At 37.0% G+C, this 72089-nt stretch overlaps 2 protein-coding genes and 1 long non-coding RNA gene across 4 annotated transcripts in view; all 3 read left to right on the top strand.

The window, feature by feature from the left end:
* DUSP19 (dual specificity phosphatase 19) overlaps positions 1-1336 on the top strand; it is a 19532-nt gene extending 18196 nt beyond the window's left edge. Inside the window, exon 4 of the mRNA XM_082630975.1 lies at positions 1-1336. This exon is cut by the window's left edge and continues 81 nt beyond it. Within this exon, the coding sequence (XP_082487101.1) occupies positions 1-174 (174 nt within the window). The 3' untranslated portion in view covers positions 175-1336.
* Positions 1337-21456: 20120 nt separating this feature from the next.
* On the top strand, positions 21457-57876 carry NUP35 (nucleoporin 35). 2 transcript variants are annotated; one of them, XM_082631097.1, is made up of 9 exons: positions 21457-21548; positions 24636-24806; positions 26793-26920; positions 29669-29729; positions 50681-50822; positions 53652-53721; positions 54905-55033; positions 56095-56259; positions 57229-57876. In XM_082631097.1, the coding sequence occupies exons 1-9, from the start codon at positions 21509-21511 to the stop codon at positions 57304-57306; spliced, it is 984 nt and encodes a 327-aa protein (XP_082487223.1). In that variant the 5' UTR covers positions 21457-21508; the 3' UTR covers positions 57307-57876. The 2 variants fall into 2 exon arrangements, with proteins under 2 accessions (XP_082487223.1, XP_082487224.1); XM_082631098.1 differs by lacking the exon at positions 21457-21548 and adding an exon at positions 23431-23513.
* A 6065-nt stretch (positions 57877-63941) lies between these two features.
* LOC309809050 lies at positions 63942-66631 on the top strand. Its single transcript, XR_014294800.1, has 2 exons — positions 63942-66197; positions 66250-66631. It is a non-coding gene; the product is annotated as an uncharacterized lncRNA (long non-coding RNA).
* The last annotated feature ends 5458 nt before the right edge of the window (positions 66632-72089 follow it).

Here is a 72089-nt window from a genome sequence, read left to right as displayed (position 1 = left end):
GAAATCTCATTTACCAGTGCTTTTTCTTTGGTGAAAAATGCAAGACCTTCCATATGTCCAAATGCTGGTTTTGTGGAGCAGCTTCGTACATATCAAGAGGGCAAAGAAAGCAATAAGTGTGATAAAATACAGGAATTAGAAGAAACAACAGTGCCTGAGTTACATTCTAGCTGATGATGGACAACTGTAATTTCTGAGTTGGTCTCTAGAGCCACCTATCCCCTTTTTGAGAGTAAACTAGTAGAAACTTCCTTTTCTCATGTTTTTTTTCAAGTGGAAATAGATGTCAATTGATTGTCCTAAGTTAGGGTATAAGTAAATTTTTAAAATTCTATCATGTTTTCTTTAGTATTATAATGTGTGATTAAATGCTGCTTTGATTTGCTAAGGGAAAATAACAATGTATTACCAATAATTCATTTCTGTAGAAAGAAAAGGTTTAAATTTAAAATTTATATTAAAGCATGAAAGATTAAATTAGTTGATTAAAACTTTTGGTAGTTTTCTATTCCAGCAACTGTTTCCATGAAGGAAAAAACTTGAAGTGCTACTTGACTTACTATTTCAGAGGGAGGTAAATTTCTTTGTGAAGAATTTAAGATTAAAAAACAATACCTTAAACCTCCCAAAAGAGGTAACCAAAATCTGAAGGTTTACACAATATTTATGTAGTAGTTACGATATTCACAAGATTTTTATGTCCTTTTATGAAAATGTACCCACTTTTCATTTTGATTCTTTAATTTAACTGTATTCCCTGTGTTTATTTTTAAAGTTTTTTGTATAGCTATTCTCTCTTACTTTATTGTGAGCTTATGGTTCTTTTATTAGGTGATTAGTCTCTTACATTGTATGCTTGTTATTCTGGGTCCCTAGCATTCTATTTTTGGGTCTGACATCATAATTTTCTGATCTCCTTGGATCTGTGGGAAAGTGTTTTATACTAAAAAATCATTTTAAAAATGTGGTTTGATTAATGATCTGTTTTCTAGTTCAGTATTCTACTAGGGAACATATTTTTAAGGAAAGAACAGTTATGGTTTTGTAAGAAATTTTACATACATTTTTAAAAAGCCCAAAATCATTTACAATTTTATTTCTGGCCAGAGGCTTTGATTAGTTTTTTTTTTTTTTTTAACTAAGTCTCCATATTAGCAAGGCTGAACTCTGTACGTTATGAATTTGCTTAAAGATATTCTTTTAATTATTCAAAATAAAATGTACTTAAAATTAATTATAATAATTAAGATAGAATTTATTTAATAGCTTTCAAGTAGACTTTCAAGACTTAGAAAATATCACTGCCCTCTAGATTTTATTAAGAAAGTCCTGAGCTCTTCTTTTTTTTTTTTTTTTTTTTTTTTTTTTTTTTTTTTTTTCGCGGTATGCGGGCCTCTCACTGTTGTGGCCTCTCCCGTTGCGGAGCACAGGCTCCGGATGCGCAGGCCCAGCGGCCATGGCTCACGGGCCCAGCCGCTCCGCGGCACATGGGATCCTCCCAGACCGGGGCACGAACCCGCATCCCCTGCATCGGCAGGCGGACTCCCAACCACTGCGCCACCAGGGAGGCCCCTGAGCTCTTCTTAATTACACATTATAGAGAGCAAGCATTTTCCTATACATAATTTGGAAAGTGCACACTGAGCACATCTGTGCATTTGAGAAAGCAGGCTTTCTTATGCTGCCAGGAGCAAAAAGTAGAGATGATAAATGCAAATTATGTTTCAAGATTGCTTATAGTCTGACAAGATGCCATCATATGCAAAGTTATGAACTTTGCTTCTGTTAAGAAGCAGCATAAATGTAATCAACCTTCTGTGAGCTGTTTGAAACCTAACAAGGCAGACAGAATCCTCTTAAATATGAGACTGGTGTATAATACTGTCTTTATGGTCAATATTGCTGAGGGTTTGCTGGGTGAACCTTTTTCATTCACATGAAAGCATTTATTTAAATACATTTTCCTTTGTTATTGGTATTTAGTTTTCAGCCATTAAATGTTGTGAATATGAAGCCTTAAATTGAACTTATTCCTTATGGATAGTTTATTATTTTTGTCTGTAGTTTGCATAGTTTTTTCCTGTAGTGATCTGGTTACAGTACAAACATGTATCTTCTGTATCATCTACAGAAGGGCTTTGAGCATCAATTTTGTTTTCTCTTAAATCATAATAGTTTGCTGTATGTAAAATAAATCAGTAAAGGTAATTGTCTTTTAAATTAGGGGTACTATGTAAGGCAATGATGGGTCATACATGGAGCATGTTTATTGGGCTTCTCATGGATATGTCACTGTGTCATACCTAGTTATTTATAAAAAGGGACTTTATCATTATGATTCTCTGTCTCACATATTATAAACAGATCTCAAATATACATCTGTTTCAAGGGAGTGGAAAAAGTATTTCAAGGATTTTTGGCCTCTATTTTAAAATAGATTTTCCTATTTTAGAAAGTCCCCCTCAACGGTAATTTCTCCAAAGATTCTGGAATGTAACAAGTATAAATCAGAGTATTGTCTTAAAACCTTACCCAGTGAATTAACTCAATGAATTAACACCTTTATAAGCAAAACCACAATACATTAAAAAAAAAACAAACAGAAATGTAGCACAGTGAATTAACTGATTTTGCCAGGTGACTTTAACTAGTTGCTTTTTCTGCCCAAATCATCCTGAACATATTTAGTCACCCTGTAGTTATTTAAGAATTTAAAGCAGAAGATTTTAAAGTTTTATATTCTTGTGATACATACAATGGCATTTTATGATTAACACATTTATGGTTCGTTTCCTTTGATATAATTTTTAAAAAGCTTATAGTTAAGCTTTTCTACTTCAAGTGAAACTTTGACTTACCGTTTTGTATCCATATTTATAACGTGCCCCTTATTGTTTCGAGGTATTGATATACTTTAATAAAAATAATAAATTTACTATTTCTCCCATTAATATCTTTAATTCTTTGAGGTTATTTGTTTTAAAAGACTTAACAATTATTTGATGTCAAATCCTGGATTAAACAAATCTGTTGGCAAAACACAAAATTATACATTTTGGAATTTAGTTTAAGGTCTGTGGAAATTTGATCCTCCAGCCACCTCAAGAAGTGAAAAGCTAAAGTTAGATCTTCTAATTGGAATTACTGTAGATAAATTGGCAGTGAAAATTCAATAGAATATTCTAGTAGTTTAAGTCAAGAGATACTGAATTACTCTCAGATTAAACTGAGATTTACTATCTTAGTAAAGCCTTCCCTGACCACCTTATTTCAAATTGCTCCCATCCCTAACACTTATATCTACCTTTCCTGTTTTATTTACTGCATATCCCTAATTATCACCAAAATTATATATATATATATATATATATATATATATATATATATTTTTTTTTTTTTTTTTTTTTTTTTTTTGCAGTACGCAGGCCTCTCACTGTTGTGGCCTCTCCCGTTGTGGAGCACAGGCTCTGGACGCGCAGGCTCAGCGGCCATGGCTCACGGGCCTAGCCGCTCCGCGGCATGTGGGATCTTCCTGGACCGGGGCACGAACCCATGTCCCCTGCATCGGCAGGTGGGCTCTCAACCACTGCGCCACCAGGGAAGCCCCAAAATTATATATTTTATTTATTTTGTTGCTTTTCCCATCAAAACTTGGGCTCCCCATGAGGGCAGAGATTTTTACTATGTTGTTTATCTATGCTAGTGTGTATCCCATAACAGGCATTCAAAAATTGCTTGTTAGAAGGAAGGGAGGGAGGGGGGAAGGAAGGGAAAAACATTGATGCATGTTGTTGTGCCAGCTTAATGGTACCTACTGCAGATCACAGTTCATGCTCCAGCAAATGAACCACAATGTACATCTGTAGCCATGTCTGACAGCGCATGAGGGTGACAGCAGGGAATATTAGGTCTGAAACAGGATCCAAATAGGACCCTACGCAGCAGAAAACACGAGTACCCTTTTTAATTTCTGAATAATTTTCTTCCTCCCTTCCTTTCTTTCCTTCTTTCTTTCTTTCTTTTTTTTTTTTGCAACACTGCACAGCTTGCAGGATCTTAGTTCCTCGACTAGGGATTGAACCTGTGCCCCTGGCAGTGGAAGCATGGAGTCCTAACCACTACACCACTAGGGAAGTCCCTCTGAATAATTTTCTACCAGAATTATTTCAAAATTAAAAAGCTGATCAAACAACCAGCAAGAGTATTCAGTATATGGTATTTTGCTTTCACTCAGATATGAAAGAATAATGGCTTATGTGCCAATTATCCATTCATTGTCTCAGCTCCAAATCCACTCTTCATTGTGTCTATGAAAAGGAAGATGGGCCATTTAAATATCTTTCCTTCAACAGCCGGTGTGATGTTGAGCTTTGTCAGTAGAAGGTGCTGTGTGTTGGAGAGCCCTTTCAGGAGGAAGGAGCATTTCCACCGGCTTGGTGTGCTCTCGAGGCAGGCTCCTGCAGTTCAGACAGCCTCCTACAGTGCTCACAGCTTCTCCACCACCTAGTCCTGGGAGCCAGGCTTCTTCAGCACTTGGCTCCTATAGCACCCAGTGGGAGCAGCTTTCCTGGATAATGCCCTGGGGTGGTTTTATAGCAGAGTGCCTATGATGAGACACCTCCCTGTCAACAGTTTTGCCTGGCATCCTAGAGGGTGGATTTCCAGCAAGTTCTTCCATATCTCTGCCATTCAGTGAACCATAGCTTCACTCTGCAACAACATCCAGATTTCAACCCTGGGGGTCTTCTTCCTTGAACACTCATCCCCAGGGGTGGTGGCTGCTCCTTATATCTGCTATTCCTATGTTGTTTACTTCTTCCTTTCTTACCAATCCCTCATTACTCCAATCCTATTATGGTTAATAAACTTTTATATCAAGCTTTTCTGGCCCAAGTTATTGTGTGGTTTATCTCTCCTGATGGACCCAGACTGTCTAGCCTATAATTTACAGTCAAAATTTTTAATAATTGTCCCTGTGGAGTGTTTCTGATAGCAGGTCAAGCTATGTTACAGCCATGCAGATTATATAATAAAAGCTGAAATGGCAACTGATGTTGTCGGTAATTTTTTGAGAGTCTAATTCTATCAATATAAACAGTGTTCAGTGTAAAGTATAAACACAATGGCCTGATTTTGTTAATGCTTCTTGTCTACAGAGTGATGAATTTTTCAAAGTTAAAAAAAAGCACACAAAAGTGCAATTTGCTATTGTTCTTATGTTTTCACCCACTCTTCCCATTTGTATATCATACCAGCAGGAGAGGAAATTGCTTTCATTGCTTGCAAGGAGTTCCCACTCCCCTCTTTCCACAGTTCAGTTATTCTACTAAATTTGTGAATCTACTTAATAATAGTTGTAATTAGTGCTAATGCAACTTCATGAACTCTTGGGGGTAAATGAAGACAGCTAATGTCTCACCACTAGAGATTTGTTTATATTCACCTTTTATAAAAGCAAATGCAAGCTTTTATAAGTGCTCACAAACAAAAAGTTCCCTATATTTTCCCCAGGATTGGCATACAGCTTGCTGTGTATAATTTATAGCATTCTCCCTTTCCCCTTTAAAAAGTCTGGTATAATAACTGCCTATCTTCAGTTTTATGACACTCTAACAGAATGTCTTAAATATGACTGATCTTGCTTTGGGAATATCATTAGGAGTTTTTCTCAGTATTTCTTCAACGCATAAAAAGAACTTTTTTTCATACTCAGGGGCTCCCCTGAAGACTCTACTTTTTTATGCAACAACTATTTTTTTAACATCTTTATTGGAGTATAACTGCTTTACAATGTTGTGTTAGTTTCTGCTGTATAACAAAGTGAATCAGCTATACATATACATACATCCCCATATCTCCTCCCTCTTGCTTCTCCCTCCCACCCTCCCTATCCCACACCTTTAGGTGGTCACAAATAAGCAGCAACTATTTATTGATCATCTACTACATGTCAGACACTGTGCTAGGTGCTGGGGATATGATGATAAGCAAAACAGTAAAAAAATCCCTGCCCCCATGGATCTTGCATTCAAAGTAACACCACAGTGTAATAACCAGACATATCTGCATTGCTCTCTCAGTCTTCTGCTGGTTAGATTTTACCCTGTTTTAAAATGTCTGAACCACGGAGGGTTTCTTAGGAGAGATGGGCAAATGACCAAGGGCAGAGTTTTCTAAGGATCTCCCAACACGACTGCTTCTCGTCCTACTGAAGTAAATAGCAGCGATAAGAAGAAGTACAAAAACTCCTCCTCACTAGCATCTACCTACAATGATAACAATAAATACCAAAGTTTAAAGAAAACAATTTCCTAGAAATCACTAGAAAAAATGTTGTCTATGGATACCAATTGTGTATTCTTTTTGTTATATGACAGAGCCCTAAAATCATATTTTAAAAACTTCCTTCCCCAACGTGCAGCCTATTTTTTTTAGTTTTCATCAAGCTACACACACACACACACACACACACACACACACATATTCCTTTTATAAGTGATTTTCAAAAGACCTTTATTCTTTTTTTTTTCCTTTTTGGCCGCGCCACGCGGCATGTGGGATATTAGTTCCCCAGCCAGGGATTGAACCTGTGCCCCCTGCATTGGAAGCACAGAGTCTTAACCACTGGACCACCAGGGAAGTCCCAAAAGACCTTTATACTTTAAAAATATTAATCAAGCTGATATTTAAGGAAATAATTTATACTCTTTTCTGTTCTGTCAAGGTATAGAGTCCTTGGATGACCGTATCTGTATGGGTAAACTGTTAACTATCCTCACAAGAAAGTTGAAAGAATTAGCAATTGAATGTTTATAAAGTTTTTTGTTTCTTTGAAAGTTGTTGCAGTTATTATTACAATAGGATTAAGTTGCAAATATTGAAGAAGTTACAGTGATAGCACCTAGCTTAGTAGTGGGCACTTGATTTAAATAAAAAATTGATGTACATTTCCAAAGGATGAGTAGCTTAGGGATAAAATTTTCTCACTATATAGTCCATATCCTTGGAATAGGTTAAGCACTTATTTGTATTTCAAGAAGACTCTTTTTTTTTTCAGTAAGCGTTACAATTCTCATTAATTCCAGACAAAAGAAGCATTCATTGAAACTTTACTTAAGAAGTAAATTTCCTTTTCAGTAGAGTTAAGAAATTGGGAAATCACTAGAATTCAATTCTGTGATCTCTCCATTCTGCAAGGATGGACAGCTGTGGACCTTGTTCACAAATAATACAACAAGCTGGCCAAATGCCACAAGTGTATGGCTCCTTGACATTGCAAATTCATGGTCAAGTTGAGGCTCAACTCCACTCAGACCAGTCAGCGATTGGTCTTCCCATTGCAATACTTTGGTCAGAGGAACCTGGAGCAATTAAAGTCATTCTCTTTTATTATCTGTTAACTTGATATCATCTCTCCTAATCAATGGCTCTACAACTGAACTGTATGAAAATGTGTTTTCTAAAACTGTATAGTGCTATACTAATAATATTATTATTTTGTTATTCTAAATTGGTCAGGAAAAACCTTTTAGTCATTCTGTACACACTTCGGAAACTTCTCTGCTTTTGTAAAATATATGTTGACAGCACAGGATGTGTTAGTCCTCCCCTGTAACACAGAATGTACCAGCCTTTCCTGATTCTGTAGCACAGAGTGTACTAGGTTTCTCCTAGCCCATAGCACAGGGTGTATCAGTCTTCCCTCAGTCTATAGCATGGAGTATTCTAATCCTCCCCCAGTCTATAGGATAGTCCCTTGAATTATCTTTACTTTAAATAATAAAGTGTTAAATTGTATAATATAATTCATAGTTAATGCACATGCAGATATTCCAAACAACAAAAAAGTTTTTTGTTATTAGTGTTAGAATTTTATTTTCTCTTGTAATTTATAGAAGCTCATACAATGCAACCCAAAGTAGACTTAGAACTAATGCTCTTAATAAATGCTCTTAATAAATATTGGGCTTCTTAGGACTATTGGGTTATGCTTAGTACTACATACATACTATTTGAATGGATCTCAAATAGGATAAACTGAAAGAAATACACACCAGGACACATCATAATTAATCTTCTGACAACTAAAGGCAAGGAAAAATCCTTGAAAGCAGACAGAGAAAACACCTTTGTTATAATAGAAAAGCAATTTGAATGACAACAAATTTCTCTTCATAAGTCATGGAGGCCAGAAGGACATGGCATCATATTTTTCAAAAGCTGAAAGAGAAAAACTGTCAACCTCAAATCCCATAGCCACCAAAAACATCCTCTAAGAAGAGAAAATCAAGACGTTCTCAGATGAAGGAAAACTAAGAATTTTTGGCCAACTGAACTACCCTAAAAGATTGGCTTAAAATGATTTCTCTGAATAGAAACAAAATGATAAAAGAAGAAACCTCAGGAAAAAAGAATATGATAAAAATATGAGTGAATACAATAAACTTCCCTTCTCCTCTTGAGTTTCTACATTATATTTCATGGTCAAAGACAAAATTATATCAAAATCTGATATGCTTCTAAATATATGTAGAGAAACAATTTAAAACAATTATATTATAAATGGGTGAGGGTAATAGCTACTTTTGCCTGATAAAATGGTGGACTTTACAGATTGATTTTCAAATGTTGAGCCGAGGCATAAAGGTTTCTATAGTTCATTTAAAATGGTAAATTATGACAAAATTTAACACCCATTTAGCATACTCCCAGAAAAATTAAAAGAGAAAACGTTCTCAACTTGGTAAAGAGCAGCCATAAAAAAAACCCCTATGGCTAACATTATACTTAATGGTGAAGGGCTAAATGCTTTCCTGCTAAGACTGGTAACAAGGCAAGGATGTGCATTCTCACTATTTCTTCAACATATTGCTGCAATTTCTAGCCAGAGCAATAAATCAAAAAGAGGAAATTAAAGGTATACAGATCAGAGAGGAAGAAATAAAAGTGTTCCTTTTGCAGACAGCACCATTGTCTACATAGAAAGTTCCTAGGAATCTACAAAAATCTATAATTAATAAGTGACTTCAGGAAGGTTGCAGGATACCAGATACATATAGTAAAGTCAATTATTTTTCTACATACTAGCAATGAACACTTGGTCACCAAAATTAAAAATACAATATTAGTTACAATCACTCCAGGGTGGGGAGAGGGAGAGAGAGAGAGGGAATGTGATAGAGGAGAAATATTTAGTTGTAAATGTAACAAAACATGTATAGGACTTATATGCCCAAAACTATAGAATGCTGATGAAAGAAATCAAAGATCTAAATAAATGGAGAAATATACTGTCTTCGTGAATTGAAAACTCACCATAGTAAAGATGTCAATTGTCCCCAAGTTAATATACAAGTTTAATGCAATTCCTGTCAAAATTCCAGCAAGAATTTTTATAGATATAGATAAGATTATTCTAAAATGTATATGGAAAGGCAAAGAACAAGAATAGCTACAACAATTTTGAAAAAGAAGAATAAAGTATACTTTATATAAAGTACTAGCTATAGTAGTATTTATGGCATAGCTAAAAGACATTATACAGCTACAGTGATCAAGACTGTGTAATATTGGCAGAGAGATAGACACATTGATCAATGGAACAGAATAGAGAACCCAGTACTATACTCATGCAAACACTCTAATTTTTAACACAAGTTCAAAAGCAATTCGATGGAGGAAAGATAGCCTTTCAACAAATGCTGCTGGAGCAATTGGACATCTGGATTTCTGTAGGGAAAGAAAAAAAGAAAAAGAACCTTGATGTAATCTCATACCTTCAACAAAAAATTAACTCAAAATGGAGTATACACTTAAATGTAAAAGTATAAAACGCCTAGAAAAAAATAGGAGGACATGTTTGGGCTCCAGGGCTAGGCAAAAAGTTCTTGGACTTGACACCAAACTCGTGACCCATAAAAGGAAAAATTTATAAATTGGACTTAATCAAAATTAAAAATTCTGCTCTATGAAAGCCCTTGTTAAGAGGATGAAAAGATAAGCTACAGAGTGGAAGAAAATATTTGCAAACCACATATCCAAAAAAAAAAAAGACTGGTATATAGAACATATTAAAAACCTCTCAAAACTCAATAGTTAAAAATCCATTTAATTAGAAAATGAACAAAAGACATGAAGAGATATTTTACAGAAAAAGATACACATATGGCAAATAAGCACAGGATAAGATGTTCAACATCATTAACCATCAGAGAAGTGAAAGTTAAAATCACAACCAGATATCACTACATACCTATTGGAATGGGGTTTTTTTTTGCTTGTTTTGTTTTGCTTTGTTTTGTTTTTAGAAAATTGTTTCCATACCTTATTTTATTTTATATTTTATTATTTTTTGGCTGTGTTGGGTCTTCATTTCTGTGTGCGGCCTTTCTCTAGTTGCGGCGATCGGGGGCTTCTCTTGTGGAGCATGGACTCTAAGTGTGGGGCTTCCATAGTTGCAGCACGCGGGCTCAGTATTCACAGTGCACGGCCTCTAGGACGCGCGGCCTTCAGTAGTTGTGATGCGCGGGCTCTAGAGCACAGGCTCAGTAGTTGTGGCACACATACTCCGTGGCATGTGGGATCTTCCCAGACCAGGGATCAAACCCGTGTCCCACTGATAGGCAGATTCTTAAGCACTGCACCACCAGGGAAGTCCTTGGAATGGTTAAAATGAAAAATTGTGACCACACCAAATGTTGGTAGGGATGTGGAGAAACTGAATCACTTATATGTTGCTGGTGGGGTTTTAAAATGGTACAGCCACTCTGGAAAACAGTTTGGCAGTTTCTTTAAAAAGTAACTATGCAACAACCATATGACCAAGTAACTGCAATCCTGGGCATTTTCCCCAGGAAACAGATGATGTATATTAATACAAAAACCTGTGAATCGATATTAATAGCAGTTTTGTTTGTAGTATCCCAAACTGGAAACAACCCAGATGTTCTTCCATGAAGGTATGTTTAACCAAACTGTGGTACATCCACACCATGGAATATTTATTACTCAGCAATAAAAAGGAACGAACTATTGATACCTGCAAAAGCCTGGATGAATCTCCAGAAAATTATGCTGAGTGAAAAAGCCAATCCCCAAATATTAACACTGTGTTATTCCATTAATACAGCATTCTGATATGTTGTATTACATATGTATCTACAAAATTATAGAAATGGAGAACAGATTAGTGGTTGTCAGGGGTTAAGAAGGTGGTTGCAACAGAGGGGAAGTGGGAGTGGTTATAAAAAGGCAACAGGAGAGATCCTTGTGAAAATAGAAATATCCCGTATCTTGATGTATCAATATTCAGTATCCTGGTTGTGACATTGTACTATATAGTTTGGCAAGATGGTACCATTTGGGGAAAGCCAGATAAGGGGTATAGAGCATCTCTCTGCATTATATTTTACTTCTTGTGAATCTACAAACATCTCAAGATAACAAAGTTTAATTTAATAAAAACCTTAACAAAAACCTCCAAGTACCTGACTTCATGAAGCTTACAAGCAGGGGGGGGATAGATAATAGTTTTAAAATTACAGAAGTATATAATTCAAATCATAACCTTATCTAGTTATAAGGGAAAACTTTCCTGACTTTTGAGTGACGTTTGAGACCAGTGCTGAAAGATAAGTAGGAGTTAACTAAGCGTGGGGGAGTGGGTTGTTGAAGATCTTCCAGAACTGAGGGAAGAACACATGTAAAGACCCAGGGATGGGAAAGAGCATGACACGTTGGAGTAATGGGAAGAAGGCTGAGAGGCTGGAGCGGTGAACAAGAGGATGTGAGCTGGTGTCAGATGAGACCGAGTGGTTAGTCCAGATCAAGCAAAGGCTTGTGGGCAGTTTCAGGATTTTGGTCTTTTAGAGCAGTGGAAGAAATGGAAAGACTTTAAGCAGGAGAGCAATTTGCTTAGAATGTTATTTTTAAAGGATAACTCTAGCTGTGCCTTGGGGCGTGGAAGCTAATTCCAGGTATCAGATGGTAAAGCTGGGATTTGGTGAAAGCAGTAAAAGTGGAAAGAAGTGGATGCACTTGAAAGGTATTTAGGAGGTAGAATTCACAGGATTGGATTGCTGTTGTAAGGAGGTTTTAAAGACCATTTCAAGATTTCATTCATTAAAAGCTAGATAGCTGGTGGTGCCATTCTCTGAGATAAATATTCAGGTTTTACATAAAAGACCACAAGTTTGGCTTTTTATATTTGATTTTGAAGTGCCTTTGAGATACCCAAGTGGAGATGTCTCAGAAATAAGGGAGAATTTCAAAGAGTGTTTACTGTGAACTAATGCTGAAAATCTTGGATTTAGCCTTATGGAGGTCTTTGGTGACCCTGGCAAGAGCTGTCTGGTGAATTAATTGGGGAAGAAGACAAGTTAGTGTGTTAAAAGCTATGTAGTAAGCTGAATGACATATAGGAGCATTAGGATAAATTTCAGTTATTGAATGTATATTATATATAATATATATCACTGGGTGAATAAGTCAATGCATTGTAGCTACTATTATTTCCACTATTCAGATTAAAAAACTAAGTCCTAGAGATGTTAATGTCATATAACTATTAAGTATTTAAAGTCAAGATTTGTACCTGTCCTCAGCAAAATGCTACTTCTCTAAATGAAGACATTATCAAGTAAGGGAAGATTAATTTTTGCATTGATTTTTCACTCTCATTTTTTCACATAAGCTGGGACAGAATGTATGACCTTTGAATACTCTAGAATTTAGGCTTATTGATTTAAAAAAAGAATTTAATTATGGAAAATGTCAAAATACACAAAATTATAAAGAATACCATAATCAATTAGCCATCAACAATTATCAAGTCATGGCTTTTCTTGTTTAAAGGATACCCTCAGCTGTCATGCTCCTCCCCTGCTTCTCCTCTCCCTTATCCCAGTAGATTATTTCAAGGAAAATCCCAGACAAAGATTTTTCTAAAGTCAATCCTATTTTTTTTTTTCGGTGTTGCCCATTTTTCCTGCTGAAACTTCCATGGGGCTTTCAAATAACTGATTAAGCCTATCTGATAGTTCAAATATAAAAGCAGAAAATAAAATTTTATTTATAACATATTTATACTTATATAATATATAACACTTGAAAGTTATGTTTTTTAGAGCAGTTTTACATTCATAGCAAAACTGAACAATAGGTACAGAGATTTCCTATAAACCTCTGCTCCCACACATGGTTAGCCTCCTCCTTTATCAACGTCTCCCTCCTTTATCAACAATGGTGCACTTGTTACAACTGGTGAAACTACACTGAAATATCATTATCACCCCAAATCCGTAGTTTACATTAATTTGTATTCACTCTTGGTGTTCTACATTCTATGGGTTTGAACAAATTTATAATGACATGTATCCACCATTATAGTATCATACAGAATAGTCTCACTTCCCTAAAAATCCACCATGTTCTGCCTATTCATCCCTCCCTCCCAAAGTTATGCAAGTTTTGATGTTACCTTTTAACTTCCAACCAGTGATAAAAACCATTTAATTGATTAAAAGACGAGTCAGCTAAACTGATGTATCTTTTGATGTTTCATAGACCCTTTCTGCCAGCTGTTTATTGTAATGAAATGATCAGAAAAAACTCATAAGTTTCCAAATGTATTATTTATTTTAACTTATAAAGACACAGCTTTGGTCATCACTACTTATAGCAGTGAGATAATGCTAATAATAAATAATGGATTTGTATTTTTCTGGGTACAATCCCTACACCTTAAACACCACGAAGCTCTTTTGGAGATCACTTGTCTGTGGGCCCTAGGAAATCATGATTCCTCTGTGTGCTTTATGTGACATCACAGTCTACGTGACAGACAGCCCATGCTACACCAGCTGCCAAAGGCTGAAATGATCAGAAAAATAGTGAGAAGATGTCGCCTCTCCTAGCTCTCTTTACAAAGGTGACAAACTCTATTCTTTCTCTAAATTCTCACCAAAGGTGGATACTGTTTTTCTTCACTTCAATTAAAAACATTCTTTGTTTTTATTTTTAAAATAGTCTAGGAGTGGGATTTAAGAATTTAGGTTTATATACAAATACTGCATATTAATAGACATTTATAAATAGGTTGATGAGTATTCAGTATGTATGATAGATACACAGTGGTTTGACTAAAAACATATAAAATATATTGAAAATAAATAAATTTTGAGATTTCACATATTTCTCACTTTTTAAAAATTTGTTTTGTGTTTAGAAGAAAGTTGAAATATATATAGCCCAGAGCTAATTTTCAGGTTGGACTCTCTATAGCCCTAGGTACTTTACCCAAGTGTTTCAGGGGTTACTTGGAGACGACAGTTGACAGTTTGGGGGTAAGAACACTGAGTTAGTGGGGCCTGCATTTATCCTGTTTTTTTTTTTCCCCAACCAGAGTGATTCTGTTGTATGTATTAAGTATCTGCACAATACCTTGTTAAGTGAAAGCATTCTCCATCTAAGCTTGAAAATCAGTGGTCTACAAAAATAGCACTTTGATGGAATCATATGTCACTGGAAGGCAGCATTCAGGGAACCACAAATCCAGAATAGAAATAGGGAACAGGTGTTCCACTTTATGTGACATTTTATTTACTATGTTCAGAAAAGAAAGTAGGAAAACAAGTATTTCAGTTAAGATAATAATATTCATGTACAGAAGACTATGATGAACTTGCAATATTTCTATAGAGTGTAGTTTAACAAGAAACACAAAAAAGTGAAATGGTGCCATACAATGTTACTCAGTCAAGATAATCCAAGTTATAAAAATCTCATTTTACCAGAAAAAGGATAAACAGAACTACAAATAGGTCTTCATTGTATAATATATATAATAAGCTCTTCTAATAGAATTAATGTGCAAAATTATTATTTTAAACATCTGAAAACATGCAACATTGCATCAAATATGTTATATCAGATAATTACATTTTATTCAATGTTTATTATTATTTATTTAGAGCTTATCATTAATTTGTTCATTTATTTACTTTTTCAACATAGATTTATTGTAAAGTGATAGAAATACAGAATAGAAAAAGTTATGATCCTGTCCTCAAGAAAATTCATCTAACGGGGCTGAAAAGAAAACTTACAAAACAAATACCTTGGAGCAAATGAGTTGCAGAAATGTGTTGTACATTTTGAAATGAAATGATGATTGAGGGCTGGCAGGGCTGGCAGGGCTGGGGCAAGTTTCATGGTGGAAGAGAGCTGCTACTTGTGAGAAGGACGGGGATTTGCAAATTGCGGTGGAAAGCAAAGGGATCCTAGGCAGGGAGATTGCTGTGAGCAAGGAATACAGTGTGAAGATCTTTCACAAGAGGCTGAAGGCTTGCAAAGGGGAATGATGGGAGAATTGATTGGAGCAGAAGGTTAGGGTGAGAGGGTGAAGAGACTATTTTCGAAGCCATGGTTCTCAACCTCCCTTAGTGAAGGCAGGGTGACAATGTATATTCCTTTTAGGGTACCTATTGAAATTACTAAAAAAGATGCTCCTACCCTCCTGTCTCAGTTTTTTTGGGCGGTTATAACACAATACCACAGACTGGGGGACTTATAAACAACAGAAATTTATTTCTTCACAGTTCTGAGAAGTTCTGGGAAGTTCAAGATCAAGGCACCAGCAGATTTGGTGTCTGGTGACAGCCTGCTTCCCGGCTTACAGACTTGTTGCTTGTTGCTATATCCTCACATGGCCAAAGGGGTTGGGGAGCTCTCTGGGAACTCTTTTTTTAAAAAAATAAATTTATTTACTTATTTATTTTTGGGCTGCGTTGGGTCTTTGTTGCTGCACGCAGGCTTTCTCTTGTTGTGGCGAGCGGGGGCTACTCTTTGTTGTGGTGCACGGGCTTTTCATTGCTATGGCTTCTCTTGTGGAGCATGGGCTCTAGCTGCGTGGGCTTCAGTAGTTGTGGCGTGCGGGCTCAGTAGTGTGGCTCACGGGGTCTAGAGCGCAAGCTCAGTAGTTGTGATGAACGGGGTTAGTTGCTCCGCGGCATGTGGGATCTGCCTGGACCAGGGCTTGAACCCGTGTTCCCTCCATTGGCAGGCGGATTCTTAACCACTGCGCCACCAGGGAAGCCCATGGTAACTTTTTTATAAGGGCACTAATATCATTCATGAGGACTCTACCCTCGTGACCTAACCACTTCCCAAAGTCCCCACCCCCAAATAACATCATACTGGGGGTTAGGATTTCCAACCTATGAACTTTGGGGGACACAAATATTCAGTCTATAGCACTTTCCACCCCAAGAGATTCTTTATTTAAAAAAAATTTTTTTTTGCGCTTCCCTGGTGGCGCAGTGGTTGAGAGTCCGCCTGCCGATGCAGGGGAAACGGGTTCGTGCCCCGGTTCGGGAAGATCCCACATGCCACGGAGTGGCTGGGCCCGTGAGCCATGGCCGCTGAGCCTGCGCATCCGGAACCTGTGCTCCGCAATGGGAGAGGCCACAACAGTGAGAGGCCCGCGTACCGCAAAAAAAAAAAAAAAATTTTTTTTTTGGCTGCAGCCGGTCTTAGTTGTGGCACGTGGGATCTTCATTGAGGCATGGAGGATCTTTCATTGCAGCACATGGGCTCTTGGTTGCAGCACCCGGGCTTGTCTCTTGTTGTGGTGTGTGGGTTTTTCTTTCTCTATTTGTGGTGCACGGGCTCCAGGGTGCCTGGGCTCTGTAGTATGTGGCACTCAGGCTCTTTCGTTGAGGCACGTGAGCTCAGTAGTTGTGGTGCGCCAGCTCAGTTGCCCCGTGCACGGCATGTGGGATCTTAGTTCCCTGACCAGGGATCGAACCTGCATCCCCTGCGTTGGAAGGTGGATTCTTTATCACTGGACCACTGGGGAAGTCCTCCCATCCCCACCCACAAGAGTTTCTGATTTTCCTTTTCCATTGCTGCTTGGGTGAGAATGTATATAGTGTAATGGAGGACACTATTGGTTGGCAAGTGCTGCACACGTGAAGTTTGTGGTGTTGAAGAAAATGAGGCTGCTGTAGGGAAGAGGAAGTAGGTGAGGGTTTTGGACAGCTGACTAATGTGTACAAGGAAGGGAGCATTGGCTAGTGGTGTGTTAGATTTGGTGGGAGAGACTGAAGGCAGGGGGATTTTAAGAGTTGACTGCAATTGTCTAGGCTTTGAGGAGAGAGAAAGGATAGGACTTGGTATTTGAATGTTTGATGGAAGGGAAGGTGGAAGCCAGGAAAAGCAAAGTGGACCAGGCACTGTACTAAGCATAACCACCTTTCAAAGTAGGTATTGTTTCTACACCTTTCAAAGTAGGTATTGTTTCTATTTTACACAAAATAAAATCTATAGAGATGTATTACAAATTGAAGTAATACAGGATTTAAGTGGGAAAGTTGGGCTTCAAATTCAGGTCCGTCTTACTTTACTTTTCTTTTTTATTTCTTTTTTATTTTTTTTTGCGGTACGCGGGCCTCTCACCGTTGTGGCCTCTCCTGTTGCGAAGCACAGGTTCCGGACGCGCAGGCTCAGCAGTCATGGCTCACAGACCCAGCCGCTCCGCGGCATGTGGGATCTTCCCGAACCGGCGCATGAACCCGTGTCCCCTGCATCAGCAGGCAGACTCTCAACCACTGCGCCACCAGGGAAGCCCCTGTCTTACTTTAGATTCTGCTCTAACATGCTGTGCTTTTAATTTTGGATTTCTGAGACTAGTAGAAAAAGGGACAACTGGAATGGGGCTGATTTTAGGGATAAGATGAGTTTGTTTTTGAGGTTTGATGTGTTGGTAGATTGTTCATCAAGCATCTGGAAAAGTATCATTTGGCTTAGAGAGCTGGGGCATACAATATTGGGGAGTTTTTTCATAGATGTGACAACTGATGAGGACTCCAAGAGAGACTATAAAGAATTGAAGAAGAGAGAGAGGTCAAGGGCTTGACTACTACTAATGAAGTGTCCAGGTTAGAATGAAGTAGGATCAGGTATAGAAAAGCCAGAAAAAGAATAGAAAGTTATGAGGTGAAACAGGAAGTGTAGTACCACCCAAAACAAGGAAAACACTGTATAGAGTAAAAGATTGTCAAAGCTGTTGAATACTGCAGATGTCAAGGAGACAGGCTTAATCTAGCCATTAGGAGAAAAATAGTTGGGGTCAGTAGTTTCAGAAGAGGATTCACACAGGAGGCAGTGTGTAATGAATTAAACAATAAGATGGTGACGTTAGGGAAATAGATCATCTACTAAAGTCTGTAGTCTTTTATTTTGAGATCTTGAGAAAAAAAGAAAATGTGAGAGGAATTAGTGTACGGTCGCTAGAAAAAAGAGCAGTGTCTAGGGAAGGATTTTTATCGGGAAAAAGGGGCATCTTTTTACTCTTGTAAAGAAAGAGACAATTGAAAGAGTAGAAGTTTGAAAGGCAAGCGAAGAAAGGAAAATGACTTTCTTAAAGGAAAAAAAAGTTTTAATTTGAAGAATACTAAAAATAGTAAGTAACTCCTATAATCAACCACTAAAAATTATATAAGGTAAATTGAAGGCCCTTCTTAAGTCCTCTAATTTACAAACCCCTCTCCCATTTTACCTTCCCTGTTAATAGTTTGGCACAAATGTATTCTAGGTTTTTCCTTTATTTAAACAAGCATCTGCCTTTCTCTTTGCATCTGTTCCCAAAAGTATACTTTTTGTTAAATTAAAATAAAATGATGCTGTATAATGTTTTCAAATTGCTTCTTTCATATCAATCATGGAGATTTTTCTAGGTCAATACACACAGTCACATATCAAATCCATCTTATTCTTTTTAACTGGGGCATAATGTTCTTTTGTTTGGCTAGACCATAATTTATATCAAAATCCCTTCATTGATGAACATTTTTTGGTACATTATTTCTAGAAAGTGGGTTGCTGGGTGTGGTGGGCTGAATGGAGCCTCCAAAGATATCCACACTCTAATCTCAGGAATCTATGAATGTTACTTTGCAGATATGATTATTAACTTAATCACTGCAACTGGATATTGCAATGGGGAGATTATCCTGGATTATTTGTGTAGGCCCTAAATGTAATTACAAATGTCCTTATAAGAGGGAGGCAGAGGGAGATTTTACTATAGAAGAAAAAGGCCATGTAATGACAGAAGCAGAGAGAAGCAGTGTCAGAGAGATAGAAGATACTATGCCACTGGCTTTGAAGCAGGAGGAAAAGGCCAAAAGCCAAGTAATATAGTTAGCCTTCGGAAGTTAGAAAAAGCAAGGAAACAGATTCTCTGCAGAGCCTCCCGAAGAAACCAGCCTTGCTGAAACCTTGATTTTAATCCTATAATACTCATTTCAGATTTCTGGCCACCAGAGCTATAAAAGATAAATTTGTGTTGGTTTAAGCCACCAATTTTGTAGTAATTCAGTATGACTTCATCTGAACTTGATTCCATCTGCAGAGACCCTATTTCCAAATAAGGTCATATTCATATGTATTGGAGGTTAGGACTTTCACATATATTTGGGGGGACACAGTTCAACCCGTACACCTGTTAAAGAAAAAGTCAATTCATCTGTAAATGGTTTTACATTTTGATTTCTGGGAACTTGTCATTTAATGCTGGAATTATTATTGCCTCACAGAAATTTCAAAATTCTTGGCTGGATTTGGGATTTCAGGAAATCCCAGAGGGAGTAGGGAGGATGGGTGGGTATTTTGAGGATAATGAGTTTGGTATGGATCAGAGAGCGTCTCAGAGTATATACATGTAGCACATCACTTTTATAAAATTAGTGAGCAAAATAAAACAACATATTTTTTCCTTTCATTTATTCTTGTTTGTTTTTTAATTTTTATTCTATATTGGAGTATAGTTGATTAACAATGTTGTGTTAGTTTCAGGTGTACAGCAAAGTGATTCAGTTATACATATACATGTATAAGTTCTTTTTCAAATTCTTTTCCCATTTAGGTTATTACAGAGTACTGAGCAGAGTTCCCTGTGCTATACAGTAGGTCCTTGTTGGTTATCTATTTTGTTTTATTTTATTTTATTTTTGGCCGCCCCACACAGACTGTGGGATCTTAATTGCCCGACCAGGGATTGAACCTGTGCCCTCTGCGGTGAAAGCACAGAGTCCTAACCACTGGACCGCTCGGGAATTCCCTATCTATTTTATTTTATTTTTTATTTTTTTATTTTTTTGACTTAAACATCCAGCTTATTTATTTATTTATTTATTTAGATGTTGGGGGTAGGAGTTTATTAATTAATCAATTTATTTTTGCTGTTTTGGGTCTTCATTTCTGTGTGAGGGCTTTCTCTAGTTGTGGCAAGCGGGGGCCACTCTTCATCGCGGTGCGCGGGCCTCTCACTATTGCGGCCTCTCGTTGCGGAGCACAGGCTCCAGACGTGCAGGCTCAGTACTTGTGGCTCACGGGCCTACCCGCTCTGCGCATGTGGGATCCTCCCAGACCAGGGCTCGAACCCGTGTCCCCTGCATTAGCAGGCAGACTCTCAACCACTGCGCCACCAGGGAAGCCCCTCCCTATCTATTTAAAATATAGCAGTGTGTACATGTCAATCCCAAATTCCCAGTCTATCCCTCCACCCCCACCCTTTCCCCCCGGTTACCATAAATTTGTTCTCTAAGCCTGTTTCTTTTAAATAAGTTCATTTTTATCATTTTTTTGATTCCTCATATAAGCGGTATCATATGATACTTGTCTTTCTCTGATTTACTTCGCTTAGTATGGTAATCTTCAGGTCCATCCATGTTGCTGCAAATTGTGAAATAACATTTTCACACACACATATATAGAATATGTGTGTGATATTTGAATACGCTCTAAAGAAAGGTAGCAAAGTAGGGGGAGGAGGACAGCAGGGACGGCACAGGGAGGAACACACAAGATTCTGCAGTGTGGTGAGTTCACGGGTGTTTATTATTAGCCTTCATTATTTAATACCTTTTGCATGTATTAATATATAATAAAACAGCAAGTATGAGTTACATACACTTTAATGTAAAATTGTGCCTATATAACACAAACTTTTAAAAAATGGCCTAGAGATGGTAGAAAATATGTTTTGAGAATTGAGTTTCACGCAACTAAGGCCGGAAATCTACATTGGAAAGCGGCACCATCTGTTTCTTCAGGCCAACTTTTCCAGGTGGTACTTGGAAAAACTGACGGATGACAGAGCACTGGGTAAACTCACACTATTATGAAATCGTGAGTAAAATAACTTGTGCTTCTATAAAACTCAAGCACCAAAAAATCAGGAGGCTCACAAGGTGAGCAGAAGAATTCCCAGAACCGCAGCTTCCACATTGTTTCATCACCCTACCAGTAAAAACCCTCTCGGAGATGTTGCGTCTTCGAAAAGACTGTTTTCCTATTCCAAAATGGCGGCTCCGGCGCCAGAACTTAGGTATAGCGCATGTCCGGAAGTTACGCAACCCCATAAAGTAGCGCGCCCCTATCCGTGGGGAGAATTTCCGCCATTTTTGAAAATCGGGGAGGTGCAGGGCCAAGTGTCGCCGCTGCTGCGATGGCAGCGTTTGCTGTGGAACCCCAGGTGCCCACGTTAGGTGAGTAAAAAACTGCTTTTCCTCCCTAGCACTGCAGTGCACACTGTAATCTTGGAAGCGGGCAAGCCTGAAACGCAGTAGTCATAGGGCTCTCGTCTGCTAATTTCAGCCGCAGAGGGGCAGCCTCTGGCTCGCACCCAACTTCTTAGTCCGCCCCCTACTCGAGGAGTCTATACCCAGCCGCTACCAAGGCGGCTCCGGGAAAATGCGGGCCCCGAGGAGGGCGAAGAAACGGCGGTCTTGTGGTGACTAAGCTGTTTTGTGCCCCCATACGCCGGAGCCAGACCTATCCATACCTGGGACTCCGCCAGCGCGGGAGACGTGATGCTAGGTTCCGGCATCCGGGGAAGCGTTGGTGGGAAGGAACTCACCTGTGAACACCTGGCTGGGCAGTGCCCTGGAGTGTGGTTACCTTTCACCGCTGTTTGGTCACCTAGGCTTCTAGTTCCTGTTTGATTCCTTCCTTCTCCCGGGCTTTGCAGAAGAAATCTGTTTTTAATGGAAGCTTGAATCGTGCGACATTTAATTAACCAGGTGATACAGCCATTGAGATATTAGCCTTAATAGGAAGCCAGGAGTTCGCTCGATTCCCCCCGCCTTTATCTTGGGAAAATGACTAAGTGTTGTAGGAGGTCTTTTCCTCTAATCGGTCACGTCATGATTTTTTAAAAAAAAATTCATTACCATTATTTAATGGGGGGGGGCATTGCTGAGATGTGTTGTCTTCAGAAAATCTTGCCAAGTTAGCAGGATGTCGATTTTTGTGTGTGTGTGTGTCTGCTGAGTTTTGGGATTTGTGAGAACCGTTGAATATCTTAGAACAGAAAATAAATCGTCTACTGTCATAGAGGTGTATTTGAAAGTTCGCTTACAACTTCATGAGTTTGAAAGGAGAGCAAGCAGGATATGTATCTGTAGAATGAGTTTTATTAGAGTAGAAGGATATATAATGCTTGCCATGTTTTGTGCAAAATAAGTTTGAGAATAGAGTAACTTGTTTTAGCATTAGTTATAAAAAACTAAATGCATAATATCAACAGAGATACTCAGCTACATTTAAAGTTGGTCTAAGTATTATGTCTTGTATTATTTTAGAGGTCAAAAAACTTTTCATTTTCAGTTAAAAAGTTTTCTACTCAACAAAAACATTTTGGAGTGTATGTTTTTTGGGGTTACAAATATGAATAAACCTCTGGTCAGAAATCTGACATTAGTTGTATTAATTGTTCAAGTCCACATATTGCAGATATTCCAGACGAGGAATAAACATTTTCCCAGCACCTAATGGTACAGTAAAACTAATGGTTACTTCAACAAACAATGCTAGCTGAGTAAGACACCGTACTTAACATGTTACGAGTACAGGACTGAAGTGGAATTTAAGACTTGCCAGATCCATTGGTATAGCTCTCTAAGTGAAAGAGTTGGGTGGTAAGTGACAGTTGAGTTAAGAGCCCTTTGTGCCCTCCTCACTCTGCTGCTTTCTACTGTATCACAATATACATTCGGATGTGTCAGAAATTTTCTTGACTTTATTATTACTATACTTGCCATATATGTATTTTTTTTTCTTTTGGGGCTGGGAGAGTGAAGGTAGTTGGTGGTACCTAAAGCTTTGTAATACATTTATTACTATGGGTTTATAAATATATGGTCATAATATGCTTTTGTTTAGACTTTTGGTTTGATTTTAGTGGTATGTTCTTTGGAAATATGTAATAGTACTGTGGTAACATCATAACTAGCACTTCGAAATAATTACAATGTAATATAGCTCTTCACGCCTTATTTCAGTATTTGCTTTATTCTTTTCCTGAATTTCTTTTCCTTTTTTATGTGTTTGCATTGTTAATATCTAGGTCTACTATGATTAGAAATAAGAGGAAGAGTAAATAATTGACAGCATTTGGATAGCAAGAAACACATTTTTGAGGCTGTTTAGAAGTTAAGCAATAGTTAATAAAGGTAATATAAATAACATACCAAATGTTTGACCTTTCTGAGTACCATGAATCACATTCAGCCTTGTCATATAGTTGAAAAATTAAATTTTCATAAGCAGAAATTGTAAATTCTACATGTACACATCAGTCCCTCAGGTTTGGCTATTGTAAGATACTATTAGAATAATAATAAATAATATTTGGTGAATACTTACTGTATATTAGGCACTTGAGATAAGTGCTTTACTTGCTATAAGTCTAATCAAAGCTCTGTGGGTGGGTACTACAGTTATGTCCATTTTGCTGAGACTGGAACCGAGGTCTCTTGACTCCAGAGCCCGTGTTTTCCTTACTGGGCTATTTTGTTCTGAAATTAGAGGAAGTTATAGCTTCCTTATTTTCATAGTTGGAATAATAATAATACTTACCCTATAAATTGTGAAAAAAAATTTTGAATTGATGATTGTGAAGTATCAGTTCTTAAGTTGGTTTTATGTTGGGGAGACTTTTATTGGTTTTCCTAACTTTAAAATGAATGGTTTTAAAAATGACCCAAAACATAACCTTTCCAAATCTTTTCAATATCATTCTTAATTGGTATGCTAATCATCACATTATTTCATATGTGCTTTAATGTGTGCATGATTACACTTTTATTACAAAAATGACTGACAGTTGTATATGGGGAAAGAAAAACGGGACATACAGCACGCTAAACCTGTTGTGTTTGATTTGCTTAGACTTTGTGTAGCTAGTGCACCTTGTTCTTGTTTTCGGTTGTTACATAGTAGAAGCTGATCCAGAAATGGAAAGAAGTTATTCTTTATGTATTAGGGTTTTTTTTTTTTTTAGATAATAAGCTAAAATTTTAAAATTTAAAAGTAGGTGTTGATTCTTAAATCTGTGAAGTAATGTAAACAAAAACAGCTGTCAAATATTATTTGGTTAATACAAAATGTTTCACATTTTTCTAGAAATAATTTTTATTGGTTTTTAAAATAATAAAATTAGCTATGGTTCTGTAATACTTAACAGTTTTGATTAAATTCTCAAAATTGTTTATGCTGCATTCTTGCATCTTTTTGTTAGATATTGTTACATTAAAGTCCTTTCTTTGTATTTTTTTATTTTCTGATTCATTTAGGATCTGAACCAATGATGCTGGGTTCACCCACGTCTCCAAAGCCAGGGGTTAATGCCCAGTTCCTACCTGGATTTTTAATGGGGGATTTGCCAGCTCCAGTGACTCCACAACCTCGATCAATTAGTGGCCCTTCAGTAGGAGTAATGGAAATGAGATCACCTTTACTTGCAGGTAGGTAAATTGCTTAAAATAGTTTTATAGTACTATCAATACATGTACAAGAATTTTTAAAAGGGTAGTGGTGCAGCGTTCACCCTCAAACCACATTAATTTAAAAAAATTAAGCAGTGTCTCTATTTTTTATTTTAAGATTATTGGAATAGAGGTGTAAGCAATATGTTACTATAATTCCAAGAACCACTCACTAAAAATATGTATACTACATTTTATTCAATCTAAGATGCCATTGATTGTAAAACTCACCATTATTATTTATTTATTTTTTTGGTGGTACGCGGGCCTCTCACTGTTGTGGCCTCCCGTTGCGGAGCACAGGCTCCGGACGCGCAGGCTCAGTGGCCATGGCTCACGGGCCCAGCTGCTCCGCGGCATGTGGGATCTTCCCGGACCGGGGCAAGAACCCGTGTCCCCTGCATCGGCAGGCGGTCTCTCAAACACTGCGCCACCAGGGAAGCCCAAACTCACCATTATTTTAAGTACCACTAAGAAAGAAAAACACTAAATATGATACAACACCATTTGCCAATTTTTGTAAATTATCCCTGTTTCAGAGATGTTAAAGTGTGTGTGGGTGGGGGGAGGGGAATATGGTCGTTTAACTTCAGCTGAATTCAATTTAAATAATTCATCTTAAATATAATAATAGCAAATAGTCAAAAGAAGTGTAATTTGAAAATCTGTAGATATGAATTCTACTTCTAGTCATAGTGAATTAAGAGTCTCACTTATAGAGTGTTTAGTGAAAGGACTTACTCCACAAACTATGATTTGCAGTTGCAGCACAAAATGTTATGTAAATAGAACATATCTTTTACAGGACTCTTTTAGCAAACAAATATTGGAAAAGCTAACTTGGAAGTTTTGACTGTGAGTAGTGAGAGCTACAAAAATGGTTGAATTCCAAATGTGAGCTAATATCCTTTTAATAGATGTTTAAATGAACATTCTCCTTACTTTAATTGTCCTTAAGGTATTATTTTGGTTAAAGTGGTTTATTATCACTTTTTTTTTTTTTAGGATTGATCAGGGAGAATTATAAATTATATTTGAAGTGATTCACTTAAGAATGTTATTCTGGACAGATTTTTGTTTTTTACATATTTCAAGTGTATTATTTTATTACCGTAGCTACCATATATTGAGTGTTTATGAGTCAGGCAGTATGCTAAGCATTTTATATGTTATTCTCATTCTTTTATCAGTCTTAAAGGGTAGTTAGTAGTATCCTCCAAAAGAGGAAACTGAGGCTAAATGCAGTACAGAACTTGCTGAAGCTCACTGGCTAGTGACAGCAGGAGGTTAAAGCCCAGGTCAGTCTTCTTCTATAGCCTGTGCTGTAATCTAAATACCTTATGCTGTACTGTCTAGGCTCAGACATTAGTCTTGCAGAGGGCCTGGACTGCTTCGCTACTTGGCATTGTTGATTCTCTGACTTAACAAAGATCCCTTTGTATCCCCCAAAGTTGGTCCTTTTCCTGTATGTTTATTATGTACTTAAATATATTTCTACTGTGAGAAACATGAATAGGAATTTGACAGTCAAATTCCACATTAGGAGATCATATTCAAGTATATACAAACTGGAGCTATTCAAGTGAGAAATAGGATCAAATTTTGTATTGAAATGTTAAGCATCTTGTAGAGAAAACAAAAGTTGTATGTGTTTACTAAAAGCTAAAATTTCTGTTTACTTATTCTGGAATCTTTTATTCAAAGTGCAGTCTATGGATCACCAACATTGGCATCACTGGGAGCTTGTTAGAATTCATAGTCTCAGACTCCATCTCACATGATCTGAGACATAACCTGAATTTTAACAAGATGCCCAGGTGATTCTTCTGTGTATTAAGATTTGAGAAGTGCTGGGAAACAGGAATTTAAGTCATTATTTTAAAAATATTAATTTAAAAGATCTTACCAGAAAGTTGAAGGATTTCTTTATTTTCTCACCTGTTTATATTTTTTGTACATTGTTAGGTGGGTCACCACCACAGCCAGTTGTACCAGCTCATAAAGATAAAAGTGGAGCTCCACCAGTTAGAAGTATATATGATGACATTTCCAGCCCAGGACTTGGATCAACACCTTTAACTTCAAGAAGACAGGTGATACACATATCCTCATTCAGGACCATACATATCCTTATTTCATGTTTTTATGTGGTTATACAGGGAGGGTCAGTAATTTGAAGTGTTTGCCTGAGGTCTGTTTTAGTGTAACTCTATTGCACAGAATAAGCATTAGGGACAGTTATCCTAGAGTCTAATTAAATTGTGTTTATCATGAAATGTACTTAAAAATGTAATAGAACTTAGATAATTTTCTCATATAGATAATTCTGTGGTTTTTAAAGGTGTGCCTATTCACCTGTCCATGCCCCCAACCTCCTTAATAAACATGTAGAAATGGGGCTTCCCTGGTGGCGCAGTGGTTGAGATTCCGCCTGCCGATGCAGGGGACATGGGTTCTTGCCCCGGTCTGGGAAGATCCCACATGCCGCGGAGCGGCTGGGCCCGTGAGCCATGGCCGCTGAGCCTGCGCGTCCGGAGCCTGTGCTCCGCAACAGGAGAGGCCACAACAGTGAGAGGCCTGCATACTGCCAAAAAACCACAAAAAACCAAAAAACAAACCAAAAAAAACCCATGTAGAAATGATTACCATTTAAATTGTTCATTGTTTAAAAAGTTCAATATTTATACATAATTTTGTGAAAGAACAAGTGAAGATTCAGGGTTTATCAGATCTAAGGCACCTTGTAATGATTTGAGGTCTTTATTTTAGGGATGGTTTTATTAATATAAGACCAATATCCTTTCAGAGCTGTGTTCACTGAAAACGCTTCCTCCTGCATGTTTATGAGCTGATGGTTTAGTGTGTTCCTGGTGTTGATGTTCTGATGGTGATGTTAAGTTTCGGTTGGTGTAGATGTAGGTGTTCTGATGGTGTTATTTTCAGTCAGATTATACCAGGTAGAGATTCTCTGTTTTAATGGTACTGATAGCACAAAAAAGTATGTAATACTTATGAAGTACCTACAGTGCACATGGCCTGATCTTATAACTTCTCATGTATTGTTTCATTTAATCCTCACAAGGAATCTGTGAGGTAGCTCTTAGGAGCTTTATTTTATCATTGAGGAAACTAGGACACCGAAAGCCTAAGTAATTTGTCAAGGGTAAGGCAGCTAGTCCAGCAGAGCCAGATTTTAAACCTAGCAATCTTGAATCTAGAGCCAGTGTTTACAAGAGCAATGTTCTGCTAATACATACTGCTGTGATTACTCTTGACTGTCAGTTGAAAGGTAGTGTGGATATTTCTTTTAAGTAGGAAGTTTAGTAGCTTTTATAGTCAAAAGTTTTCTCTCCTATTACTATTATGCCTAGAAGGATATGTAAACAAAGTGTATCAGCTAAACTGGTAAGTTCTTTGTATAACAACATTTCTGCTGTTTGATTTGGAGAAATATTTTATGGCCTTTCCCTAAATCAAATATAGCATATTTGTTGGCAAGTTTAAGAAAAGTAGAAATATCTTTCAGTAAATTTTGATTATAGGCTTGATATGCATGGCATACTAGGCCTGTTTGTCAAGCAAGGCAAAATTAATTCATTGTGTTAAACAGATTACTTTCTTTTTCCAACACTTCTACACGTGCCCTCCTGTCGAGTGTAGTAGCTACTAGCCAAGTGTGGCTGTTGACACTTGAAATGTGGCTAGTCCTATACTGAATTGAGATATACATGCGTACTATAAAATTAACAACTGCTTGTGTGGCTTGTGTTATATGTGTACAGTGATGTTATAAACTTAAATATGTCCAGAATATTCTGGTCTGGAGTATTTTTCTAAAGGTTGATAGATAAATCTGCTGTTTAGTTTGATATGAGGATCTCTGGCTTATAAGTTTATGCCAGTTTTCATTACTTCTCTCAATATATGAAAAGATAGGTAGTTCATAGTTATTGCTATGTTCAAAATGTTTAAAAATCTTGTGGGTCATAATTTGTAGAGAAAGTTTTTGATTTGAAAGTTGGTAAGAATATTATTAAAGTCCAAATTAGTTTTGCCGCCAGACACTTCGGTCAACCTCTCTCTAATCAGGAAAGAAGTTATCATTAAGAATTGAACAATGCATTTTGTATCCCTCCTAACAATCTCTCAGCATTTGGTCTGGTTACTGGATAATAGCCAGATTTTAGATTTTCTTAGTTTAGTCAGAATCTGTTAAAAAATTTTTTTCTCTATATGTTTACTTCTAGAGAAAGAGTCTGTTTCTCATTCTGGATTAGATATTTCTGTTTTTGTTTATAGAAGGACTTTTAACTACTTTAATCTCTAATTTTCTCACATTTAAAGGAATTAGTCTTTGTTACTTTCTACTAGTAAAGGCAGAGATATGCTGTCTTTTACTGTGTAGACTGATTTGAATCTATAGTATTTCATGGTTTGTAAATGTCAATTTAGAAATATAGTTTTGCCATCTTTCTATTTTTCAATGTGAACTTGATGATTTGAGGAATCACCATTATCTCTGTCATTTCAAATACTGTATCTTAGGAACTAGAAACAAATAGCAGTGTTACTGTCTACTAAAAATAATGTCTTTTTACCTAATGCAAGTTTTCTTATATTAAACATATAATATGCTAACAAGTCTGGCATTTTAGATTAATACTGTTCAGCTTAAAAAAAGAAAACAACTTAGTACTCTTCACTTGTGAGCTAATAGGCATTTCCAATACCTGGTAGACATTCAGTTGTCTGTTGAATGTAGTTTTTCAACACTTATTGTGTTTGTGTTATGGTTAGAACTTTGCATTTTTACTTTAACACTTTCTTCTGTTTTCACATAGGCAAACATTTCAGTAATGCAGAGTCCTCTTGTCGGAGTTATGACAACTACTCCTGGAACAGGTAAGCAATGCCTTTTAACACCAATGACTATTCTTTACGCTTTGAATGAAGATAATATAAGACCTTTGTTGGTCATTGCCAAAATTTTGTCTTTTATATTTCAAACTTGGAGACTTTCTCAAATGTCAATAACTTCCTTCAGCAAGGAAATATTTATTTGTATATTATTCTTTTCTGAACTTATAGATAAGATGTGATATTTTACTGAAAAATATTAAAAATTTTAAAAATTATGTATTTAATAGTGTCTCCTGAATTGTTAAAAACTGTAATTTTTAAAAAGTAGTTGCAATTGAGAAGAAGAAGAATTCAGAGCCTGAATAATAAAGATGTTTTGAGAGATATTAGTGTGTAGCTATAAATCTAAATGTCATTGACTACAAACAGCCACTGATTATATCTCATTTTTCTTTAAGATTAATGGTTTTTTAATCACGGTTAGCATCATCATAAGCACAGCTCTTCTAACATATTTATATATTTATAATCTATCAAATATTCATTCAGTAAATATTTGAGCACGTAACCAAGTATCAGGCCTTGGGAAACTGAACAAAATAGATAATCTTTGCCTTTATGGAGCTTACATTTATTTATAGAATTCACATTTATAAGTAAAATAGTTTGTTAGAAGGTAATGTATTTTATGGAGGAAAATTAAACAGCAAAGGGAAGTAGGGAGTGAGGGCTTATATTAACTAAGGTAGTGTATTAGTTTTCTTTTGCTGCCATAACATATTACCACAAATTTAAAAGTGGCTTAAACAGTTCAGTGTACTGTTTTACAGTTCTGGAGGTGAGAAATCTGAAATGGGTCTCAGTGGGCTAAAATCAGGGCATTGGTAGGCTATCTTAATTTATGGAGGCTCTAGGGAAGAATCTGTTTTCTGCCTTTTCCATCTTCTAGAGGCTGCCCACATTTGTTTGTGGTCCCCTTCCTCCATCTTTAAAGCCAGCAACATTGTATCTCTGACCATTCTTCTGCAGTCAAGTCTCCCTCTCTCTCTTTTAAGGACTCTTGTGAATACTTGGAGCCCTTCTGGATAATCCAGGATAATCTCCCTATTTTAAGGTCAGCTGATTAGCAATCTTAACATCTGCAACGTTAATTCTCCTTTGCCATGTAATGTAACACTCCCAGGTTCCAGGGATAAGGACATGGACATCTTGGGGTGAGGGGAAGCATTATTCTGCTTACTACAAATAGTTATAGGAAAAGTAACATTTGCTTAAAAACATTTAGGGCAAGTTTTCTAAACAGAGGAGATAGCAAGTACAAAGGTACTGAGGTGGGATTGTGTCTGGGGTGTTCAAACAAGTATAAAGAAGTTACTGTGAAATGGAGTGAGTGAGGGGGCGAATAATAGGAGATGAGGTCAGAGAGGTAATGTGAGCTGATGCAACAAGGCTTTGTAGGTCATCATAACAGTCGGTCTTTACCCAGAAAAGGTGGAAAAAAATAGGATGAGGCTGGTCCTGTGATGTGAATAGACTTTGAAATAAGGAACAGAGTGGAAGCAAGGAGACCATACAGTTGGCTACTGCAGTAGTCCAGGTGAGAGATGGTGGTGGCTTAGACATAAAGGAAGGCAGGAAAGAAGGAAAGGAGGAACAACAGCAAAAACAGACGGAACAAAAGAAACAATAGCAAGACAGTAGGTTTAAATGAACCAAATGGACAATTACATAAAACGAAATGTGCTAAACACTCCTGTTTAAAGGCAAGATGGTAACAAAAGTAATATACAATGACAAGTTAGATCTTTTTATCCTCCAAATCTTGATTTCTTCAAGCAGTATGAGTCATCATGGCAGTGTTCTTAAAGTCTAGATTTCTGCTACTGGTTTGTTCAAGGCTATTTCTATTATGTTCCTCAAGTTTCTTCCAGCCTCCACCCACTGCCCTATTCGAAAGTCATTTCCACACTTTTAGGTATTTGTTACGGCAGCACCCCTTTTGGTACCAAAATCTGTATTAGTTTTAAATTGTTGCCATAACAAGTTACCACAAACTTAGTGGCTTAAAACAACACACATTTATTACATCATAGTTTCTAAAGGTCAGATGTCTGGGCACAGCTTGGTTCTTTGCTTTAGAGGTCAGGTGTTAGCAGGGCACTGTTCTTTTCTGGAAGCTCTGTGAATGAATCTGCATCCAGGTCGTTGGCCAAATTCAGTTCCATGTCGTTGTAGGAATGAGGTCTCTGTTTCTTTGCTGGCTGTCACCTGTAGGTTGTTTTCAGCTTCTAGAGGCTGCCCTTATTCCTTGGCTTATGGTTCCCCTTCTGTCTTCAAAGACAGCAATGGCAGATCAAGTCCTTTTCTATGATTTGAATCTCTCTGATCTCTCTCTTCTGTTGTATCTCTGATTTGACTTTTCTGCCATCTGCTGCTGTTAAGAGCTCATTTGATTACTTTGGACTCACTGGAATAATCCAGGGTAATTCTTTAAGATCAGCTGATAAATAACCTAATTCTGTCTGTAAAGTCCCTTCACAGCAATACCTGGATTAGAGTTTGATTGAATTACCAATCAATCAAACCAGGGGACAGAAGATTTGGGGTGATGTCTTTAGATTTCTGTCTGCCACATACATATAATGGTAAAAAATCTAGGATGTCACCTCTGTCTCAGTTACATACTTGAGGTGAAATGTTCTAGGGGAATTAGTTCAGGTTTTAACAATCCTAATTTGATCAAATAGGCAGATGACAGTGCTTTGTTATGTGATAATGCTTTGCTACGTGACTATTTGTTATAATATTGACTATTCGGTTGAGTCAGTAAGTGATCCCAGAGACATTGAAGATGCAAAAGCACATAATGTTAAGTAATGTATTTTATGCTTTAAAGGATCTCTTAGTTACCTGAAAAGCATGCATTGTAATATTCTGATTGCTGTCAAGTGGAAGAGTACAGGATTAAAGTTAATTAAACCTCCTTTTGTTAATTTATTTTTACTAATTCTGTAACTTCTATGAGGTTTTTGTAATTTTAGAAATCATATGTGAAAATATAAGAACTATGATAGGAAAAGATGCCTGTCATAAATTGGCCACTGGGAGCCACTGCTGCTTCTTATTTGAGTTTAAGGAATTTATGTAAAGTCTTAATGGGGCATAAGTGAAAAAGAATACTTTCTTTTTTTTAAGAATACTTTTGAAAAGATGTGATAGACATGAGTACTGTCATGCATGATCAATACCTAAAGAAGACGTGGAAAAAGGGAGTTGAGAAAATTGAGGTAGAAAATGAAGACTTTTCACTTAGAGCTATTTTTATTTTATTTTATTTATTATTTATTTATTTATTTATTCATTCATTCATTCATTTATTTATTTATGGCTGTGTTGGGTCTTCGTTTCTGTGCGAGGGCTTTCTCTAGTTGTGGCGATCGGGGGCCACTCACTGTCGCAGCCTCTCATGTTGCGGAGCACAAGCTCCAGACACGCAGGCTCAGTAGTTGTGGCTCACGGGCCTAGTTGCTCTGTGGCATGTGGGATCTTCCCAGACCAGGGCTCGAACCCGTGTCCCCTGCATTGGCAGGCAGATTCTCAACCACTGCACCACCAGGGAAGCCCTAGAGCTATTTTTTAAACTCTTATATTTAGTGTTAATAAGTGAAAATTTCTTGTATGATTTGTAAATTTTAACTTTCTGAGATTGACACCTTTTATAAAGAGACATCACAGGATTTAATGGCATGAGTTGCTACTTTATGCTTAGGTCTTTGTATCCAAAAGTGACTTTGGTTAGTTTATAATTCTGAAACTGAGGTTAAAAATCTCTTTTAGAATCTTATTTCTGGTGTAGAAAAATCTTGGTCATATAACAAAGTGGGAAATCTAGATTAAAGAATTTCAAAAACTTTTTTCAGCCATTATCGCCTCTGATAAACAATACGGAATGTTTGCCCTCTCTTTCCCCTTCCTCACCCCTCAATTTTCTTCTGCTGCGATTTAAATATTCCTCTACTTTTCATCCTATTTTTATTAAAAAAAAATTATTTTTATTTTTTTCTTTAGGTTTTTTTTAAATATCTTTACCGGAGTACAATTGCTTTACAATGTTGTGTTAGTTTCTGCTGTATAACAAAGTGAATCAGCTATACATATACATATATCCCCACATCCCTCCCTCTTGTGTCTCCCTCCCATCCTCCCTATCCCGCCCCTCTAGGTGGTCACAAAGCACCCAGCTGATCTCCCCATGTGATGCAGCTGCTTCCCACTGCTATCTATTTTACATTTGTTAGTGTATATATGTCAGTGCCAGTCTCTCACTTAATCCCAGCTTACCCTCCCCCACCCCCATGTCCTCAAATCCATTCTCTATGTCTGCATCTCTATTCCAGTCCTGCCCCTAGGTTCAGCGAAACATTTGTGTTTTTTTTTTTAAGATTCCATATATATGTGTTAACATACGGTATTTGTTTTTCTCTTTCTGACTTACTTCACTCTGTATGACAGACAGAGTCCATCTACCTCACTACAAATAACTCAATTTCGTTTCTTTTTATGGCTGAGTAATATTCCATTGTATATATGTGCCATATCTTCTTTATCCACTCATCTGTTGATGGACACTTAGGTTGCTTCCATGTCCTGGCTATTGTAAATAGTGCTTCAGTGAACATTGTGGTACATGTCTCTTTTTGAATTATGGTTTTCTCAAGGTGTATGCCCAGTAGTGGGATTGCTGGGGCATATGGTAGTTCTATTTTTAGTATTTTAAGGAACCTCCATACTGTTCTCCATAGTGGCTGTATCAATTTACATTCCCACCAACAGTGCAAGAGGGTTCCCTTTTCTCCATACCCTCTCCAGCATTTATTGTTTGCAGATTTTTTGATGATGGCCGTTCTGACTGGTGTGAGGTGTTACCTTACTGTAGTTTTGATTTGCATTTCTCTAGTGATTAGTGATGTTGAGCATCCTTTCATGTGTTTGTTGACAATCTGTATATTTACTTTGGAGAAAAGTCTATTTAGATTTTCTGCCCATCTGTGGACTGGGTTGTTTGTGTTTTTTTTTGATATTGAGCTTCATGAGCTGCTTGTATATTTTGGAGGTTTATCCTTTGTCAGTTGCTTCATTTGCAGATATTTTCTCCCATTCTGAGGGTTGTCTTTTCGTCTTCTTTTTGGTTTCCTTTGCTCTGCAAAAGCTTTTAAGTTTCATTAAGTCCCATTTGTTTATTTTTGTTTTTATTTTCATTTTTCTAAGAGCTGGGTCAAAAAGGATCTTGCTGTGATTTATGTCAAAGAGTGTTCTTCCTATGTTTTTCTCTAAGAGTTTTATGTGTCTGGCCTTACATTTAGGTCTTTAATCCATTTTGAGTTTATTTTTGTGTATGGTGTTAGGGAGTGTTCCAATTTCATTCTTTTACATGTAGCTGTCCAGTTTTCCCAGCACCACTTATTGAAGAGGCTGTCTTTTCTCCATTGTATATTCTTGCCTCCTTTATCAAAGATAAGGTGACCATATGTGGGTGGGTTTATCTCTGGGCTTTCTATCCTGTTCCATTGATCTATATTTCTGTTTTTGTGCCAGTACCATACTGCTTGATTACTGTAGCTTTGTAGTATAGTCTGAAGTCAGGGAGCCTGATTTCTCCTGCTCTGTTTTTCTCTCTCAAGATTTCTTTGGCTATTCAGGGTCTTTTGTGTTTCCATACAGATTGTGAAATTTTTTGTTCTAGTTCTGTAAAAAATACCATTGGTAATTTGATAGGGATTGCCTTGAATCTGTAGATTGCCTTGGGTAGTATAGTCATTTTCACAATGTTGATTCTTCTAATCCAAGAACATGGTATATCTCTCCATCTGTTGGTATCATCTTTAATTTCTTTCGTCAGTGTTTTATAGATTTCTGCATACAGGTCTTTTGTCTCCTTACGGAGGGTTATTCCTAGGTATTTTGTTCTTTTTCTTGCAATGGTAAATGGGAGTGTTTCCTTAATTTCTCTTTCAGATTTTTCATGATTAGTGTATAGGAATGTAAGAGATTTCTGTGCATTGATTTTGTATCCTGCAACTTTACCAAATTCATTGATTAGCTCTAGTAGTTTTAGTAGCATCTTTAGGATTCTCTATGTATAGTATCATGTCACATGCAAACAGTGACAGCTTTACTTCTCTTCTCATTTGGACTCCTTTTATTTCTTTTTCTTCTCTGATTGCTGTGGCTAAAACCTCCAAAACTATGTTGAATAACAGGGGTGAGACTGGACATCCTTGTCTTGTTCCTGATTTTACAGGAAATGGTTTCAGTTTTTCACCATTGAGAACCTTGCTGGCTGTGGGTCTGTCATATATGGCCTTTATTATGTTGAGGTAAGTACTCTATGTGCCTAGTTTCTGGAGAGTTTTTATCATAAATGGGTGTTGAATTTTGTCAAAAGCTTTTTCTGCATCTATTGAGATTATCATATGGCTTTTATCTTTCAGTTTGTTAATATGGTGTATCACATTGATTGATTAACGTATATTGAAGAATGCTTGCATTCCTAGGATAAACTCCACTTGATCATGGTGTATGATCTTTTTAATGTGCTGTTGGATTCTGTTTGCTAGTATTTTGTTGAGGATTTTTGCATCTGTGTTCATCAGTGATATTGGTCTGTAGTGGTTTTGGTATCAGGGTGATGGTGGCCTCATAGAATGAGTTTGGGAGTGTTCCTCCTTCTGCTATATTTTTAAGAGTTTCAGAAGGATAAGTGTTAGCTCTTCTCTAAATGTGTGATAGAATTTGCCTGTGAAGCCATCTGGTCCTGGCCTTTTGTTTGTGGGAAGATTTTTAATCAGTTTCCATTTCAGTGCTTGTGATTGGTCTGTTTATATTTTCTATTTCTTCCAGGTTCAGTCTTGGAAGGTTGTGCTTTTCTAAGAATTTGTCCATTTCTTCCAGGTTGTCCATTTTATTGGCATAGAGTTGCTTGTAATCTCTCAAGATCCTTTGTATTTCTGCAGTGTCAGTTGTTACTTCTACTTTTTCATTTCTAATTCTGTTGAATCTATTTGTGTCTTCTCTTTTTTTTTTCTTGATGAGTCTGGCTAGTGGTTTATCAATTTTGTGTATCTTCTCAAAGAACCAGCTTTTAGTTTTATTGATCTTTGCTATTGTTTCCTTCATTTCTTTTTCATTTATTTCTGATCTGATATTTATGATTTCTTTCCTCCTGCTGACTTTGAGGTTTTTTTTGTTCTTCTTCCTCTAATTGCTGTAAGTGTAAGGTTAGGTTGTTTATATGAGATGTTTGTTTCTTGAGGTAGGATTGTATTGCTGTAAACTTCCCTTTTAGAACTGCTTTTGCTGCATCCCATAGGTTTTGGGTCATCGTGTTTTCATTGTCATTTGTTTCTAGGTATTTTTTGATTTCCTCTTTGATTTCTTCAGTGATCTCTTGGTTATTAAGTAGTGTATTGTTTAGTCTCCATGAGTTTGTATCTTTTACAGTTTTTTCCTGTAACTGATATCTAGTCTCATAGCATTGTGGTTGGAAAAGATACTTGATACGATTTCAATTTTCTTGAATTTACCTAGGCTTGATTTGTGACCCAAGATATGATCTATCCTGGAGAATGTTCCATGAGCACTTGAGAAGAAAGTGTATTCTGTTGTTTTTGGATGGAATGTCCTATAAATATCAATTAAGCCCATCTTGTTTAATGTGTCATTTAAAGCTTGTGTTTCCTTATTTATTTTCATTTTGGATGATCTGTCTGTTGGTGAAGGTGGGGTGTTAAAGTCCCCTACTATGATTGTGTTACTGTCGATTTCCCCTTTTATGGCTGTTAGCATTTGCCTTATGTATTGTGGTGCTCCTATGTTGGGTGCATAAATATTTATAATTATAATATCTTCTTCTTGGATTGATCCTTTGGTCATTATGTAGTGCCCTTCTTTGTCTCTTGTAATGGTCTTTATTTTAAAGTCTATTTTGTCTAATATGAGAATTGCTACTCCAGCTTCATTTTGATTTCCATTTGCATGGAATATCTTTTTCCATTCCCTTACTTTCAGTCTGTATGTGTCTCTAGGTCTGAAGTGGGTCTCTTGTAGACAGCATATATACGGGTTTTGTTTTTGTATCCATTCAGCCAGTCTGTGTCTTTTGGTTTGAGCATTTAATCCATTTACACTTAAGGTAATTATTGATATGTATGTTCCTATTCCCATTTTCTTAATTGTTTTGTATTTGTTTTTCTAGGTCTTTTCCTTCTCTTGTGTTTCCTGCCTAGAGAAGTTTCTTTAACATTTTTTGTAAATCTGGTTTGGTGGTGCTGAATTCTCTTAGCTTTTGCTTGTCTGTAAAGGTTTTAATTTCTCCATCAAATCTGAATGAGATCCTTGCTGGGTAGAGTAATCTTGGTTGTAGGTTTTTCTCCTTCATCACTTTAAATAAGTCCTGCCACTCCCTTCTGGCTTGCAGAGTTTCTGCTGAAAGATCAGCTGTTAACCTTATGGGGATTCCCTTGTATGTTATTTGTTGCTTTTCCCTTGCTGCTTTTAGTATTTTTTTCTTTGTATTTAATTTTTGATAGTTTGATTAATATATGTCTTGGCACGTTTCTCCTCGGATTTATCCTGTATGGAACTCTCGGCACTTCCTGGAGTTGATTGACTACTTCCTTTCCCATGTTAGGGAAGTTTTCTACTATAATCTCTTCAAATATTTTCTCAGTCCCTTTCTTTTTCTCTTCTTCTTCTGGGACCCCTATAATTTGAATGTTGGTGCGTTTAATGTTGTCCCAGAGGTCTCTGAGATTGTCCTCAATTCTTTTCATTCTTTTTTCTTTATTCTGCTCTGCTGTAGTTATTTCCACTATTTTATCTTCCAGGTCACTTATCCGTTCTTCTGCCTCAGTTATTCTGCTATTGATTCCGTCTAGAGAATTTTAAATTTCCTTTATTGTGTTGTTCATCATTGTTTGTTTGCTCTTTATTTCTTCTAGGTCCTTGTTAAACGTTTCTTGTAATTTCTCCATTCTGTTTCCAAGATTTTGGATCATCTTTTCTATCATTACTCTGAATTCTTTTCCAGGTAGACTGCCCATTTCTTGTTTATTTGTTTGGTCTGGTGGGTTTTTACCTTCTTCATCTGCTGCACATTTCTCTGGCTTCCCATTTTGCTTAACTTACTGTGCTTGGGGTCTCCTTTTCGCAGGCTGTACATTCATAGTTCCTGTCGTTTCTGGTGTCTGCCCCCAGTGGGTAAGGTTGGTTCAGTGGCTTGTGTAGGCTTCTGGTGGAGGGGACTGGTGCCTGTGTTCTGGTGGGTGGGGCTGTATCTTGTCTTTCTGGTGGGCAGGACTGCGTCCGGTGGTGTGTTTTGGGATGTCTGTAACCTTATGATTTTAGGCAGCCTCTCTGCCAATGGGTGGGGTTGTGTTCCTGTCTTGCTAGTTGTTTGTCATGGGGTGTCCAGCACTGGAGCTTGCTGGCCGTTAGGTGGAGCTGGGTCTTAGTGTTGAGACCGAGATCTTAGTGTTGAGACGGGGGAGCTTACTGATTGATATTACGTGGGGCCCAGAGGTCTCTGGCGGTCCAGTATCCTGAACTTGGCTCTCCCACCTCAGAGGCTCAGGCCTGACACCAGGCTGGAACACCAAGACCCTGTCAGCCACATGGCTCAGAAGAAAAGGCAAAGAAAATAAGTGAATAAATAAATAAAATAAAGTAATTAAAGTAAAAAAATTTTTAAAAAGTATTAAAATAAAAAAGTAATTAAAAAAAGAGAGAGCAACCAAAGCAATAAACAAATCCATGAATGGTAACAAGAAGTAAAAACTATACTAAGATAAACATAGAAATCAGAAACAAGTCAGTTGCAGGCAGCAAACCCCAAGGGTACAGCTGCTCCCGAAGTCCACCACCTCAATTTTGGGTTGATTCGTTGCCTCTTTAGGTATTCCCCAGATGCAGGGTACCTCAGGTTGATTGTGGGATTTATTCTGCTGCTCCTGAGGCTGCTGGGAGAAATTTCCCTTTCTCTTCTTTGTTTGCACAGCTCCTGGGCTTCAGCTTTGGTTTTCACCCCACGCTGCATGTAGGTTGCCCTCAGGCTTCTGTTCCTGCTCAGACAGGACAGGGTTAAAGCAGGGGATGATTAGGGGGCTCTTGCTCATTCAGGCTGGGGTGGGGGGGTGTAGGGGTAAGGTAGTTAGTGACAGAGGCCGTGACATTGCCACAGCCTGAGGCATGCCGTGTGTTCTCCCAGGGAAGTTGTCCCTGGATCATGGGACCCTGGTAGTGGTGGGCTGCACAGGCTCCGGAGGGGGTGGGGGTAGTGACCTGTGCTTGCACACAGGCTTCTTGGTGGCTGCAGCAGCAGCGTTAGCATTTCATGCCCGTCTCTGGTGTCTGCTCTGATAGCTGCGGCTCATGCAGTTTCTGGAGCTGGTTTAAGCGGTGCTCTGAATCCCGTCTCCTTGCACACTCCATAACAATGGTCTTTTGCCTCTTAGGCAGCTCCATACTTTTTCCCGGACTCCCTCCTGGCTAGCTGTGGCTCACTGGCCCCCTTCAGTCTGTGTTCACGCAGCCAATTGCAGTCCGCTCCCTGGGATGTGACCTCCCAAGCCCGAGGCTCAGCTCTCAGCCCCCACCCACCCTGGCTGGTGAGCAGACAATCCTCTCCGGCTGGTCCGCACCGATCTTCTGTGTGAGAACCTCTCCACTTTGCCCTCTGCACCCCTGTTGCTGCGTTCTCCTCCATGCCTCTGAAGCTCCCCTCCCCTGCCCTCTCCACCAGTGAAGGAGCTTCCTAGTGTGTGGAAACTTTTTCCTCCTTCACAGCTCCCTCCCCAAGCTGCAGGTCCCATCCCTATTCTTTTGTCTCTGTTTTTTCTTTTTTCTTTTGCCCTACCCAGGTACGTGGGGAGTTTCTTGCCTTTTGGGAGGTCTGAGGTCTTCTGCCAGCGTTCAGTAGATGTTCTGTAGGAGTTGTTCCACATGTAGATGTATTTCTGATGTATTTGTGGGGAGGAAGATGATCTCCACATCTTACTCCTATGCCATCTTGAAGGTCCACCTTTCATCCTATTTTTAATTAAAAAATTTTTTTTTCTTGAGAAGTCCTTTCATTTATCTATCAGCTCTCTTCTCAGGTGGTATACCACTTATATGTACTGAACTAGAATCCTTATTTGTGTTAGCATATTATTAATGGGGTAAGTGTGATATTTTGATTATAGTCATTTTTGGCTGCTTTTGTTGATGCCAGGAACTCAGAATTCTGATAGTGTTCCCAGAAGGCAGATAAAGGACTAATCTATCTGTGAGGAACCTTTCCCTGACACTTCTTTTTCTGATCTGGGTTAGCTGTTCCTTGTATGCGCTCCTATAAAGCTCTCTTTGCTAGGTTCTTATCTTTCTCCGTTACTGGGTTATGAGCTAAAGGGCAGAGATTCCTTCTGTTTATCTTCATTGTTTACCTGTGACAGAGCTGGGTATAAAGGGACCTCAGTAAATGTTGGTTGACTGAACAGATGGATGGATGTAAGTTGTGAGTTGAATGGTGGCCCCCAAAATGATAGGTTCACATTCTAACTCCTGGAACCTTGAATATTGCTTATGTGGCCAAAACATGATTAAGTTAAGGATCTTGAAAGGGGTAGCTCTCAAGGACAGTTTAGTGAGTTAAGGAGAGAGGAAAAGAGGGGAAGAGAATCCTGGTAATTACCTGGATGGGCCCTAAATCCAATCACAAGTGTTCTTAGAGGCACAGGGAAATTTGACACAAACAGGAAAGACACAGAGGAGAAGGTGATATGAAGTGAGGCAAACTTTGGTGGTGTAGCCATAAGCCAATGAACACTAAAACTTACCAGTGTCACCAGAAGCTACAGGGGCCAGCAATGAATTATTTCTTAGTGCCTTTAACAGGCGTTTGACTCTGCTGAAAACTTATTCTTGTACTTCTGGCCTCCAGAACTGTGGGAGAATAAATTTCTGTTGTTCTAAGCCACCCAGTTTGTGGTAGTTTGTCACAACAGACAGAGGAAACTCATGTATGTATATTGTGTTTTGAGGCAATGACATCCCCAAACTAAATGATGATTGGAATATTTGTGTCCATCTTGGCATGGTGTAGTTTTTCTTTGATAATATTGAGTCACCACTAGCCTTAATCTAGATTATATTGGTTTCTTATTGCTGCTGAAACAAATTATCACAGATTATAATGGCTTAAAACAACTCAAATTTATTATCTTAAAATTCTGGAAGCCAGAAGTCTGGAATGGGTCTCAGTGGGCTAAAATCAAGGTATTAGTAGGGCTTCATTCTTTTCTGAAGGCTCTACGGGAGAATCTTGGGTTTTTTCCCTGTTTTCCAGCTTCTAGAAGCTGCCCATATTTCTTGGCTCCTGGCTCCTGGCTCCCTACCATCTTCAATGCCTGCGATGGCTAGTTGAGTCTTCGTTTCACATCATTCTTTTCCCTCCCCATTTATGGATTCTTGTGATTGTGTTGGGTTCACTCTGTTAATCCAGCATCATCTTCTTGTTTAAGATGAGATGATTAGCAATCTTAGTTCCATAGCATCCTTAATTCTTCTTTACCATGTAATGTAACATATTCACAGCTTCTGGGTATTAGGACATGGACATCTTTGGGGGACCATTTTCTGCCTACCACATAAAGTTTTTAAAATTAGTCACCAAAATTTATTTAGTTTCATGCCAGACTAGCCATAGTGCCATTTATTGGTCTCTAATTTTGGTGGGATAATATTTTATATTTTAGTCAAAAGAATAAATGCAGATTGTTTAAAAAAGTCAAATAGTACTTAAATACTTATAATGAAATGCAACAGTCTTTAGCTTTATTCTTCACGACTAGCCAGTCCAGATCTTAGAGCTATTCCTTTTGGAATTTACCTCCACTTAACTAAGATGCTGTATTAGCTTTCTGTTGTCACTGTGACATATTATCATGAATTTAGTGGCTTAAAACAACTCGGATTTATTCTCTTACAGTTCTAGAAGTCAGAAGTCCAAAATCAATTTCACTGGGCTAAAGTCAGGTGTTGATAAGACTGGTTCCTTCTGTAGGCCCTAGAGAGAATCCATTTCCCTGCTGTTTTTTGTTTTGTTTTTTCCAGTTCTTAGTGGCTACCTATATTCTTTGGTTTGTGGCCCCATCTTTCATCTTCAAAGTATATTGTATCACTCCAGTCTCTTTCCATCATCATATCACCTCTCTTGTAAGGACAGTAGTGGATATCTTGGAGGTCCACCTGAATAATCCTGGTTAATCTCAAGATCCGTAATCATAAATGCAAAATCTCTTTTGCTATATAAGGTAACATTCATAGGTTCCAGGGATTAGGATGTAGTCATCTTGGAGGGCCATTACTTAGTCAACTGTATATGATTATATTGCTAATTCTTTTTTTTTTTTTTTTGGTGTTTTTTTAAAAAAAATTATTTATTTTTGGCTGCATTGGGTCTTCGTTGCTGCACATGGGTTTTCTCTTTTGGTGATCAGGGGCTACTCTTCGTTGTAGTGTGAAGTCTTCTCATTGCGGTGGCTTCTCTTGTTGCAGAGCATGGGCTCTAGGCATGTGAACTACAGTAGTTGTGGCAGGCATGTGGGCTCAGTAGTTGTGGCACATGGGTTTAGTGGCTCTGCAGCATGTGGGATCTTCCCGGACCAGGGCTTGAACCCGTGTCCGTTGCATTGGCAGGTGGATTCTTAACCACTGAGCCACCAGGGAAGTCCTATTGCTAATTCTTTATTTTCATTTTTAATATTGCTATATTTATCTTAATGTAGGGGAGATAAGATATAATTATCTTCAATTACCTTATCTCAATATAATTAAAATATATCAAACTTTATTCCTTTGTCAGTGTATTATTATGATTATGTAAGCACTGTTTAGTTTTGCACCAAGTAGTATTATTATAATGTATTCTTCCTGTAAAATGTTAATTTTTCATTAGTTAATAATTTCTTTTTTCCATTTGTCTAATTTTTCTATGTGCTATTTGCTCATATTTTAAGCAAATATTCTGCTATGATACATATCTATCTTTTTAAAAATGCTGAAACATAGTTTCAAAAACATCTTTGTTTTGTTTTAAACTGAGAACTTGTCATTCTCAGCTTCTTTTTTGGCTGTTTCCTATATCAGCATGATGTACAGCTATCATCTTAGGACTTGCCTTAGCAAGTTCCCAGAGTTGAGCTATTTTTCCTAGTTAACATGTTTTCTTCTTAGTTTATTTCCTAATTTTGGTGAAGAACATATATGAGTAGCTTTCTAAGAAAGCTTGCATGGGAAATTAAATTTAAGACCTTAAGTTTGAAATGCTTTTTATCTCCCTTAAAATGGATTGCTAGTTTAACCAAGTATAGAATTCTAGGTTGGAATTTTGGAGGCATTATTTCTTTGCCTTCTAGCTTCTAGTGTTCTGCAGAAGTCATTTGTAGTGATGATTCCTGAGTTGTTGTGTGGGGATTGGTTTCAAAAAATTTAAGATCTCTGTTGGGTTAGTGTTTTCAGTTTCACAAATGTGCCTTGGTCTGGGACTTCCATTTATTTTTCTGGGGAATTGGAGGATCCTTTAAATCAAGACACTTACCCTGAGTTCTGGGAAACTTCCCTGTATTTGATAATAGCTTTCCCTTTGTTTTGTCTGTTCCCTCTTTCTGGAATTTCTTCTGTTTGTGAGCACTGCAAATATTTCTAAATATTTATATTTATATCTGTATTCTACTTTCTGAAAGATGTCCACAATCTCAATTTCCAACACATCTAATAATTTTTTATTTTATTTTATTTTAATTTCCAGTAACCTTTTTTTTTGTTGTTGCCCTCTTAATGTGCTTAAAATGTAGCATCCTTTTCTTGTTTCGTGGGTAAAATAACTTATCAGTGAGGTTCATGTTGGTCTATTATTCCTGCTCATATTGTCTGTTTCCTTCTAGTTCTTTTTTTTTTTTCTCTCTCTCTCTCTTTTTTTTTTTTCACCTCTTCTGTCTTTCTTGGTGAAATGAGGCACTAAAAAGCTACTTGGAATCCATGTATGTATGTGTATTAACAATGGTAGGAAGGGGGAAATTGGTGGAGAGAGGCTGTTTTGTCTCTTTATGGGCTTCACTGTAGGAGGATTGGACAGTTAGGTAGATTTTTGTTTGGAAAAATCTCTGATTTTAGCATATATAGGTCTTTCTCTTAAGTTTCCCAAAGAAGAATTCTGTAATATTCAGTCTTAATGTCTAAGCTGGTGTTCTGAATATAGAAAGGGAGAAGTCTTCTTTTCTTTTTTTTTTTTAAGTTTTTAAAATTTTGAAAATTAAAAAAAAATTTAATCTTTATTGGGGTAGAGTTGCTTTACAATGTTGTGTTAGTCTCTGCTGTGCAGCAAAGTGAATCAGTTTTACTTATACATATATCCACTCTTTTTTAGATTTCTTTCCCATTTAGGTCACCACAGAGCATTGAGTAGCGTTCCCTGTGCTATACAGTAGGTGTTCATTAGTTATCTATTTTATACATAGTAGTGTGTATATGTCAATCCCAATCTTCCAATTCATACCATTCTCCCCTTGGTAACCATGAGTTTGTTCTCTACATCTGTGACTCTATTTCTGCTTTGCAAATAAGTTCATCTGTACCATTTTTCTAGATTGTAAATGTAAGTGTAAGTGATATTATACAATATTTGTTTTTCTCTTTCTGACTTCACTCTGTCTGACAATCTCTGGGTCCATCCACGTCTCTGTAAATGGAACTATTTCATTCCTTTTTATGGCTGTGTAATATTCCATTGTATATATGTACCACATCTTTTTTATCCGTTCCTCTGTCAATGGGCATTTAGGTTGCTTCCATCTCTTGGCTATTGTTAATAGTGCTGCAAGGAACATTGGGGTGCATGCATCCATTTGAATTCTGGTTTTATCTGGATATATGCCTAAGGGTGGAATTGCTGGGTCATATGGTAACTCTAATTTTAGTTTTTTAAGGAACCTTCGTACTTTTCTCCATAGTGGCTGTACCAGTTTACATTCCCAACAACAGTGTAGGAGGGTTCCCTTTTCTCCATACCCTAGGAGAAGTCTTCTTTTCAATATGCAGATTTTCACTTATTCTCTTACATAGTTTTTCTCCACTGTGACTGGACCCACTGAGTCTTGAGCCATTGAGATTCCTTTTCCTCAGGGACTAAAGCCTTGGTCTTTTGGGGGTTGAGTGGCTGGGTAAGATGAGGAAGGGCTTGCCATTTCATCCCATATTATACACCCTTAAACTAGTTTTCCTTGATTTCAACGAGGAGCCTCTTTCACACCTTTCACATTTTCTGTGTTCTCCAAAACCTGGGACTTTCTAGATTGACTGTCATTAGGTGTCTGACAGGGCTTAGAGATGAATACAAGTGTTCAGTTCGCCATATTGTTTTGGTTATTGTTGTATTCATTGTTCAATATTATTCTGGGTACAAAGAGTTTGTCAAACTGAAGAGTCTAAGGAAACAGTACCTACAAGATAACTCTCTCTTCAGGTGCCAGCTGCAAGTTTGGGGGTCCCCAGGACCACCCTCACTTCAGACCTGCTGGCTGCAAATTCAAGCTTTCCCAAGCCCACTCTAAGGTTGGATAATTCACTGGAAAGACTCAGGACCCACTGAAAGTGCTATACTTACGATTACAGTTTTATTATAGAGAAAGCAGACAAATTAGAACCACCTAAAGAAAGAGATGCGTAGGCTGAAAACAAGAACTTCCGTGACGTGTTACCCTCCTGGCATTGATATATGCCACTATGCACAGTATTGGCAAGTCGGAAGCTCACTGGAGCCTCCATGTCCTGAGTTTTTATTGGCGTTTCATTACATACAAATGACTGATTGAATCACTGATCAAGTGGCTGAACTCAATCTCCATCCCTTCTGCCCAGAGGTGGCCTTTTTTATAACATGGATGGTCTTCATGGTTGGTCTTTATGGCGTGACCTACCCTCACCAGGAGTCACCTTGTTATCATAAACTGTCAGGTGCTCTTGAGGTTGAGGGGCCTGCCACGAGTAACGAAAACACTCCTGTTGCTGGGGAAATTCCTAGGGTTTAGAGGTTGTCTCCCAGGAACCTGACAAAGGCCAGACATCTCTCTGGGCTGAGAGCAAATTCTTTATTATACATTGTGCTACATTGTTTCATGGTAAGAAGGTAACAACACTGCCAGGAACCTCTTTTTCTCCCAAGTTTCATATGGCATATATCTGTTTAAAATTCCTACTCTTTTTATCTCTTTTATTTTCATTTAGGTTAGTTGTCTATTTTGAAATAATTGAATCTGGTCTTTAATTGAAGACATTTTCATAAAGGGTAATAAGTTCTTTTGCCCTCCACTTCAGTCTGATCTTAAGAAGACGGAGTAGTGATTCACAAAGGGAGACACATTACAGTTCAATTTGATGTGGTTTGCTAGGCACACTTTATTTTCATCTTATAAAGCATTGCATGTGAGTACTAGAAGTCTGATTGAAAGGAAGTAAAATCAGTGAAGCAATGAAACATTAACAAGGTGGGGGGCAATTATGCTAAAGTTATGTAAATTGTTTTAGATTATGTATAAGTAATTATGTTTTTCAGAGTAGTTGACAGGGCAAAAATTAGATTGCTTATTCGTTTGAGACTTAATTTTGATTTGTTTTATTTTTAAAAGTCATAATGGTAGTCTCATTTTGAGACTTCCATTTAATTTCTTGCTTGAAGGTTATTACATGATGTAGCAGAACTAAATTGTACCTTCTTAATGGTAATGCAGAACATAAAAATTTTGAATTGGCTTTAGGTTTTACACTAGAATGCCTTTTACCATCTTTTTTGTGTTAAAGACATGTCTTTGTAGTAAGAGCTAAACTTATTTAAGCTTATCTTTTGCGTGCTTCTCTTTATTTCCTAAAGGGGTAGTTGATAAGTTGGTTGATTAGCAGACACTTGTCAAAGTGGGGTGTTTCATTTTAAATCAGCCTCATTTTAGAAATGTTTTGTACCTATTAAATGCATCCGTGGTGATGAGGAAAAGAAGAATTGCTAGGAAAAAGAAAAATTGCTAGATGTATTATAGCATGTATGCAGTTTGACATTCTTTTCAGTTATTTACTTCGTATTGTCTCTTTTAAGCATGAACTCAATTTTAAAATTAGATACATCTATACGATTGAGCCATGTAATGTACTAGGATTTCATGTCCTTCTTGTATATCTTTTTGTTTTCTCTAGAGTTAATAACTGTTACATACTTTCTTTTGCTTGATTACTATTGTAAAAATATTTGAATATTTGTTTCTCATTGCTAAATTCTTTTTTGTTTGGTTACTCAACAACTGAACATAAGCAGTCAGTTTTGAGCATCTTTGTTTTCTAGTAGGTCTAGGATAGTGTTCTGAATTAAATAGATTCTTTAATAAGCCTAGTAGATCTGAGATGATCGGAAATGTATTTTTTTTTTCCCTTAAGGAAAGGCTACATTAATGGGTTAAATTAGGTTAATTCTGATCTCTAAATTTGACTCCAGATGAAGTAAAGGGATTCAAGTTGTGTGGCATAAAGAATTAAGAATTTTGAAATCCTTAGATGACCATATTTTCCCTCTTTAGTTAGAATCACATTGTTGCATTGTAGTTTTTACTTGATTGATGCCTTTGGCTTTTAATTCTGTTGAGGGTATAGTTTTGGTTTAGTACTGTTCGGAGGCAAGAGAATGGACACCATTGCTGGAAGTCTTTTATTTTAGGTTTGACTGAATATATTTGTGCTGTTGATGCAAAAGAATAATTGTACCAAGTGCATCATTTATAGTATTGAAGTTATATTTTGTTAAAACAGTTAACTTTTGTGAGTTCTTGTCTACCTAAAGTTTCATTTGATTCTTGGAGTAACATGTAAGTCTTCTGTCACAGGTTAATTTATGGATATAATAAAGGGAAACTAACATTTAGTAGAGTTAATGAGATGTAATTGACATTGTGTAAGTTTAAAGTGTGTTGATTTGATACACACTGTGGTCATTTTGATATTACAAAATGACCATAGTGTCTTAGCTGACATTTTTCATCATGTCACTTAATTACCATTTCTTTTTTTGTGGTGAGAACCTTAAGATCTACTCTCTTAGCAGCTTTTAAGTATATAATACAGTATTATTAGAGGTAATCACAATGCTGTACTTTAGATCCCCAGAACTTATTCATCTTATGACTGGACGTTTGTACCCTTTGACCAACAACTCCCCATGTCCCCCAGCCTCTGGCCCCTGGTAGCCACAAGTCTACTCCTTCTGTTAGTTCTGCCTTTCTTACATTCCACATATAAGTGAGGTGATAGAGTATTTGTCTTTCTCTGTCTGACTTCTTTCACTTATCATCATGAACATCATGCCCTCAACATTCATCCACACTGTAGGAAGTGGCAGGACTTCCTTCTTTTTCATGGCTGAATAACATTCCATTGTATGTACGTGCCACATCTTCTTATCCATTCATCTATTAATGGACCTTTAGATTGTATCCATATCTTGGCTTTTGTGAATAGTGCTGCGTTGAATATGGGAGTGCAGATATCTGAGATCCTGTTTTCATTTTCTTTGGATATATGCTCGGAAGTGGGACTGCTAGATCATATGGTAGCTCTATTTTTAATGTTTTTGAGGAACCTCTATACTATTTTCCATAGTGTGTGCAACAACTTTATTGTCCCACCAACATTGCACAAGGATTCCTTTTTCTCCAAATCTTCACCAACACTTATCTCTTTCTTTTTTTTTTTGATGATAGCTGTTGATGAGGTGATATCTCATTTTGGTTTTGATTTGCATTTTCCTGATGATTAGTGATATTGAGCACCTTTTTTTTTGTACCTGTTGGCCATTTGTATGTCTTTGGAAAATATGTATTTAGTTCCTCTGCCCAATTTTTTATTGGATTGATTTTGTTTTTGTCTTTTTTTGTTTTTTGTATTGAATTGTATGAGTTTCTTATATATTTTGGATATTAACCCTTATGTATATACATGTTCCTTTTCACCCTTCTCTTTATTATTTTTTTCCTGTAAGATTTTCTGTTTTCTAACATACTAGGCATTTACTTGTCTTTCTTCCACTAGAATTTAAGCTCTATTAGAGGTTTTTTTTCCCCCTTTGGTCTAACTTCTTCATTACTGTATCTTTAATACCTAGAATAATGCTTGGTATAGATTTAAGTGCTGAAAAAATATTTCTTGTATATGAATCACTATTACTACTCCAAAGATGAAAAGAAATAGTCTCTGCTTCTCAGAAATGTGTGGTCTCAGTAGGACAGAGCCTCTGAGATAAAATGAACACGTAAAGTGTTTAGCTTGACATGTTGAACATGAAGTACTCATTAATTGGTAATTATTGTTGAAGAATAAGAAAAGAAAGAACAGAATCAGACATTTCAGATAGAAATGACCTGAATAAAAGAAAACTGCGTTCACATCTTAGGGACTAGGGTAGATACTGTTTAGGGGTGTATTGAAAAAATAAGGTTGTAACTATATTGTGGAGACCAATCAAGACATTTGGATTTTGTTTTGTGTGTAATGAAGAGTTACTGAATCTTTTTAAGGCAGAGGTGTCATAATGAAAGTGGTAGGTTTGGAATATGAGTCCAACAGAAGTCCTTGAGGTTGAGTGGAGAGCCTTCTGCTGTAACTTAACTGGAAATTAATAAAACATTTAGCAAATTTATAATAAATAATAAAACACTTGCAAAATCATAAATTATGCTCAAATTTTAATGACTTCCTCTCAAATTGTGTGGTAGTATATAATTATCATTTGATTATAGTGTGTATTTTGAATTATTTATGGAATTGCCAACTTTTAATATACTCTTCCATTTAAAATTAAAGCTTTGATATTTTAAATCAAGATGTTTATATTGGTAACTAACTTACTAAATATACTAATATAGGGCAAAGTATGTTTAGTCCAGCAAACATTGGTCAACCACGAAAGACAACATTATCTCCTGCCCAGTTGGATCCTTTTTATACTCAAGGAGATTCTTTGACATCTGAAGATCACCTCGATGACACTTGGGTGACTGTGTTCGGGTAAGGTTTCTAGATTATTTACTTAAAAAAAAAAAAAGCCCTAACATTTTCTAATGAGTATTATCAAACATATTAAAAAACTAAAACAGTTGCACAGCAAACACCCATATGTACCCACCACCTAGATTCTGCAGTTGTTAACAGTTAGCTACATTTGTTTTATCTACCATTAATTTATCTTTTTTGTTGTTGGTATATTTCAGAGTAAGTTGCAGACATCAGTACATACCACCTTGACATTTCAGCATATATATTATTAAGTAATGTTTGATTTTTAATAGTTTTTCTATCATTTATCTGTATGCCTCTTCTCAGATTATCTTCTTTTCAGCATATTTGCTGGATATTGGAAGAGGATTGTCCCTTTAGACTTAGGAAGCTCCTTTCTCTCTTTGTTGTGACTGTGTCTATGCTTATATTGGACTGAACCAGTTTTGAACTAACAGATTGAATTTCATTTGTATATATATGCATGCTATGTCACAGGGTTGATGCTTTCTAGCTACAGAATATTGAATATTAATAGAAATTGTGCATGACAGTCCTAGATGCATTTGAATCGAGTTTTAGATCTAATAAAGTACTTTAAAGCATCTTAGAGATCATACTGCATCATTTACATATGAGAAACCTGAGGTATAGACAGATTAAGTGATTTACTCAGAGGCTTACATCTAGTTATTAGTAAAGCTTCATTGAAAACCCAGGTCTTTTATTTTCATGCTGTGATTGTTTATACTGTACTACATAAGGTTGGTTTCTGAAAGTGTGATGTCATACTGTTACTGGACCTTACTATATTTAGTTTTGGGGTTAAAAAAATATAAAAACATATGAACTCCTTGAAGGAAGAACAATGCACAGTAAATATTAGTGGACTTTATATATTCAATTTATTTAAAATTCAGAAGAATGGGTAAGAATATGGTGAAAAGTTTTCCTTCCCACTTTTTCCCCCAGATAGTTTTTCTCCCTTGTAAGGCAGCAATTGCCACCTGTTTGTTTGTTTTTTTGTTTTTTTGTTTTTTGCGGTATGTGGGCCTGTCACTGTTGTGGCCTCTCCCATTGTGGAGCACAGGCTCTGGACGTGCAGGCTCAGTGGCCATTGCTCACGGGCCCAGCCGCTCCACGGCATGTGGGATCTTCCTGGACCGGGGCACGAACCCATGTCCCCTGCATCAGCAGGCGGACTCTCAACCACTGCGCCACCAGGGAAGCCTGCCACCTGTTTTTTGTGTAACCTTTCAGAGAGATTCTTTGTTACTGATTCTGTTTAGGTAATAAGCAGGGTCATTGCTTTCCCTTGTTCTCCAGAAAGCGCATGCTCAGCCATATGTCCATAGAAGTTGGGCTGACTGCTGCTGCTGCTTTTTTTTTTCTTCCCTTTTATGTGTTTAAATTTTTGTATTCTCTTGTGAAGTAAGTGGCTGTATGTTTTTGAATGTGTCCACTCTCAAGTGTTTTTCAGGTTCAGTAGTAATGGTGTCATTTTTAAGATTCCTCAGTAATTGGATAAATTACTTGAAGTACTTCTGTTAGCCCTTCATTTTTAAGAAGTACACTTTCCCAGCTATTTATTTTCTATTGGTTTTATATTTCGGTAACCCTGCATATAAGTTTAATTGCAAGAACAGAAACATTTTCTTCTAAGGGATAAAATATTTTATTTTGATTATTTATAGGGAAGTACATGTAAAATACATTATATATCTTCTTCCTTTGATAATTTAACTTTTTCCTGCTGACTCAGGGTCATCATGAAATATCATTTATTGTTGTAGCGTGATTCTTTGACAGGATATTGGACTGCTTCTACTCAGAGTGGTCCTAGACTCTTGGAATTATGTTTTATTTCTCAAGTGCCTGCATCACTTGCAACCATTATTTCTCCCTTTCGTTTTAATTTTTTTTTAGTTCTGCTTTGTAGGCACCCTGACTCATTTGTTGTTTTTCTTTGGGATTAGAAATCTTACATCCAAATTTACATAACATAAAATAAATTTCCAATGCTGAATGCAGTGAGTATTTTAGTCACATAGATTTTAACATGTGGAGTTTCGCATTTATTTTTATAACTTACATTTTTTCCTTTAGGGTTCTAATCCAAGCTCCAGATAACTGAAGTTACTGGTTAAGGAAACTCCAGATTTTCAAGCTGAAAATAGCTTTATTATTTGGACTATAAAAGTTTTATATCTCATTGTAATATTCAAAGCATACAGAACTTTATAAAGAAGAAAGTAAAAATCAATTAAAATTTTCCCATACAGAGATATGGCTATTAAAATTTTGGTAACAATCCTTTTAATTGATTGTTTACCATTGATATTGGTTCTGATTTTATTTTTGTTTCAGGAATACATTTCTGAATTTTCAGGTAGTGCTCAATATATATTGGTATGATTCTATATAATTTAAAGTTCTTTCCCCTTTAATAACCATAGTAGTATATCGCAACATTTCCCTTTCTCTCTCTCTCTCATGCATGTGCGCACACGCATGCACACACCCACACCCACCCATGTAAAATAAGTTATTTACAGAACTGTAACCTCATAGTACTTTTCTAAGGATTATGATAATGACAGAGTAGAAGGTGGAATTAGGGCCTGGAGAAAAGTGGCTGAGTCAAAACTAATTTTAACATAATTTGCTTTTGGGTAATGGGCAAATGAATAGATTTAGCTAATATAGGGGAAAATAGGATGATCAGGGTCTCTTATTAATGTACTAGACGGTTAGGGGGAGTTTATCGTGAAACACTTGTAATTTGCATTTGTATTATCGAAGTTGACTGTTCAGACAACTTTTTGTCCCCCCAAACCCCAGGTTTCCTCAAGCATCTGCTTCCTATATATTATTACAATTTGCACAGTATGGAAATATCTTAAAACATGTGGTAAGTCTTAATTCTTTTCATTTCAAGATTTAGGCTGAGGAAAGATAACCTGTGAATTGAGGGAAAACTTTGCTGCTGAATGTTGTCTGTTTTTTTTCCAAACTTAAAAATTTTTCTTTTTTTTTTGCGGCACACGGGCCTCTCACCGTTGTGGCCTCTCCCGTTGCAGAGCACAGGCTCCGGATGTGCAGGCATAGCGGCCATGGCTCACGGGCCCAGCTGCTCCGCGGCATGTGGGATCCTCCCACACCAGGGCACGAACCCGTGTCCCCTGCATCGGCAGGTGGACCCTCAACCACTGTGCCACCAGGGAAGCCCAAAAATTTTTCTTTTTCTTTAAAGTTTTCATAGGATGTATCTATCTCTTGGAGTTTGGGAGGCTGGTAGTTGCATAGTATTTGATAAAAAGGGATAAGGAGAGAAGATAAGAGAGTGAGAGTTTCAGGCTTCCCCCTTTTAAAAATAGTTCACAGTCTCTTAAAAAAGATCATGCCAAGTTTTCCAATTTGAGCTTGTTTTATTGGGGATAAAGGAAAAGGGAGATGTTTCTAACTTAGAGTTCTTAGAGCTTTTTTAGCTTGCAAGTTATAAATAACAAATCTTTTTTCTATTACTAGAAATTGACAACTATGCAAAATCGGATTGATGAATACAGTTTTTAAAAAATTTCATAGCAAGTGTTGATAAGCCCTTTTTATAAGAAACATCTTTTGAGAATTACTTTGCTTTCAGAGAATATTTGTCACATATTCTTTTTTTTTTTTTTTTTTGCGGTACGTGGGCCTCTCACTGTTGTGGCCTCTCCCTTTGCGGAGCACAGGCTCCGGACGCGCAGGCTCAATGGCCATGGCTCATGGGCCCAGCCGCTCTGTGGCATGTGGGATCTTCCTGGACCGGGACACGAACCTGTGTCCCCTGCATCGGCAGGCAGACTCTGAACCACTGTGCCACCAGGGAAGCCCTGTCACATATTCTTTATATAAGAGATTTGAGAACTATTGAAACGTACTGAAATTGTTTAATAGGATTTTTGTTGAATCCTAGTATACAGCTTTTTACAGGGCATCAAATAAAAAGTGGAAGCAGATTTATTTCATATGTTTCTGTTTTCTAATAGAACTCATTAAGTTTAAATTTTATATACTTTGTATTTTAATTTAAGAGAAAACTTCATGTTTTGCAGATGTCTAACACAGGAAATTGGATGCATATTCGTTATCAGTCTAAACTGCAGGCCCGGAAAGCTTTAAGCAAAGATGGGAGAATTTTTGGAGAGTCCATCATGATTGGTGTAAAACCATGTATAGATAAAGTAAGTTATTGCTGATGTAAGGAAAGCAGTTTAATTTATATGTAGTGCACAAGTCTAAGTACCAACATTGGTTATGTCACTTTGCTTCACTGTGTCTCTTATTTTTTAAAATGTGATGGATGATGTTACAGCACTCTTTTATGGTAAGTCAAAGATATTTAGTCACAAGACTTTAGAGATAATACATCCCAACCCCTTCACTTTACAGATAAGGAGGCCAGGAAGACTTAGGTAACTTACCCAGAGTTGTTAAGGTGAAGCCTGCATTCTAAGTCTTTTAACTTTTAACCCATTCCCTTTTTTGTGCAAAGCAACATCAAATTCTTCACCTCAAAGGAGTGGTGCTATTTCAGAATGAAATATTTCATATGAATGGTAACAGGGTTAACTTCTAAAAGCTGAAGCTTTTTATTAGTCATTTCTACTTTAAAATATTTAAATATTATTATATATTTGTATACTGGTAAAATAATACTGGGCACAATTTAAACTTCGTGGCTTGTAAAATCATGATCATTCTTTAAGTAAATATATGTGAACTTCTGCTACCTACCAGGCACTGTGCTTGGGACTTATGTATACACACTAGTGCACGAAGCAGACATGGCTCCTGTTACCATAATCTAGAATCACTGAGTAGTTGTGTAATTATTACGTTGTGCTGTAGCAGACGTATGCAGAGGCTAGAGGAAAATTTGGGGTTACTGGATACTAAAAAGCACTGGAGTTTGATGCCCCACACCCCTCAGGTTCCCTAAGAATTCCTTTCTTTTCTTACTGATTTTCCGTAGCGTTTGTTAGGAGATTCTTACTCTTGAGAGTCTATAGTTTTCTTGAGGATATTTGAGGTCATTCAAGTGAGATTTCTGGTTGAGCATTAGATCTCATATGCTAGCTAAGAAGCACATATTGTTTTGTCAACCCTAAAGTTATTTGAAAGTTTAATTAGATTAAATGAAGTACGCTACTTTTAATGAAATTTTCTTTGTAAGTAGGACATAATAATGGGTGATATGTATTATGTTAATAAACAGAGAAGTTCTTTGTCTTTATTTCTCTAGAGCGTTATGGAAAACAGTGACAGGTGTGCTTTATCATCTCCATCCGTTGCCTTTACACCACCAATCAAAACCTTAGGTACACCAACCCAACCTGGAAGTACTCCTAGGATTTCTACCATGAGACCTCTTGCTACAGCATACAAAGCTTCTACTAGTGACTATCAGGTATTTTAAAGATTGGATAAAAGAATATACTTTAAGGGGTGCAGTGCTTAGCATGTTTAACTTTTTCATTGGATTGATTTGTATGCCATTAAATATTTCCTACTGAAGTTGATTGGCTTGATGAAACCTATAAACTTTGCGTTTTTAAATTTTCTATTTTAAAAATTAGAATTTTAGCTAGTTGGAAATTTATCTTGAATTTTAAAAACAATTCTTTGCCATTTTAAAAAACATTTTGAGAGTTAATTAGTTTAATTTTTTCTAAGGTATGTTGCATACATAAAAAGTTTCTCTTGTGGACGTCTCTGGCATGAGGGAATGTTAAATCCCTCTTAAATTGATACGTAAATTTGATGGTGTCGCAAATGAAGAACCTCAGGTTGGAAGTAGCTTTGGTTATCAAAAGGAAACATTGTCTAGTCCCCATTTCAAAACTTCTTATTTCAAAAAAGTTTAAAGGAAAAGTTCATTATATTCATTGAAGAATGCTAGAAGTATTATGACTATCATTCAGTATGTTATTGTCGCCTGCTTAATTAGCCAGGAGTTCTGAACTTGCCTAGCTGCAGACACAGCTCCTGAGATAGCAAATAAAACACTTTAGTAGGGCAGTTTGACTTCCCTTGAAATTTGGGGATCATTCTAGAACTGGTCTAATTTTTCCCTTTAGTTTTTTTTTTTTTTAAACCAGTATTTTAAAGTCCTTATCTCTTTTAGCTTTTGTGTTGTTTGTTCAGTTTACTCATTTAAGGAGCAGATGTACTTTGCCTTGCCAAAGGAATACAATTTTGTTATTCTTAAAAGCATAAGGATGTTCTAAGCAAGCCTATATTTTAATTTTTAAATATACAATTTATTGCTGCAAATCCACTTTAGTGTTTGGCACTTTTAAATTAGCCGTTAACTGAAGAATTGACTATGATACTAAAGAAACCATAACTTTACAATTGTGTGTGTTTTTTTTAATAGGTTATTTCTGACAGACAAACACCAAAAAAAGATGAAAGTCTTGTATCCAAAGCAATGGAATACATGTTTGGCTGGTAATACAGTAAGAGCTAAGAACTCAGCTACAAAGGAGGAGGTTTTGCCACAATAAGCAGACTTAGCAGGGTGTTGCTGGGTTTCCTTCGGTTAGTTATATAACCACTCTTGGCAGTATCGTGTAGCTGTCTCACACTTCCTTTAGAAGCCTTTTTCTTGAAGGATACAGCATATTTGTAGCTCGCACTTTAAACGATGCTTGAGATACATTTTGAAGAAACAAAAAATCCCTGTATATAAGATTTTGTGCTTTCTGTGATAGTGCATGCTTAAGTGCAAAAAACTCATTGATTATTGTAAATTATGTACTTGAGTTTGTAGTGAGGTTTTGTAGTCTTCATGAGTTGGTGAGGTGAATTTCATGAAGGGTAACTGTACAGCTGATTATAACAAGACACAAAGATTATAATTAATTTGAATTATGGTCTTTTAATTTAGATGGTATTTAATATTTTAATGATCCTTGTTTATATGTCCTGTCATGGATTGTCATCTTTCAGTCTTGTAAAACCAACACAGTCTTTTAAAAAACCTACTGAAGTTTCTTGATAATAAACTTGTCAGTTATATGTATTGAGCAGTTTTTGAAAGGGTGATTTATTAATTAGTACAAGAAGTTTGAAGTCTTCGCAGAAATAGAGAAAATATGTCATGAACCTCCATCCACCTGTAATCCAGCTTTAATAACCATATAACCATCACTATTTTCTTAATTTCTAATATCCAGTCCTTTTAAAAATTTCCCAATTGTTTCCAAAATTCGTTGAATTTTATGTTTGGTTTGTTTGAGTCTCTGTCGAGACTAGGTCTGCACGGTGTGTTTGGTTTTGTCTTTGGAGTGTCTTGAAGTTTAAGCTAGAGTTCCCCTGCTCTTCCCACTGTTCAGGACCCCATGATTTGTTGAAGGAACCATGTGAGTTGCCTACAGAGTGTACCACAGACTGAATTTGATCTAAACAAGCATAGCTTTCTTGTTTAACTAGTTCTGTCATTTGTCCCATATCCTAGAAGTGATATCTAGAGAAGGTTAATTAGATTCTGTAATCTCATTTTTTTGAGCAAGAATACTTGATAGTAGTATGGTGTACTTTATGTTAAACCGTGAGGCATTTAGTTCTGGTTGTCCCACTTTTAATGGTCCTCAGGTTGTTCATTGGGCATGTGGGCAAAAGCCAAACACCATCATTGGAAAGTTCCCCATAAACTTTTTACATAATGTATTTAAAAGCATGCATTAATGATACTTGCCTGAATCAGTTATTTCATTAAGATTTTCAAAATGAGGATTTTCCAAACCTGTCATTCCTGTTGCATTTATTAGTTGGAATTCTTTCATATACAAGAAACTTGTTCCATCCATCCATTAGGGCTATTTGGTTATCATGGAATACATTCATACCAGGATAGCAGGATAAATATTTAATTCGTTTCCTTTATCAGTTTTCAGAGTTATTTTTGGTGCCCTGGCAACCTCCACTGCTGTCCTGAGTTAAAATTTTTTTTCCTTTGGTATCACTATGTGCTTACTGGCCTTTTTTTTTTTTTTCTTTTTTTAATTCACTGTTTCAGTCACTTGCAGTCATCACTCTTTTATTCAAATTATCCTCTTTGGCCAGTGAGAACCTCATCAAGCTGGCACTTGTATGAAAAGGAGGTTTTAATTGACATGGTATTTCACCATAATGTATCTAGGTAATCTGCATCTTTCTTTATTTTTAATACATATCTATAAAGAATAACTAAAGTAACACATTGTATAGAAGGTTTTGATATCCTTTTTAAATCACAGCAAACTACCATTGAAGACTTGTTTAGTTCTCTGAGATAAAGTGAAACTAAGGAATGTACTTGCATGGATGAAAATCCATTTATCATTACATTTATAGAGTACTTTTCATCTGAAACTTTTAAAGTCTTTTCCACCTTAAAATAGGAGTATATTTTATATCCTGTTTCCTTACATACAGAACTCAATTATTCAAAGTAGATCTGGATACTTTTCCTATTAAACTGTTGGATTTGTATTTGAGTTATACACATTTTTGTAAAAGGGCTGTGGGTTTTATTTTTGAGAGGGCATTTTATTTCCATAAACCTCTGTGGAGCATGAAGTTTGCTTTCTGGCTAAAAATTTTTGTTCGCTATGTTTGGGTTCGTTATTTTTACCCAATATTGTATCTTACCTGTCTTGTATCCACCACATCCTTTATTTAAAAAGAGCCAGGAAATACATAAATATATCAAACTAACACTTTGTATACCTCAGACTTGTACAATGTTATATGTCAGTTGTATCTCAACTTAAAAAATACAATAAAACCAACAAAAATACAAAACAAAAGTAAAAGCCAGGAAAATCTGAGGAAACAAACTGCCACATTTTCCAATACTATACAAAAACAGTAGAATCTGTGAAGCTGGAAAAGTTACCTTGAAATAAGCCTCATTTTAAAGTTCAGAAAAGCTGATTTCACACAAAAATAAGTAACTAACATAAAACTGTAGTCATGGGACTTCCCTGTGGTGGTGCAGTGGTTAGGAATCTGCCTGTCAGTGCGGGGGACACGGGTTTGAGCCTTTGTCTGGGAGGATCCCACGTACCGCAGAGCAACTAAGCCCACGTGCCACAACTACTGAGCCTGTGCTCTACAGCCTGTGAGCCACAACTACTGAGACCACATGCCACAATTACTGAAGCCCACGTGCCTAGAGCCTGTGCTCCGCAACAAGAGAAGCCACCGCAATGAGAAGCCCGTGCACCGCAACCAAGAGTAGCCCCCGCTCGCCACAACTAGAGAAAGCCTGCGTGCAGCAACAAAGACCCAATGCAGCCAAAACTAAAAAAAAAAAAAGTATAGTCATGCAAAGTTGTTAAAAAAAAATAAAGAGGATAATGAACAAAATTTCCCATAGACATTGAAAGCACACCAGAAAGGCGTGCATATAAAATAGATAAAAATTATGACCTATTATTTAAAAATAGGTTCTGAGATGTTTTGGAAATGCTGCAAAATATGAAAGGATACTAAAAATCAGAATTTGAAGAACTTGGGAAAATACTAGAAATAAAGGAAAAAAATTTAGAAATGAAGACTAAACGAGAATACACACAAAAGTAGATGAACAACAGATAATGCCTTATGGAAATACAGTGTAAAAAAGGATGATCGCTTTAGAAATCAGAAAAGGTATAGAAAGGATTTATAGAAAAATGACATTTTAGAGATTAAAAAAATATAGATAGTGAACAAAACTGTATGAAGAATACTTTGCTGAAAAAGAATATTTGGAGCTATATACTGGAAGAACATCTTGTCTACCTAAGAATATTTTCCCAGATATAAACTGGGTTTGGCTATCTAGACGAAAGCAGTGACTTAGAAAAGCAAGACTTAAATACAGTACTGTGCCGGGAGAAAATGATACATTTAAGATATTTGCGGGAAAAAAATGTGAGCAGATTTTATATCTAAGGAAACTGATCTTTTAAAAAATTGAGGTAGCAGTGGTTTATAATCTACGTTTTATGTGTACAACATTGTAACTTGACTTCTGTATGCTCACCACCAAAAGTCTAGTTTCCATGTAGTTGACCGTATTTGCACATTTCCCCTTCCCCCACTCCCCTTTCCCCTGTGGTAACCACCAGTCTGTTCTCTGCATCTACATGTATGTTTTGTTTGTTTGTTTGTTTTTTGTTTTTTTGCGGTACGTGGGCCTCTCACTGTCGTGGCCTCTCCTGTTGCAGAGCACAGGCTCTGGATGCGCAGGCTCAGTGGCCATGGCTCACGGGCCCAGCCGCTCCACAGCATGTGGGATCTTTCCAGACCGGGGCACGAACCTGTGTCCCCTGCATCAGCAGGTGGACTCTCAACCACTGCGCCACCAGGGAAGCCCTACATGTATGTTTTTGATGGAACTGATTTTTAAGTAAAAGTCATTGCTCAGACATATCAATATGCAAGAATTCAGGAAATGTTTCCTTTGAACACTTCCTGAGAAGTGGACTAGAGAATGTGCTCAGACAAGCTAAATAACTAGGAAGATGTTGACATAAAGTCTGTGGTGAGCATTAATTTTGACATCACATCACTAGACCAAAGTGCTGACCAGGTTTATTGCTTGAAGCTCGGCCCATTGGGTGGATTTTCCCCTCATCACTGTCATTCAAGTCCACTCTGAATCTAATATGGCAGCAGTCAGGTTTTGGCTTACAGCAGCATATCAAGCCGATCTGTCTGAATCAAGCCTGGATTTTTTTCTCCTTTCAGCTGATGGTAGTGAACTCAAGTCATAGATTGTGAGTTGAGGGAGAAGTGTTAGGTGTCTTGGAGGTGAGTGACATGGGCTTCTGGGTCACCTTGTCATGAAACTGGGAGCCTGTGGACCTCATTGTGCCCCAACCTGAATGTGCCATAGGTTACAGTTACACTGGCCCAGTCTCAGGGCTTTGTGGATCTGACGGTACTGAGCTTATGAGGGACAGCTGTGGTCATGTATTTCATACGCTCTGATGTAATTGATGATTAGGTGTTAAGTCACTTGTCCCAGTGCCCTGTCTCACTCTGGGCTCCACTAGAATCTTCTAAGTAATCTGAGAAATGGGTTGAAGCACTTTCTCATTGGTATTGGGTTGTCTCCAAAATCCAGAAGCCTACCAAAAAGAGATTTACCAGGTGCTGTGTCTCTTTTTTAACGGTAGGAGGAGCAAGGTGCAATAATCTATCCTTTAGGAAGAGGTGTCAGCGTGCCCCAGACCACTGGACTCATAACTTCACCAATGTGATAAACCTGAATTTTTGTGGTTTACCTTCTACCCTCTGGCATACATGTACCTTACCAGAATGTCCAGAGTATTTGCCACTTATTTCTTGCAGGTTCAATGAACATGATGCCATCAATGTAGTGGATCAGCACAATGTTCAAATGATCAAGAGTTCTCTGACTGTATATTGTGACTGGCCTACTGTGAGACAGACATGGGCTAAGGTTCTGTCTCCTGGCTTCCTTATGACTCCACTTTTAACAGGAACCATGAGAACATTTTGATTCATCATGTCAACTAAGACCCTGAATTTAACAGCCCTTGGAAATATCACTGTATTCCTCTTCTTCAGTGCACTCTGAAAACTGAGGAAGACTTGCTGTGGCATTGAAAATTACTTCCTCAGTTGGAGGTGGGAGAAACGAAAATACTTTCTGTATCTTTTTGAGTTTTCCTTCTTTTCACTCTCTTTTTCCTTTAAGTCTTTATTTCTTGTATTTATTCAGTCTTGTGTGCCTTCTGGTTTAGTCTTCATTTTGAAGTGATTTTTCCTTTGGTTTTTGATTCTTTTCTGAATTCTGTACATCATTTTTCGGTTTCTAATTCTGATTTATGTTGTTATTTCATGCTTGTATCATTTTATTGATGTCTTTTAGCTCAGTTTGAAGCAGAAGTTAATGGGTTTGATCTTTTTAGGCTTATGTCTTTCTGGCGTGCTTTCATTGTCTATAGGGATGTCATTCTCTTTTTTTCTCATAATAACTTTGTATGGGATTTGACCTCACTACTTTGGTCTTGCTCATTTTTATATGAAATGAGTTTTCCTGAAATTTAAGAAAGGGTAAGGTTCTAGGAAGCCTTGCTAACTTCACAGTGGTTCCTTTTGTGTGTATGTGTGCAGAGTTGTTGGATGTTTTTGTAGATGAAGAACTATGGTTTTGTTATCAACTATACTTTTTGGCAATTAGAGTGAAGAAATGTAGAAATGTTTTTAGGAGATGAAGTTCTGCAAAGAAACCGTTGTTGGCTAAAAAGATAGTAATTTCTAGCTTGAAAGTTTGTGGTTAAATTCCGTCATTCCCTTCTGAAATGTTTTGCCTTTTCTCCATAATGTCTTAATCAGGTTGTATAAAGTGTTGTAAATCTAAAGAGCACTTTTCCTTTCCTTCCTTCCTCTTGCTGCCTGATCCTAACTCTTTTAAAGTTCTTATCATTCGTCAAATGTTTATTTTGTCTTATTCATTATGCTAGTTGCTAGAGATTGAGCAGAAATAAAGCATGGGACTTTGATCTTTTTTCTGGGACTCAAGATGATTAATTTACTTAGTGTTCCCCTTATTCCTCTGCCAGTTTTTACTCTTGTTTACCCAGTTACCTTAGTCTCACTGCCTTTCTTGATTCTCCAGCCCCTATCTTCTCCCACACTATGAAGAAAGAATAATAGGAAAATAGAAAGATACTAGAAAAAAAAACTAAAAACTTCCATTGCGTTTTGATTTTTAAAACAAAGTTTAATTTTGATACACAGCTTTATTCATCTTCTAACATGCAAGTAAAGGAAAGTTTATGGCCATAAACAAATCTTGAGCTAGATGACACTGTGTTCTGATTGTATTTTTTTCAGCTTTGTGTTTTCCAGCTCATCTGTTTCTCAGATTTCCAGTGTAACTTGAATGGCAAATGCTCTGTGTATTTCTTCCTTTCTGTTCATAATACTGGATACTCTTATGATAGTAGGGAGAAAGGTGAGTCTCTGTTTCTCCAACTTCCTGTGAATTGGTTGGCAATAGCTCTGTGATTTAGGGCATGAAGACACTCCTGTGAATTACAAAGTTAGCCTTAAATATGAATACTCTTTTAAACCACAAGTACTTTCCAATACATTTTTTATCCCTATAATAAGTAGGAATAGACTAAAAGTAAAATACACTAGTATATGTTGTGCAGACATTGTAGGTTCAGAGAGGCTTGAAAAGGGCTGAGAATTCTATTTGATGTAGAAAGCTGATTGAAGTTAAAGTTCTTAATGAGCTTGTAAGACTTTGGGATGTTAATGAAGCAAAAGTGTAGGTATTGTGACTCAGATCCAGTTTTGGAAATTCACCTCACATTAGTAAATAAGTTGAATCAAAGTTATTTTAACTTAAAAAATGTGACTAGGTCATTAAAAGGAAATGACTCAAGGTGAAAATAGTCCCTCTGACATAATTTTAAATAGCTTTCCAAAGTGGATGTCTATCTGATACTCATTTTCTTGACTCAGTGTCCTTCCATTAATTTCAGTAAGCATTCTGATATCCTGTGCAGTTCACATTACTGTACTACTAATTGGTTGATTAAAAGATAGTGGTTAGGGGCCTCCCTGATGGCTCAATGGTTAAGAATCCGCCTGCCAATGCAGGGGACGCGTGTTCTAGCCCTGGTCCGGGAAGATCCCACATGCCACGGTGCGACTAAGCCCGTGCGCCACAACTACTGAGCCTGTGCTCTAGAGCCCATGAGCCACAACTGCTGAGCCCATGAGCCACAACTACTGAAGCCTGCACAGCTAGAGCCTCTGCTCTGCAACGGGAGAAGCCACCGCAATGAAGAGTAGCCCCTGCTCGCTGCAACTAGAGAAAGCCCACACGCAGCAATGAAGACCCAATACAGCCAAAACTAAAACTAAAAAAAAAAATTTATATATTAGAAAAGTAGTGGTTAAAGTTACTGGAATCTTAGAATTTTCTTAAGATTAAAAGCATAGATTTTGGACTGAGACTATTTTTAAGTCCTGTCTGTCTGATAACTGTATAACCTTGGACAAGTTACTTAACCTTTTTGTGCCTCAGCCTCATCATCTATAAAATGGTGATGATGATAGTATATTCTTTATAGGATTGTTAGGATTAAAGGAATGAATATATATAAATCACTAAGAATAGTGTCTGGCATGCACTAAGCATCCATTAAACATTATGTAGTTAATATGTTTGTTAATTACCCTTATTTAAAAAATGAGTATGCCATGGATTAAAGATGGGTGCAAACTTTTGACATTCCTCCCCATTGAGCCACAGGATCTATTTCTCCATGTGTATGTGTGTGTGTGTGTGTGTGTGTGTTTAACCAATATAGTACAGGGGAAGTGATGCTATGCCAGTTCCAGAACTAGCCTGTAAGAGGACCAGCAACTTCCACCTTGGTCTCTTGAAGTCCTGATCTGCCAGGTAAGCAGACCCATCACCCTGTGGGAGAAATATGGAAAGAGCCTGAGACTACATGGAATGGGAAAAGGACTTAGCTAAACTAAGCCTTCTAGTTGACCAAGGCACCAAGTATGTGAGTGAGGCTCTCACAGACCCTTCCACAGAGCCCAGCTGCCAGCTCAGTATCACTGGGAGTCCATTCATAACACGTGGAACAGAATTACCCAGCCAAAACTTGTGTGAATTCCTGATTCACAAGATTGTGAGATATAAAAATAAATGATGGTTGTTTCAAGCTACTGAGTTTTAGGGAGGTAGGTTATGGAGCAGTTGGAACAGAAGGTAAGAACACAGAACACATGTCTTGCCTAAAATCCCATAGAAATATACTGATAGCAACTGGACAGAAACCCAGATTCTTTAGAGTGCAGTGTTGTGGAATTATAGTGTATTTTCTTTAAAACTTAGGTTATTTGATTTTTAAATCATTTAAGATGCACTGGAGTTGAGAAGTGTTTTAAATGAATCTCCTGGGTTCTAATTGCCGCTCTAGAAATATCTACTGTGTAATAGAATATTTGAAAAGAAAATATTAAAAACAACATAAAGCAAATGAGTTATTTTTGATCATATAAAGTTTCTTAAAAATTAATATACAAAGGATCATCTCAACATAAATCACTACACATGTTCATTGTGAATATTTAAACATCATTAAAGTTTGATGAATTCCTCATATAAATAGTTATTTTGTTTGTGCCAGCACTTACATAGGGAAATTCTTGGGACAAAAAGGCTTCTCTGGCCCAGGACACATATGCATGCTTTAGCTCCAAGTCTCTGCAATCTGTGAGAAACCTTAGGGCAGTGTGTACTGGAGTAGAGATACTGACACTGGGAAGGGACTTAGAACTTTTTTCTGAGGTGGGTCAGTGAAACAGGTGTCTTTGGAGCTTGTGGAGAACTTTTTTCTGAGGTGGGTCAGTGAAACAGGTGTCTTTGGAGCCTGTGGGTTGTATCTTAAATTATCAGGTTATTTCTTGATTAAACAGTAGACATATTTTATAAATTTAAGCCATCTGTCTCTTCCTGGCTGTTTCTTATAAGTTGCTATAAGTCTTGCAGAGGTAGTTTTTGAAGCGTAATTTCAAAGTGGAATTTAAGTAGTTAGTTTTTTATTGTTGAAGACATCGTTTGTGTTCCTAATACTTCAGAAACATATTTAACTTAAACTACCTCCATCTTGTGGTGACTGTCAGAAGTGTCCAAAATGAAAAGGTTTTAGAGTAAACTTTAAAAACAGAACCTGGAAAATCTGAGATAAAAAGCCATTGCTGTATTTAAGCTTTTGGAAATAAAGACGACTTCTTTTTTACATCTTTGTTTCTTCTTGCCTTTTTTTGAGGTTTTGATGTTAGTCTTACTATACATCTTTGCTTTTATCACAAAGGATCAAAAATATTTTTTAGAGGGAATGGACAGGTATAAATGTCATTTTTTTTCAAAGTTTTCTTTTGAACCAGAATAAAAGGAATATTGATGAATTAAAATATGGAAACACTGAGTAATGTCATTGATTTAAAAAGGAGAAATTAGTAAGGATCAAGGAGATAATTCAGTATTTCAGGCACTCTATGGCAGTTTACATGACCTACAAAAAACATAGAACGTATATGTGTAACCTCATCCATCAGTCAACATTTGGAAAACTTTGTTCAACAACCAATTCAAGTAATATTTATTGAGCTCCTAATGTGTACTACAGCCTTGGGATACATCAGAGGAATAAAGACACTCTTGTGGACCTAATATTCCAGCAGAAAGATACAGCAAGAAATAATCATAGTAAATAAGTTGTAGTGTAAGTTAAAGGGTAAGAAATGCTATGGGGAAAAAATCAAATACTGGAGTATCAAGGCACTGATGGTAGCCCTCATTAAGAAGATGAGTTCTGAGCAAAGACTTGATGGGGATGAAATTTTTAGAGTGGAATCTGGGGAAGAACCTCTGGCAGAGGAAACAACAAGGACAAAGGCAGGAATTTGCCTGGTGTGTTCAGGGAGCAGCATGGAGGAAGCCAGGGCTGCGTGAGCAAGGGAAGTGTAGAAGGAAAGAGGTCAGAAGTAGTAGAGGCTCAGATCACACAGGATCTTCTAGACCTTTTAGGACTTACCCTTTTCCTCTTTATGGTAGACACAGTAATGGTCCCCAAAGACGTCAGTGTCCTAATCCCTAGAGCCTGTGACTGTGTTACATTACATGGCAAGGGGAACTATGCAGATGTGTTAAGGGTATGGACCTTGACACAGGTAAACATGAAAAGATGCTCAACATCACTAATCACCAGGGAAATGCAAATCAAACCACAGATAGCACCTCACACCTGTTACAATGGTTATTATCAAAAAGACAATAAATTACAAGTGTTGGCGAGGATGTGGAGAAAACAAAATCCGTGTGCATCATTGGTGGGAATGGAAATGGGTGCAGCCACTATGGAAAACATTATGGAGGTCCCCCCAAAATTAAAAATGGAACTACAATATGATCCAGCAATTCCACTTACAGGTATTTATCTGAAGAAAACAAAAACACTAACGAGATATGTGCACTCCTATATTTATTGCAGCATTATTTACAATATCCATGATGTGGAAACAATCTAAGTGTCCATTGACAGATGAGTGGGTAAAGAAATTGTGGGGGATATATATATATATATATATATATATATATATATATATATATATATATAAAATGGAATATTATTCAGCCATAAAAAGAATGAAATCTTGCCATTTGTGGCAACATGGATGGAACTTGAGGGCATTATGCTAAGTGAAATAAGCCAGATGGGGAAAACAAATACTGTATGATCTCACTTATATGTGGAATGTAAAAACAAAAGAAAACAACAAAAAAACAAAACCTAGCTCATAGATTCAGAGAACAGATTGGTGGTTGCCAGAGGTTGGACGTGGGAGGGCAAAATGGGTGAAGAGAGTCAAAAGGTACAAACTTCCAGTTATAAAATAAATAAGTCGTGGGGATGTAATGTACAGCATTTACAGTTAATACTACAGTTAATTATACTGTATTGCATATCTGAAAGTTGCTGAAAGAGTAGATCTTAAAAGTTACCACAAGAAAAATAATTTCGTTTACCTGTGTGTGGTGATGGATGTTACCTAGGTTTATTAGTGTGAATCTTTCACAATAAATACATTATGTCATACACCTGAAACTAATATAATGTTCTTTGTCAATCATACCTCAATTAAAAAAAAGAAACCAACCAAACAAAAGGGTGTGGCCCTTGAGATGGGAAGCGTATCACTGATGGTTCAGGTGGGCCCAATCTAATCAATTAGCCTTTAAGCTAAGAGGATCCCCTCCTTCTCCGAAGTCCGAGATAGAGCCTCTGGAATCTGAGAGGAGCCCTCAGCTGACAGAAAGGAATGGAGACGTCAGTCCTACAACTACTGACTTCTGGCAACAACCAGAATGAGCAAGGAAACAGATTCTCTCCTAGAACCTTCCAAAAGGAGCACCTCCCTTGATTTTTGGCCTTGTAAGGCTCTGAGAATCATCTGAGCTCACTGGACTTCTGACCTATTGGAGCTGTAAGGTAATAAATTTCCGCTGTTTTAAGCCACTAAATTTGTGATAATTTGATTTGGCAGTAATAGAAAACTAATACACCCTGAGTGAAACAGCAATTGGATACTTTTTAGTAGGGGAGTATCATAATAGAACATGTCCTTTTTACTAATTATGTAAATTTCTGTGTTCTCTTGACAGCACAAGTGGTTTTTACAATTAATCTCTCTCTAAGGGTAATCACCTTTCGACTTTGGTAGTTGAAAGTTGAGTAATATATACCCTTGATTTCAGACACTATTTTGACGGTTTGAAAAGCCTTTTACATTTTCTGAATTTCATCATTAATATATATTTCTTTTCCAGGAAATCCAGATTAACATGATCTGGAACAATTAAATGAATTTAAAGTTACTTCATTCATTTAGGGAAAAATGATACCTATTATCTATAGCAAAGCCAAGCTTGAATTGTCTCTGAAGCCAATCTTAATCCTCTCCTTCCCTTTTTTTCCCTGTTTTTTACATTTTTTTTCTTCCCATAAACTAAGTTTTTGATAAAACCAAAGTTACTAAAGATTAAGAGAAGAATAAAAAGCTATTAAGATTGTCCTTAAGCTCCTGTCTCAATGTTTCTTAAAATTTGGGTACATTTTCCACAGCATTCCATTTTGGCTGTCTCAGGCAGAAGCAGCATATGAGTTTTGTGAGTCAGTCCTAAGTAAATAACTGTTTGTTTTCTACATTTGTATAGAATAATAGCTCAGTAAAACCTAACTTCATTTGAGGCATCACATTTCAGGTTGGGACCACAGAGCTTCTCCATAAGCTATGGATAAGAAGTTGTAGGTTTTTTTTTTTTTTTTTTTTTTTTGTTTGTTTAAGAAGTTGTAGTACTAAGAGAATATGACAAAGGAAAACCTCTAGGCCAACGTGCAGGAAGACCCAAAATGGGACTTAGCAGAAACTAATAGAATGTTCTTCAGAAGTGGTTTCCTCAAAATCATCTGTATTCAATATAGTATACACCTTGATGGAAGCTAATCCTCTATTGTGCTTTTGTGTTTCAAAATAAATTGACCAACTCAGTGCACTAGAAGGGCACTAGCTTTAAAAAAATATTTTAAAGTGATAGAACTATAATGCATAAGCATTCTTAGGGAGAAACTCCCATCTCTCTGGAGAGGAACGAATTTAATCCTTTTTTTTTTTTTTTTGTGGTAAAGTGCTGGGCACAATAGATGTGCTGCTTCCACGGCTTTCTTTTTTTAAAAAAAATTATTTATTTTTGGCTGCTTTGGGCCTTTGTTGCTGCACGCAGGCTTTCTCTAGCTGCCGTGAACGGGGGCCACTCTTCTTTGCAGTGTGCGGGGTTCTTATTGTGGTGGAGCATGGGCTCTAGATGTACGGGCTTCAGTAGTTGTAGCATGTGGGCTCGGTAGTTGTGACTCATAGGCTCTAGAGCGCAGGCTCAGTAGTTGTGGTGCATGAGCTTAGTTGCTCCGCGGCATGTGGGGTCTTCCCAGACCAGAGCTCGAACCTGTGTCCCCTGCATTGGCAGGCGGATTCTTAACCACTGTGCCACCAGGGAAGCCCTCCACAGCTTTCTAAACTAAAAAAGGTGAAGTTGCTTTACCTAGGATTTGCTTATGCATTGTAAATTGCACCAAACATTAAGGCACTTTGTTCTCTAAGGGTCAAAACCTGGTCACACCGAATCTTTAGCATGATACAGTTTCTTATAGCAGCAAGTTCCTATTCCTACTGAAACCCTAACTCCAATGTAACACTGTCAGATTTAAGTTAAATCTACAAATTAAGACTTTAGTAGTTTGCCCTTCTAATTCAGTCCTAGGGACACCATGATCAATTACCTATGCCAAAGATATATATTTATGCCAAATTATTCTGATTAATGCTTTGACTTTACAACCCTTTATGGCAACCACATCAACCTGTTTTTTGGCAATTCAGTGTTGCGACTCGGTCCCTGTCACTCTGCCACTACCCCTACTAAATTCAAGGAGCATGGTTCAGTGGCAGCAGTTTCCTCTGTCTTTCCTGGCTTTCAAAGAACAGCCACCACAGAGCTTTGAGGATGGTGGGATTCCCCTCATGAATGTATATTGCACAGTCTTAATGAAAGGAGTGTCCTCTGGACCCTTCCAGGGGATATATATTTAGGGGGTAGATGAGCAAGTCTCATGATAAATTCACTCTAACATTCCAATCTACCTAAGCCTTTGGAGATCTTCCTCTTCAGATTCTCCAAAGTGTTGTCTGGGGACCCCTGGGGGTTGCTGAGAGCCTTGCTTAGTATCCGTGAACTCAAAACTTTTTCGTAATAATTAGACATTATTTGCCTTTTCCATTCTTACATGAGTATGCAGTGGAGTTTTTCAGAGGCTACATGATATGTGGCGGTAATATCTCTATGAAGGCTAATGGAATGTGTGATTGTGTATGCTTGTGTTTTAAATTTGGGGACAGGGGTGTTCTCAATAATTTCTAAGAGTGTAAAGGGGTCCTGGGACTAAGTGTGAGAACCAATGCACTATAATATTTCAAGGAAGTTCTCATTTCACCTTTATTTAGTGTGAGCTGCCTTTGATTTCATAGGTTTTTCTCAGTTGTATTTTTAATTGTACTGATTTCCGCCATAATATTTAGTTTTTTATTCCATTTGCTCTAGGTTTTTTTCCCTGGCTTCTTAAAGTAGAGCTTAAGCTATTGTTTTTAGATCTTTCTTCTTTTCTAATATAGGCACTTAATGCCATACATTTTTCTTTAAGTATTGCTTTAGCTGTATTCTACACAGTTTAAAATGTTGGATTTTAATTTTCATGTAGTTCAAAATATTTAAAAATTTCCCTTGAGACTTCCTCTTTGACTTATTTATTTAGAAATTCATTGCTTATTTTCCACATATTTGAGGATTTTTCAGACTCCTTTCTGTTATTGATTTCTAGTTAGTTCTGTTATGGTTTGAAAAATGTAATTTTATGATTTCTATCTTTTGAAATTTGATACTGTTTGTTTTATGGCCTTGAAGATGATCTATATTGTTGTATGTTCTGTATGCACTTGGAAATAATTGGGAATAGACCATATATTAGAATGTTTCAGAATAATACAAAAGAAATGGCGTATGCAATGGTAGATAGATCACAAAAGAGCCCAGTTATTCACCTTATCCCCCCCACCTCCCCACAATGTGACTTTGCAGTTTCTTGC

Source organism: Mesoplodon mirus (genome assembly GCF_964341445.2).
Source record: "Mesoplodon mirus genome assembly, chromosome: 8".
Taxonomy (NCBI): domain Eukaryota; kingdom Metazoa; phylum Chordata; class Mammalia; order Artiodactyla; family Ziphiidae; genus Mesoplodon; species Mesoplodon mirus.
The sequence above is the reverse complement of the archived record's forward strand: the minus strand, read 5'-3'. Positions and strand labels throughout refer to the sequence as shown.

Bases quoted from the DNA above. Each gene is read 5' to 3' on its own strand.
- NUP35 (XM_082631097.1), top strand. From the start codon at position 21,509: ATGGCAGCGTTTGCTGTGGAACCCCAGGTGCCCACGTTAG. The intron at 53,722-54,904 runs GTAAGTCTTAAT...CATGTTTTGCAG, and splicing joins GAAATATCTTAAAACATGTG to ATGTCTAACACAGGAAATTG. The intron at 56,260-57,228 runs GTATTTTAAAGA...TTTTTTTAATAG, and splicing joins CTTCTACTAGTGACTATCAG to GTTATTTCTGACAGACAAAC.